Below are 71,053 nucleotides of genomic sequence, written 5' to 3' on the forward strand. Positions count from 1 at the left end.
TCCGATCTCAATATGGGGGGTACCCTCCGATGTCCCCCTCCCACCGGGGGGCTGGGACCCGCGTGCTTTACAGATTAAGGGCGCGCGCAGGGAGAATAACGACGGGGCTTCATCGGGAAGGGAAGAGCCTATTAAAATGGGGTGACAAACACGCTGCCATAACAGCAACACCTCTCCATAGCTCAGAGGATCCTGCCTTTTTGTCACGTTTATTTGTGGCTCCTGACGGCACACGTTGCCTGCCTGCACACATACACACACACACACACACACACACACACGCACGCACACACACGCGCGCGCGTTAGCTTTCAGGACACGAGAAACTAATTGCCACCTTTTACAAACACGGCGCCCCCAAAATAGCTCCTCGTTCATCAGTAACACCTGGCAGAGCCATTTCGCTCTCAGGATAAGCCCCCCCCTCCCCTCCCCTCCCCTCCCCCCCAAAAAAAACACGAAGAAACTTGAGATTATCAGGAATGATTCGGCCTGCAGATGACCAAAGTATGATTTATGCAGCGCCCGGCCCTAATCAGTCTTGCTTTTGCCTTGGTAGCATCCAGGGGCGTGGGCTGGGCTGAGGTTAAATTGTACTAACCCCTGTCTCTTTAGGAAGTGCAGGCAACAGTCTGGCAGCGTGCAATAATCTAAATGTCATTAATCACGAGTCTACCACACGTCTCCCCCAGCCTCCGAACGCCCCCCCCCCCCCCCCACCACACACCTCCCCCACCCCCCCACCCCGCCGCCTTCCAGCAAACAGACGCCTCCACTGTGCCGTGAAGCCTCAGCACTATATCCGGCTGCAGGTACACTCTACACACAGAAAAAGGTATAAAAAAAAGTGTAGAAAAAAGGTACAAGCGCTTGTCACTGGGGTGGTATCCTATAGATACCTAAAAACGTACCCTCATACAGCCACACATAATTCATTTGCACTTGCAGCTTTTTTGTTTCCCAAAAGGTAGTTATTAGTACCCAAATAGAACATTATTGTACCGTTGTGAAATGTGTTCCTAAAAAAAAAAATATATATATATATATATACCTCTGCTGTACCTTTATTTTTGAGATGGTACTGGCTAGACATGTGAAGAAACCGGCAACTCAGGCAAAGGTTTGCAGTGGGGGCATTGAAATCCTGTGCAATACTTACTCATCCTCATGTGAAATGTCAAAGCCTGGTTATGTATTAATGTATTCATTTTTTCATTAATGCTTGTGAGGCACTGGTAGGACACATATTTCCACGATAAGGCCAAGCAGGACCGAAGAGAAGCACAGCCGGCACGTGCATGGTGAAATATAACCATTTCGAATCTTAGTGATCTCATAATATCGCAGCAACCTGCAGAGACTGACGCAAAACAGTCGCTCACTTCTTGTCAAAATTCTTTTCCAGAGCACATTAGTGATACACTGTCTCGTATAATTGCGTGATGGCGAGCTGTCAACTGCAAGGTTCTCGGGATGGAAAAATTATGTCTCGGCTAACCAACGGCAACGTTGATGTAAATTACCCCCTTCGAGTTTCCTGTTATTGCTCTGTATAATCTGAGAGAGCCATTGTTATAACTGTGGACTATTTCTCTCAGACAAAAAAAGGGGCAAGCTAAGGTTTGGCAATATTTATGAGTACCTGTTTATTACAATGGTGATATATTTATATATAAAACTGCAGCTAACCCACCAAATATTAATGAACTCCATTTTGCATTTCCATTATGATAGATATGATGCAGCCTAATAACACGAGCGTAGGGTATTCATTACGTGACCGGAAATGTAATTCTTTGGACCGGTTTCCAAATACATAGTGCACATGAGGTGCGGGTATAATACTGTGTAGCTATAAGAAAATAAAAACGGAATAGCTCAAGAACAGGCCTTTCAGCCCAACCTGGATTGTCATTGAGGTACAAAGTAGAGCATCCAGTACTGTGTCAAGCCGGGACTTAAATCCCTGAGGGTTTCTAGGCTCTACTATATGGCCTGGGAAGCTGGTCGAAGCATTGACAAGTAGACACAAGAGCTTGAGTATGGTTAAGATAGAGTTAGTGGGCCACACCCATGAACTTTCAAAACGTTCACATCCCACGCTTTCGTCACGTGACAAAATGGGAATCCGAGGTCTAAAATAAGCGCGCGAGCGAACTGAACGTGACGATGACGCCGTCGTACCCGCGCGCCGCCGTAAAGCGCGCTCAACGTGGCCGCTCTCGATCGCGCGTGAGTCACGAACGCGGGGCTCCTTCCGAACCGTGAACCCGCCTGTTTCACAAGAGCTATATATACACGCCCGGAATCCGCCACGTCTTCTCCCACTCATCTGTGCTGTGAGAAAGGGGGGGGGGGGGGGTTTAGCTGTGAAAAAGGGGGAATTTTCAGCTGTGACGTGGCGGTGGCGGCGGAGGCTTGGATTAAGCACGCGGCAGCGGCTGTGGCGGAGGCTCTGAGGCACGCTCTCCCCATTGAGCCGTAATGGCGTCCTTCCCGCCGTTTCCGAACAGGAAACAGCTATAGCGCCGCGGGCGGTGTCATCCGCTGTGCGTTTCCCCCACACACACAAACAACCGCGAAGACCACCGCCGCCGCCGCTACGGAAAAACAAGCGCCGCGCGTAGCGGGGCCGCCGCCACCGCCTCGGCTTCAGTCGTAATTACTGCGTGCGAGTAATTACATTCTGACGCGCAAATCCCCCTTAATTTGATGCTGGTTGAGCCCCCCCCTCCCCCGTTCGCCTGGTCTGTTTCTGTTATGTAACGTGCGACTCTCCCGCTTGTTGCAGGTCAAAGGTCAAGCAGGCCCGGGAGTTTAGATTTTTAATTTGTACCTTAATTAGAAAGGCTAATTGCTGAGGAAAGCAGCTCCAGAAAAGCTTTGAAAAGGAATGCCAGTGTTGCACAGGAGCCAACGGAGATGCTCTAAATGAGCAGGTCTCACGTTAAGGATCTGGACCGAGGGCGGGGGCGGGGGCGGGGGCGGGGGCGGGGGGGGATTCCAGTCCTGGAGAGCCATTGTGTACGCAAGTTTTTGATTGCGCAAATTACCCCAGCTGATTGAGCTGACACACCAACACTGGTTCACACGTAGAATGGATCACAGTAAAACGTTTCATTACAGTGACACAAGAACTCTTTCATGCACTTATCAACAATACATCTAAAATGTCTAATGGCGTGAATGTTACAGCTAATCAATTAATTCAGGCCAGAAGTTGCCATGAACACCAGAAACAGATGGGGCTCTGGTTGCCCACCTCTGATCTGGATGATGGTCCTAACCTGCTTAAAACCCTTAAATCCTGTCCACAGCTGCCCATATCCAGCTGCGTCGAGCCTAAATACTGGAGCATTGACTCGAAGGGAGACGGATCAGGTATGCTTCACTGAAAGATTTAGGTGATGTGCTGAGCTAAAAATAAGATAATGATAATGATAATAAGTTATTCTGTTAAGGCTGCCCTACTTTATCAGTTAAAGAAATGAAAAAGGGCTGTGCTCTAAAACTGTGGATCATACTTGGTCCTGCGGACCCCTGTGTATGCTGCTATAGCCAGCCTGGCTCAGTTAAGGTCATTTCATGATGCTTTCCTTCAGCTTGTTAACACAATGCACATTTGGCTCATTATCATTGGCTTTGCCTTTAAAGTCTTCATTATCTTCCAAATGATTCGTTTGAGTGGACAGGTGTCCAGGCTTTCACCAATTAGAAGGCTATTGGCTCACTTCAATAGCCTTCAATTTGGTTAGTTAAAAAAAGACATTTTACCTCTTTTAGTGTAATAATATGCATTATAGTGCAACAAGCGGTGTGTGAATGTAGAACTTTTATTCTTTGTGACATGCATAGCTGCTTCTGACATAATGTGGCTTAAGAGGGTAAATTATCCCTCAAAGCATGAGAGGCGTCTAATTAAGAAAAATGAGCAGAGCTTGTTAAAATTCTGGGATTGCAATTGTGGTTAAAGAATGAACACCAGCATACACACGGGTCCCCCATGAGCGAATCTGAGAACCGCTCAGATTTAAAACATGAATCAGACAGACCTCAGCTGACCCGCAGTCAAACCCCTATTCCAACCCCCACCCCCCATCCCCCCATCCCACCCCCATGGCTTGCCAGGCGATGTGTTAAAACTGAGGCCCTGGGGTGCGCCCAGGCCTGACAGGGTGCTGGGCAGGTGGATGACAGGCCCAGATGACACTTCATGGGCCGTGGATATTTCCCAGCAGCTACTCATTTCGGGATGTCAGAAAAGTCCTCTTGCCTACTTGGCCGAATATTATCTGCAGAGTACATTTTTTTTAAAGTTCAGATCATGAACACAATAAATTCAGAGAACAGAACTTACTCTTCGTGTACGTTCATATATATATATATATATATATATATATATATATATATAATGGTTAATGAAATGTTTTTTCTCTGAGATAAGGTTGTTATCCGAGGTCGGGGAAGTACTGACATCCTGGGCAAAGTGAAACCTTGTTCGATGTTTGAAAAGGGCTAATGTTCGTACAATGTGATATTGTGGAGACAAATTAAGCATTGATCTCGCAAAACAAACAGCTTCAGAGTCATTGCAGTCTAATAAACTGTCAGGGTAGTGCTCTTTGAGGCCATGGTGTAGCTAAGGGAATACACGTGCGGATGCGGATTCTGAACTCTCCGTTTTTTGCCCCAATTAAACGGTGATACAGACACAAGCGCTGCTGCAAATTGCACTGTGTGATGTTAAATTCTGAGGGTAGGGGCTAATGTACGACTGAAATAAATCCAATGCTAATTCAGTCAAACTAATAAATTGGTGTTGTGAAGCATAGATTAAGCCATTTGCACCTTCCCCAGCCCTCTGTAATCATTTCCCTTTAGATTGGGTGGTGAACTGTGCATTAGAACACTGTTTCTTTGACGGCACCTTCCGCCAAATGCCCGGTGGTCAAAAAACGGGTTTGAAGTGTCTCCTGAACCGGTTGGCCTGGGGTTGCCCCCCCCCCACTTGATGGGAGAAGAGGGGCATCGTTGCCACGGCCGGGTTTTTTTTTATTTTTAGCCAACAGGCCACCGCCGTGGACGGTGCAATTTTGCCCAAACTCACGTTTCGTATCTCAGTTCTCAGACATGGAGCCTCGTTATCTAACCCTGACTGTTTTCGCCAGAAGAAACAGCCGCCCGAGGTGTTTTTTTATTTTTTATCCAGCAGACAAGCCTGCATGTGGCCTCCAGAGACCTGCTGCAGAGAAGCCAGCGCAAAGCCCGCTTTTGTTCTTACGGAATGCAGGGGTTGTTCGGAGCGGCTTCTTGGGAGAGGGATAGCGGGTGGCGGCGTGGTGATAATGGACCAGAAATTAGGGCTTGTGCCCTAAATGCTGCGGGTTCGATTCCCAGTTACAGCGCTACCCTTGAGCGAAGAACTTAACCCGAATTGCCTCATTATGTATCCGGCTGTATAAATGGGATGCTATGTAAATAGGGCCACGGTTGTGTACATTGTGCTCTGGATAATAGCGTATGCTAAACGCATGTAAGTGAGGGAATGAGAATGCCTGGATGCCTCAGAGCAGGTTTTCACTCCAAACCCTAACAAAGCACACCTCGTTCAACAGCCAGAGATCTTGTTGAGCTGCTAATTAGTGGAATCAGGTGTGCCAAATTAGTGTTGACATGAAAGAATCGGGGTAGAATCAGGTGTGCCAAATTAGCGTTGACATGAAAGCCTACAGGACGGTAGAAAAGGGACAGGGATGGGCAGCCCTGGCTTAGAGGGTCTAAGGGTGTCGCCGAACCTTCTTCACGTTAGCACGCGCCCTCTTAACAGGGGTTTCAAGTTCGGAGGTGAATCAACCGCAGAAAAATGAAGTGACAGCAACACTGTGCCGGCTGTCATCGCTTAGTGGGAGTTAAGGAATACACTCACTGCAGGCGCTGTCTCCTGGCCAGTCCACAGCTCGGATGCAAACTCTGACAGAGCCGTGATTGTGGTTTTCTAAAGCCACCTTAGGTCACTTTTCCGGAAAACGTACATCACCGCGCAAATCTTCCAAGCCTTCTGTCACAGACTTGTCAGCTCCAGCGAGCGGCGTATCGGTTGGCACGACGACGGACCGCCGCGAGCTTCGCGTCGCCCCTCGCCCCGTCTGGCACCGACGCGGAGTCGGCCTTTTCGTCGGAAATTGGCGGACGAGCGAGGGCAGACCGGGACGCCGTTTTCCACTGGGGGGTCGGGCGGCTGAGCCTGGGGGGGGGGGGGGGAGTTTGGGATGACGGACACCGCGTGCACCTCACACAAGGTCACCCGCTACCCTGGAATGACTGTCCCAGCTGGCACGAGGCAAGCAGCGCTCCGCGAACCGTCAGTCACATGCTCATGGGGAATAAGGGGGGGGTGGTGGTGGTGGTGGGGGGGGCGGCTTCACACACCGGTGTCCCTACCATCTGCCGCGCTCCCTGCCATGTTGCCGAAATCCAAAGCAATCGCACCACGATCCGATGACTTAGCGGGGCCCCTCCCCCTCCTACTCTGTCCTAAAGGGTGGGGTTAATCTCAACTGGAGCGCTGAACCCTCCAATCAGAGCCCGGGAAGAAATAAAGCAGGAGCACCCGCTGAAATTTCCACATGCGCCCCACACCCCCCACCCATCCGCCCTCCTCCAAGGTCATATCCTGAGGAGGACGGCAGCGTTGATTTCTATGGGATTACATTGATGTTACCCTTGCCTTGGGCTACCCTGAGACCTGCCGGGTCTCAGATTCGGCCATTTGTTTTCTCGTCGGTAGCAGGTGATAATGAGACACCCCTAATGTGAGCCTCAGACCCCCAGATCACCTCTGGATCTGCTCCCCTGGGAACCTGACGCACGGGTCTCCCCGCTCGCGCCGAAACGCTGCGGTTTCATCTTCCCCCACCGTAGCGGCCTATCGAGGAGGCCATCTGACTGACAGCGAGCCCGAAAATCCCGCTTCTGTCAGTCATGGCATACGGTGTCCAACGCGGGCAGGGCGTCTCTTCTGATTGGCTGACGAGAAACAGTTCAGCCGAAACTTTTCTGGCACAGTACCCGGCTGTGGCTGCAGTCCCCGCCCCCCCTCTCCCACCCCCAACCACCCCGCCCCCCCCACCCACCCCCCCAAGGATAAAAGAGGCGGCTCGTGTTCCCACGGTGTCAGAAGACTGTCGCTTTACATGAGCACTAAATCCATCACATGTCCCAGTCCCCACCACAGAGAGCTGGGGGACAGTGCGGACCATGCTGGCCTTTCGCAGTCCTGTCTCTTCTCCGGTCCCTGATTCGGCCCCTCGTCCATCTAAAAAAAAAACCCCACAGTGGAGAAGAGTCCAGACGCATCACTCATCCGTGTGAACGGCGTCAGCCGGTGGTCTACCATCCCCCACCCCCCTCGAGCAAATCCACTCCGCTCAAAACATCGCTGAAAATATAAATACTAAACAACCACAATAATGATGATAATCCTCCACATTATTTGGAATGAACTGGGTTCTGAGGAAGTGATGTCATCATCTTCTGACATGAAGCTAAGTGGGTTGTAATAATTGGGTGTGTGGTCGAGAAGAGTGAGTGGTACTGCTGAATTGTGTGTGTGCATGTGTGAGTGTGTGTAAGTGTGTTGCATCTGTGTGTGTCTGTGTGCATACATGCACAAATGTGTGTGGGAGCAAGAAAGCCAGGGGGAGAGAGAGTTATTTTGCTTTCAAAAGTCTCAAGAGAGTATTTGTTTACTGTTATGTAATATCTGGTGGCAGCAGAACTGGGTAGTTTATTTTCTTTTTTTATATACATATATTCCAGTAATATAGACTCTTCATTGCAGTTGGATTTGAGGTAATGAGAATTTGAGAATATAAATATGAGGAAACACATTTCCAGGTACTTTCTGAGAAATGTCAGAGCAGATAATATGAGACAGGCGCGTTGGAAGCCGTGCATCGAGCTGGGACACTGTAGCCCGGTGTCAGTTTTATCACCAGAGTAACCGAAGCCATTCACGGTCAATACGGTTAGCAGATGGTCGAACGCGCAGAGAGCAACGAGCCCAGTCATTCCGTGCGCGAGAACAACCGCTGGCCCTGCTACAGTAGTCCTAAAGCCATCGCCAGGCATTACAAGAGCGACGGAGAAACGGCTGATAAAAAGGGAAAAAAAGAGAAAAAAAACATTAGGCACTTAAAAGTCTGACACCCGCGCGCGCAAATGGAGCCCGCGGTCGCTGTGATACGGCATATTGCTGAAGCATTTCCCCTTGAAGGACTCCAGGGATGGGTGTGAACTGTGAAGGGTGGAGGGGTGACGGTTTTACTGCAGCCGGCTACTGCAAGAGAGGGAAAAAGCAAGCCTGCCATCTGGTGGCCAGACGCAGAAGCGCGCACGCCTGGCGACAGATGGGATTCGGTAGATGTTCTCGCCTCTATATTTGCACAGGCAATGCGCGTGGGTCTCCCTGCATGAATCACCCCATTCAGCTCAGGCGTGGGCAGGCGGAATATTGCAAGAATAAGCGGCCTGCCTTGTCCTCTGACAACAGACACTTCCCTACCCTACAAAGGAGAGTGAGAAATCAATAGAGACGGGGGATTCGTTAGGATCAACCTTGATTTACTTGTCTTTTCCGTCACTCACAGCTGTGTAGCCCTCCAGCTATACGGGCCCTCTGAACCTTCAGCGAATATGCATCAGACACATAGGCAAATTATCATGTGCTGCATGTTTTTTTTTATTTTTGAAAAGTAAAATGCCGAGAGTTAATTCAACTCCAACATAGCACGTTTGGATCCGATATCCAATAGGGACCATATGTACTCTGTATGAGTTGATTCAGCACTGCTCATTCATATACATCAAACGATGCTATTTCTGAGCAATGGAACCGTGCTAGTGCATCTGCAGTAGAAAGATGGGAGTGAACGGCTTAATATTCGGCCTCCGATAGTATGGAAGGACTTCAGCATAGCTTTGAGAAACTACACACTTGGGAATTCATATTTGAATATCCGTTAGTAGAATAAAATCTACCCTAAGCTACAGTACCACCATATCATTACAGTCATGACATCACATTGCTCATTAATAATTAGTGAGTTTTTTTCTCACAATGTAGGCCTACGGGGTTCCTTCGAGAAATACGACACGCGCCACACTTACATAGGAGCTTTGGGGTTTCTGTAGGCTAGTATAGAAACAGGTGGCCTTAAAGTGACAGCCTAATCTCTCTCAGTGCGGCTGCTTAAACCGCGGGAGTGTAGAGTAATGATCAAACGAGCCGATCCATATCCCAGCGCGGCCGTGTGAGGACAGGCGGTATCGGCAAAACTTAAAATAACTCTCTTCCTAACGGCCAAAGACCACCTGCCTTCGGGTTTCCTGATAGTCCGTCACAAAGCGCTAAGTACGCCTTCCTCCCCCGGACGTTAACCCAGACACCTGCTTCATCTTTCAACCCTAAGCGCCTCTGTTCTTTGGGAACGGGACGCCCCGCCCAGTGCCTTTCAAACCAACACGAGAACGCTTTTCAAAGCGCGCGGATGAAAGCCGTCTTAATGATGTATAATATATGCGTGACATTTGATGAGGGGAAGGAAAAGATAGAGAGACGCCGGGACCCATTATATTTAACACGATCCCACCGCTGATCAGTCTGTAATTAGAGCGGGGTTGTTCAATATTCATCACCAGAGCACCCGCACCCAGAACATAATAAAATAAAATGCAATTTAGGTTGAAACAATACTTCCGAGGGAGAAAGAAAATTGAAAATGAAGTATTGAAAAAGTTCTTTGTTTTTTATGTCTGTTGTCACCTACCACTGTCCATAATGTTTCAAGCTAGAATGACGCCTTTGCATTTAGTACTAGCAGCCATCACATCATTGAGCTTATTTAGATCTGTTCCCCCAGAGAAATCACACATACACACACAAAATACACATACACACGCAGAAACACTGAGACACACAAACGCACTACACACATAGACACATGCACAAACACACACACACGCACATGTAGACGCACTAACACACCGCACACAGACACGTGCATGCACAAACGCACACACACATGCACGCACGCGTGTATGTGTTTTGTAACATCGCCTTAAGCCCAACTCAGTTTATTTACTGCCTTCCTCATCTGTTACGCTTACATTTCATTTGTTTGTTTGAAAAGAAGATTCCCGTCTGTTCCCATCATGACAATCAGGCGATGATTCTCTGAAGCGGACAGGGCTCACAAACGCAAATGTGCAACCAGATGAGGCACAGCACACCAGACATTTCTTGCCAAAATCATTTATGAAAGACACCGAGGGATGGATTCTATTGATCTAGATTTCTACAAGACAAGTTAAATAACCGTGTGTATATTCAATAAACATTATCAACAGTCAATCAGAGGTAGGACTAGCATAGCCTTGGTACAAGGAGAGAAAGGCCATCGATTGTCTGTATATTGTGGACAAAGCATAACCTTAATGTTAGCCTGAATTTATGTCTGGGAATGAAGTAGCCCATAACAGATTCAAGTAAGCCTATTAACCATCATTTCTGTATGCTTGATATTAATTTTTAAGTCTGAGTTCATTCACGTTTATGATAGTCGAATGGTAGTAATGAAACTTTCATTCGTTCACAGCCATCATCATTTGAATATAATGCCTGTCTCTGTGATTATGGTCAACGATTTTTTTTTTTTTTTTGTGTGGAAACATTACAAAAACCATGGGACATCTGTGACAGATGTCTGTGTTTTTCCTCCCGTCCTCGAGTCATGTTTACGCAACTCGTTTGTTATCTAATGCATTCTCGACTCTTTTCGTATAAACAAAAAACTTCTGAACTCTCTCATAACAGCAGGAGCGGGGTCTGGCTTCCATTACATCGTAACCACAAACATCAGGCAAGCAAAACAAATACACTTAGCTCGGCATAGGTTACATAACAGCATTTGTGAAGACGCCCGCTTGGGTAGCCTAGTAACATAAAACAGTTGCGTTCTGTGGGCCGTCATAGACTAGTCTACTAATTCAACCCTAAGGAGCCGGCGGTTTCCTATTAGAAAACGTTAAATTCGATTATGTTTCTTCGTGATGTTCATGCATGGCAACTAGTATGATGCTTGGCATAAGAACAGACATGGAGTTTGCCAACGTCAAAACTACAATGGTAGCCTAGGCTACATGAGATTAAGATTACGATAGTATCATTCCCAGAAATAAACAGCAATGATTAGGCAGGTTTTGTTTACCTTTTGAAGAATCCAGTATGTTTCCTCTCAGGGGAAATTGTGATTGGTTCAACGTTTATTTTGAAGGAATATTGCATATGCGCATAAAATGCTTATTTCAAGTGCATTGGGCAAGAACCAGATGTCCATAAGCAATGGACGAGTTCGTACGACATAACTTCTCACCGGCTGCTAAAAGCTTCTGAATCGAAATGGCAGAAAATGCCGTTCCTCTATGACTCGCACGCATCTGCAGGCCCAGGACAGTCATGCGTTCCCGGAGTGGCTCATTGACATTTTGGTTTACGCAAAAAGCTACAAGGCTAATAATTGACATCCTACGTGTTTCACAACACAACGGCGCATGACCCGAGCTCGCCCAGTAAACAAGGGACGTGTTTGAACTGGACGGGACTGGCGCGGGACAGTCAGGATCTGAATGCATTTAACTTTTCATTCATTAAACTTTCTGAATACCTCCCGAGGTCATGTTAGTTATATATATTTTTTCTTATTCATCGAATCACAGTGATGTTATATGCCTTTCAGACTGCCCTGCTTCTCAGAGTAGAAAAAAATAACCACTTAAAAATCCATCACAAGGCCCCATGCTAATATTCATTTTTTTGCCTTCTTAAGAAATATGAAATTCATTGTAGCAGCGTGCCTCTGAGTGAGGACAAAATGGATAAAACGACAAACTGGATTAAATGCTACCATGGTGAACCATGTGTAATCAAGCCATTTCTATCAACGATGTTATGAAAACACTGCCTGTCTTTGATTAGCTGGTGATAATTAATTCACAATTAAGTGCCACTTGCTCAAAAGGGAACTACCTTAGAACATTTTAATACTGATTATTATAATTTTGCAACAAAATTATGTAATTGCATGGACAGAATTTTATGAACTTGCTTTACAATTGACCAAAACAACTATGATGGTGACTTGCTGAAATTAGCAATTACCACCCAAGAACAGTGACAAAATGGAAAAAAGGCTCCAATAGTTATTTATTTTGTTAATGTATTTACAAATTAAATCTGCCAACAAGCTGCATGAACAGAAACAGGGGTAATCTGTAATACATTGCAAACCGCTTTTTAAATTTTGGCGTTTCAGCAATCAAGCACTGCTTATATGTATGGCTAAAACAATACATGAAAAGACCCATTCAGGCTTAAACTTTTTTGTATGGTTTCCATCATATTTAACCAATGTTATTAACATGGACAGTGCACATAATCACCCCAACACAAGTGTTAGGATCAATCATAAAATAAAACAAGCAGTTCTATGTATTTATTGACAGTATGGCACAGCAATAACATGAACACAACACAAGTTAATAACATTAACAACGGTTAAATTCAGTTGAATTACATTAAATATGGATGAATTAAGTTGTGGTCTTTTGAAGCTGGAGGATAACAATGAACTGTGTAAAGTTCGAGTAGGTAAGCACATTGTTGTTCAAGATTTAAGTGCTTCTGAGGCTAAGGTTAACCAGACAGGGATTAGTAATACTTTAGATATAATGTGTGTGCGTACAAGTATGTTTGGATAAGGCAAACTAGACATACAAAAATAATCTATTTAAAATTAAACTTAAAAATAATACACTCTTTAGTTATTCAGTGCTACCCTGTACATTTGCTGCCAGTCTTGAAATGAAATTCCAAGGCCTGCAGGCCGGTGTTATATCTGAAATAAAGCAAGGTAAAAGCTGGCCGTTCTATCCTAACACCCCAGGCATTCTGAGAGGAGTCAGATATTGACTCTGGCCTTGGCTGCCATTTTAGTAGTGTAGCTTTTTATTATTGCCAGGCCCTAGCCTGGAGATAGGCAGCGCAGCAGAACAGAACGTTAGCAACGACCTGTATGACAACGCTGTCAAGGCGGTTTTTTTCGGAGATGAAACGCAGCCCTCTCTAAAAAAAAAGAGGCAGGACTGGGCGTGTGCGTGCGTGTGCGACTGCAGCCTAGGGATCGCAGTCGGGAATGCAATGAGAGAAGGTGGCTCCGCCCACTCTAAGAGAGCGCCGGCCTATAGGAGAGCTCCCCGCTGAGCATCCTGCGCCTCAGCTCCCCCCACAGCAGGGTGCGCTCCCGCTGTGAGCCCTTCATGAAGCCGCGGTTCTCCTGGGCGCGGCGGGACAGGTAGGGGATGACCTCGTTCACCGGGCCGTACGGCACGTACTTGTACACGGGGAAGCCCGCCTGACCTGCGCAGACAGAAGGGGGGACACCAGGAGAATATTACCACATTATCGAGACCCCCCCCCCCAGACACCCAGCTCCCGCTCCACTTCCGTCCTCTCTGCTTCATAAACACAGGTGGTCCCAGGCCGTAGCAGGAGTTCCTGGTGCTGTATTACAGTACCCATGGTTCATTGCAGCACCATTACACTTCGGTGAGATCAAATAACTATATTAGTATAGCGGTTCTTTACTGCTAACTGTCAAAGACACATTGCAGAGTACCAGAAGGAAAATTGGGCAAAACCTGAACCCCCAAAATGCAAGCAAAAAACTTCACACGGACTGAGGCCGCTGAGTGACTTTTCTGGTGATTCAGGACCGTGGAATGTCTCATCTTCAGCGGTAGAGTGAGACAGGCTTCCAGTGTGGAGAGTGCGGAGCTGGGTATTGGTCTAAAGAATCAGAGGTTTCGCCGCTTCCGGAGTTAAATATCCCTCTGAATACAGGGAGCTAGACGCTCTCGGATTTGAGCGCTCCCTGGGATTCAGGCACCTGGATAATCCTGATAGTTCCTGTAATTATTTCAGCCTAAGCTGTTTAAGGCTCGTCGGAGGGTAAACAGGGCCTGGTCGCGTCAGCGCGCCGAAGACGCTAAACCACAGCTGGATTATGGGGGTTTCGTAAGACGTGGCACGGCGCCCGTTTGTGACGGCGGCGGACGCACTTCCGCGCAGCGGAATGTGCTGTACGCGCGCTCATTCGCCGCGGGTCCATTTAAGGACAAGGCCTCGCCGACGCCGTTCCCCCCCCCCCCCACCCCCGCCGCGCACTATCCCATTACCGCCCGCGTGCGCCAAGGCTGGCGTTAAAAATGAGGCTGGCGGTGAACACGGCTCTCCCGCCACCCGATAGCCAACGGGACGCACCCACAGGCTCGGGGGAAGGGGAGGGAGAAGACGAAGGAAAGCGTGTTAGCGACCGCGGGCGCTAGCGTCTGAGCGGTTCACCGAGGGGGAAGCTGATCTGGTCGCACATCCCCAGGAGCTGGCCGAAGTAGACCTTCTTCTCCGCGGGCGACAGGCCCATCTCGTTCATCCTGTTTCGGCGACACAGAGAGGGAGGCGGAGCACCGGGTTAAAGCCAGGACAGTTTCGCGCCTCGTTTGGGCAACGGTTTCGGCGTTTAAAACACAAGCGCTACGCTACTCACGCGTGTGGGCGCAAGAGTACACACTCGCTAACCCAAACTGCAGCGAGTCAGGAGAGGGCTGCTTCCTTTAAGGCCTTACCTCTGAATGGTAAACTTGACGGTGTCCTCGTTATGCGAGGCCACCATGACGTTGGCCTTTCTGTTGTGCTCGATCTCCTCCAACACGTAGTCCAGACACCTGCGAAAGACAGAGCCAGAGCAGATCGCGTTCAGTCAAACGGACCTCATCGATGACTAACTTCCTCCATCACTTTCCATTCACAAGTTTTTACGTGGGCCCGTACGATTTTACGAATTGAGCTGCCGGATGATTTATGACCGTTTCTTCGGAGGCGTCTACAAATGGGTGAGCAGCTGAACAGGAACCCGAGTGATTTCATTATTTTTTTTCGTGAAAACGCACGGAGGTGGCTCTCTGGGATTGAACCCTCCCGAGGCGGAACATGTTTTCTTTGTGTTTAATTCCGCACAAGTGACGGACCTACCATGGGGAAAAACACAAGCTAAATAAAGAGCATCGTTTCGTAGTCCTCTGAAAACTCTGACATAGTAAACTTCTTAAACTTTTAAAACATTACCAGTTCTTATCTGAATATTTTGAGGGTGTCCTTCAGGGGTAGCCTGAAAATCCCTGGGCGGGGCGAAACACTGGTGATGGTGATGATGATTTATGACCACGTAACGTTTGATATGCATCAGTCAGCTGTGGAGCGGCTAAAAATCCCGAATGAACTCAACTGATAAGGAAGACTCTGGAGTTATCTGTCCTTCAGGCGCAAAAGAAAATAAAAAAGGAAGAGAGAGAAAGCAAACGGGTTTGGGTGCGGCTGTTTTTGTTCTCTCCCCCCTCACTTGTGGTACATCCGGTTGGTGGCCTCGTAGTCGGGGTTGATGGGGTCCTCGTAGCCGATCTCGGCGGCCCGGGTCCTCTCCTGGTACATGTAGGCCCCGCGCACCAGCTTGGCCCCGAAATACCAGCCCTCGCGCCGCGACAGCTCCACGTCCAGGGACACGTTGTCGTAGGCCTCCTGCGGAGACACGGTGGGGGGGAGCGTTACAGAGCTCGTAACCCACATGCGACCTGGGCAGCGGTGCCAGATTTGAAAACGGATAACCCGCCCAAAGCCATTTTCCCCCCACAGAATAACGCTTTAAAAAGTAGCCCAAATGGGCGGGTTTTCGCCCAATCTGGCAACGCTGGTCCCGGCCTCACTTTCTGGTCCATACACATATGGGAGCATAAGCCTGACCAGGCTGAGGTGACATTCACTGCAACTTCCAGGGAGGCGCTTGTGTGTGGCTCTCACCTTCAGGTAGCACTGGTAGGTGTTGAAGATGACGGGCCTCTCCCTGTTGAAGATCCTCTGCATCTCCAGCGTCAGCCTGCTGATGGCCGGCTGGAAGTAGGTCTGCTCCGCGTCCACCATCAGCCGCACGCCGTTCTCCTCCGCGTGCTGCGAGACGAGAGCCGCCATTTTACTCAGCGACGTGCCCAAGGCCCCGCAGTTCCGTTTGCCTACATTTCCCAGCATACACACTGGCTCTGGATCACGCGCACCCGCACGCTTTTATTGAGATGTTAGCACCAGCAAATGTTAGCCCCAACCACAATCAACCGGGAGTGATTTTACCAAAATAAAGGCCTATGTAGGCCTAGTGACACATAGCTGATACTGATCACTTTTCGTACCCTTCAGCAGCTTGGTTATGGTACAGTCCAGCTGTTTTATGCAATTTGCCAATAAACAAACAGACAAGTATTGGAATGTGTGAAAAGGCTCAGGCAGAGGCGGAAACTACGTGACCTCTGACCCTTCCCCCACCTTGGCCAGGATGTCCATCCTCTGCAACATCCTCTTCATCTGCCTCTCCTCTTCCTCCGTGAACATGCTCAGGAGCGGCTCCAGGTGTCCCGTCTAGAGAAGGAGAGAGAGAGAGAGAGAGAGGACGAGTTTAGCGACCTCCATCGCTCCCTCGCCACCGCAGCTAACGACGTAACGACGCGCAAAATGGCCGCCGCACATCACCGCTGGTGAGCTCTACCCTTCCGCTGCAAAGTGCTCTGAGATCACGGAGAGCTCGACATAAATGCAGTCTGTTATTACTGAAGTGGAAAAGCCCAGCCGGCTCTGGAGCGAAGCGCGCGGCGAGCTAAGCTAGGTGGATCACGCTAAAATAATTCCCCGCACTGCCTGCGCGTTACATAGCAACAACACTCAAAACACGTCCATTTGATTTCTTAAATCCGTGGGACTTAAGCAGAGAGCCCGTGTACCCAGGCCGGATTAGGAAGATCAATGCCTACCTCCACGTTGGGTACAACAAGCAGGTTGGATATCTTTGTTCTTTCATCTATCAGACTGTTCCAGTCCAACAGGTCAATGGTCCTGCAGGGTCAGGAGGAACACAAAATACAATTTTAAGGCAGGAAAAGGCCAAACTGTGGACTGCTGAATATCACTTTGAGCGTGCATTTGACTCAGTGCCAATTATCAGGTGCGACCATACATTCAGGTGATAAGCAGTATCTGAAATTAAGAGTACTAGAGCCCATGTGCTGATTAATTGCACAATCTGGTTTAATTAGGCAATCGTTCTTACCCAGAGGATCCCAGCTTCTCGCCTGTAAACCAGTTCTGAATGTCCTCCTTGGCACCGAGTTTAATCAAAGTCTCCTGTAACAGAGGGGGAGAAACACAGGCCAGTAGTCTTTAAGCCAGGAGTTTATTTTTTATTTATTTTATTTTTTTTTTTAAACCTTTTCCGATCCCAGGACCCTCACCCAGGCTAAGGCATACAGGAAGCACTCATCATAAATTGCGTTTAAAAAGATTGCGGCCCGGGATTGGGGGGGTTAAGATTGTGATCACAGATCGGGGGGGGGGGGGTTTCATATTGCAGTTGAGGGCCCCCTGCAGCACCTTCACGGGCCCCCTGTTGAAAACCCAAAGCCTCAGACTCTTTAGATCACTATTACTGACATAGTGGAATATGTACCAGAAGCCACCCGGTATCCAGAGAACTGAAGTGCCTGCAGCAAATGAGAAAATTTCACATGCAAGAAAAACAACTATGTAAATAAGCATATTCGATAAACCCTTGTTCTACAAAAGAGCGCTATGAATGGAGATTTGTGTTGGCCCCAAACAGCTCTCTCAAAGGAGGTGCACTGGCAAACAACAGCAGATTTCAGGGATATCGGGTGTTCCGAAATGGCTGATGCAAGCTGATGCATGTAAATGGGACACATTCTGACGTGATTAAACAATGTCAGAGGAGAGCAAGAGACAGGGCTGCAGCATTGGTGTTCCCTCCCTGGATCACACACACACACACACACACACACAGACACATACACACCCACACCCAAACAAGCACACACCCACATGCACACACACACCCAAACACGCACACACGCACACACAGCCACACACCCAAACACGCACATACTCACATGCACACACAAGAACACACACGTACACACACAGCCGCACACACACAAATACACACCCACACGCACACACCCACACGCGCACACACACCCAAACGCACACACAAGAACACACACACACAAATACACACACACACACAACTGTCTACACCCTTTCAGTGTGACACTGATCAATTTCCACAGCGGCCTCAAGCAAAATATTCTGCAAGAGACTTTAGAATCCTTAAATTCAAAATGGCATCATGGCAAATTGATATTTATAATGTACCGCAGTGTACACTGTGTAAGCATACCGGCTTCCATTTAAAAGTGCACATATTCCCCCCGTCCCCAACAAAATGAAAGTATGCTGAAAGAAATACTTCAGGAGGATATGCTGTGCTTGTACAATGACTCAGCAGAGATAGTGCTTTGGGGAAGATGTTTTGTAATCTTTTAAACTGGGAAAAAGTCCTCTTCATTTTGAGGTTTGTCTTCATTTCAGTGATAGCCAATAGATAATCCTGCAGAAAAAAAAATTAGATTTGCTCGGAAGTTTTGTTTTTGTGTCTTTGTTTTCACTATTTTTAAAATGTCAGCGTGTATAAATGAATGTACACTGGTTACAGTGATCTTTTGGTAATCCTAAATCAATGCCTAAATACCTACATCCAGATTGAGATAGCCAGTGTGTTCAGTAGGAAGCAGAACTTCCCAGTGATTGCTTGAGTGCTCACTTTTACAACCGTTTGCCGCCATTAATTAGCCAATTATATGGCTGCTCCTTATCTCACAAAGCCATTCTGATAAAGACTGTGCCAGTCGACACTACAATAAGGAAGGACTAATTGCATCATTACGAATATACTACTCGTTCGATTCGGTTTTATAATGTTCCGGTGCATTCCGAGATAAACTTCAAAAGTTAGAAAAGACCGTGTACTTTTATGAGCCTGCCTCCCCTGTTTGAGGAACTCTAAGAAGTTAACACGAACACGGTTCTGCTTGTGATAGCCTCTTCCCTTTAGGAAACGCTGCATAGCTCGCTGTTTGAGTTCACTAAAATTTTTAATTAACAGTCGGATCCACGCCGAGCCTCTTCAAGACAGGGCTTTAGGGTAAATCCTGTAAGCCCGCAACTCTGGAACTCTGCCCTGCCCAGGGGAGGTTATGTTCCAGAAGCAGAGCGGAGAGTTCATGAGGTGATTTTTTAATAATGTCCTCCTGGGCTCGTTTGACCCTCACCCCCTGCTGGTGATCAGCGCTGTAGGTGCTGAGTTCAGCAGTAATGCAGGCTAACTGCGGGGGTTCGTAACGCTGGGGGAAGGCCGTGTTTCAGCACGGCCACCATAAAACAAAAGGCAGGGCAAATGATCGCATTTTTTTACGAGAGGCGTGTTTGGAGACGGTCATCGCAGAATGAACGACTGCTGGAATCTGTGATGTCGACAAGGCAACGAAATCAAAAGTTAAAATTAATGCAACCCACTCTCCCCCTCAATCCCCCCAATTGCTATCAATCCCCCTTACCCAGACTGCTATTAAGCCCCACCAACCCCCCGGTCACAATTAGCCCACCCCCTCCCCACTGGTTGCAGTCAGCCCCCTCCTCCCCCATTTTGCGTCACGTCACGTCTCCACAGATGACCTCCGACCCCCAGGGGCAGCCCAGGCCGTACCTGCAGCTGCTCCAGCTCCAGCTTCTGCTCCAGGGCCTCCATGCCCCCTTTCCCCTGCTTGTCGGCCAGGAAGCTGAAGAACCGCCTCCACTTCACCAGCACCTCTGAGAACTGAAGCTGTGGGGGGTGAGAGGGGGGCCAAGGGGGGGGCGGGGGGGCGAGGAGGGGGCGGGGGAGGCAGGGAAGAACGAGGGTAAAGGTCGCGTCAGAAGCGGCGAACAAAGACTTCAACAGACCGCCGGCCCACCTTCCCGCCAAAACTCACCAGGAACTGCGGCCGCCCCAGAGCCGTCATCTTGATGGCGGAGAAGCCGTCCTGGGAGCTTCCGCCTGGGTGCAATAAAGAGCGCTCGTTATCACATTCCACTACAGGTTAAAAAAAAACCCACACAAAACACACACAGCTGAGGGAAACGTAGCAGTGGTAGATGTGACAGCGTCCATTTTGAGGGTTTTGTGGTCTTTTCAGACAGCTTGCTCCTTTGACTCGGTGAGGTTACCCCCCAGACAGTAATGGAGAGCGCGTGACATGGGGGCGTTTTAATTTCACTGAAAACCCTAATTAATGCGCTGAAACCCCGCAGCCGTTCGACTACGGATGATTTAAACGGGGGATTTAAACGACGAACTAGTGCTGAAATGGCCTCTGCCACTTTGCCGCTGCGGCTGGTGACATGCATGCGGTTTTCAATCAGTCTCTGCTTCAAGTGATCCGACTTGTTACGTCCTGGGGGACGGGGGGGGGGGCGCTCACCTGAAGCTCTGATGCAGTTGAGGAAGGTCTCCATGTGGTGGTCGCACTTGGCCTCGTCGGCGTAGAAGTAGGTGCGGGCGCTGATCACCCCCCCTCTGCGGTCCCCAAACTGTCGGTGGGCCTTGTACTTCTTCTCGCGGTGGTCCTCACCTGTGGTCAGAGGGCACAGGTGTCAGCCGGTGACCGGGACCGAGCTAAAACAGATGCCATGAACTTTTGTCCTTAACTCTGACTTACAATTAAATGCAAACCCGCACTGTTGTCTTCCAGAGCAGTTTGCAGAGCTCAGAAAACACTAGAACTAACCTGCCAAACTGCGTCTGTGAAGGAGTGTAACGTTTGCGTTTATTTTTGTAAATCAAACTTAAAGGACAAATAGAGATCGAATACAGAACAAAGCTCCTTCAGCATACTGTACCACCACAAAAAGAGCACACCAAAGATGTACAAGACCTCAGCTTTTTAAAATCTGGCACTGATTCCCATGGAACTGATCCGCTTAATTTGTGGATCAATCTTTCCCCAATACATAACCAACCAATCAGATGTGTCCAATATATTAAACACGGCCATCTCGGTGCGTTTCTCAGTGAGGGAACCGACTAAAGAGAAATGGAAATTATGGAAGTTCCACGGATAACCGGTGCCATGGTTAAAATGGAGGAAGAGAGGGCAGGAAACAACCCAACGTCAACCCAACATCAGGTATCCTTCAACCAACCACTGCATGTTAAACCACATAGACACCCAGCGGAAATACATTAATAAAGCAACAATATCTGACAGCGAATGTTTTAGCTTTCCTGTACATGGCTGTTCCTTGGTAATGTGGTACTCTGTACCAGTATCTGCAATACAGAAAAGTGGGTAATTGTCTAAGTGAGTCACAAATCATTTACGGCAGAAGTTAAGTCAGTTATGTTCCATGTGCCACTTATCAAAACTGGTTCTGGATAACAGCTTCTGCTAACCGTATCAGTATACAGTTAATAAATTTAAGTGATGAAACCAAACAAAGTCACATATGTGGCTTAATAGTGACGAAGCAACTACTGACCTCTGCTCTCTTTCTCTGCTTCGGATACACATGATCTGAAAGGAAGGGGGGGGGGGGGAGTTAATTATCTCAGGTTTGTGTAGTTTGGTAACTGCATGACAGAAAGGGTGGAAAAACACACATTATGAAACCTGGTTTCCGAGTGCTGTTATCCTTTAACTGCCTTAAGGTCGAGAGCATCCGGCAGCCCGGTTAATAAAGCGTGTTTCCGTGGCCTGTTTAAAACGAGCTCAGCGCTTTCTGTGATTTTTTTAGCCTTGTCTGACAGCGTGTTGACATCGGTGAAAAAGGGGCTGAGGAACCTTGACCCCCCCGCTGCCTGCTCGGCCGGTCGCCCCCGGCAACCTGGCCCGGAGCCACGCCCACTGCCCTACCCCCACCCGACGGCTGACCTCTACCTCGCCGCCGCCGCCGCCGCGTTCGGGGCCTCGCTGTCTGGGGAAGGAGCGCACGGGGCCTGACACGCTCGAAATGCCTCCGTATCTAATTTTAGACTGCGGCGTGTCCGCACGTCAGCCAGGCGTAACCCCGGGAATTCATACGCCCCCCACACGCCCCCCGCCCCGCCCCGCCCACCACCCACCACCCCCAACGTGCAGGAGGAACCCTCCTCTACTGACAGGTGCGGTGACCTTCACACACCACCGGCCAGCGCGATTCCGGCTATTTCTCCCCCGCGGTGGCGAGAATGCGGACTGGTCAGAAACCGAGCCTGACCGATGAGACAGCCCCCGTTGCGTAACACGCTCGCACACGCACGGAAAACGCCCTTTGGCGTCCGGGCAGCTGACGAGAGACTGCCAGACATTCTTTACAAAAACACTTGGGAGGGAATCAACACTTGTAGAGGCGCAAGAACAACAACATTAACTTTATTTTTTTCCCCACACCATTTTACTGTAACTTTGGAGTCTGTGGCAACCGCGTTCAATGCAAGATAGACGGGAGAGGAAAACGGAATCAAGAACTTAAAGCCAGGCTTTTCCTTTGCTGACCCAACACCCCGTCTGGCTGGCAAACAAGCAAAATGGCCGACTTAGTCTCTTAGCTCCTTTCTCCACCATTCCGCCGTTGCACACCGCACTTACACGACAAAGGGACCGCGTGAAATGCCCGCTGTGCTATCTTATCTCACCCAGCAAACTCAGTGCTGTTCTGCTGCCCTAATAATCTCGTTCTAATCCCGCCACTGGCATCGTTCCCCCTGTGGAAACTTTCCTTTCCGACTGTCGCTTATCGCCGGAGAGGTAGCCATGCTTCGTTATCAAACATTAGACTGGCCCGTGGCGGTTCCAGAGTGACTTGCCCCGTTGCAATGATGCAGCGTTTCCTACGCTAAATTCCTTCAGAGCTACATAACTATCCCGTGAATGGGGCTTATTAAAATTCCACGCCTGTGATTATAACTCCTGTGTGGTTTTCCTTGTCTTCATTACTTTATTGCAGAGTTCACTGCTGAAAGTATCCCATATGTTAAGTAAAACAAGGTTAAATACCTTGCTTGATACATGACATCATATGTACGTAAAGCAAGGTTAAAAACATTATTTCATATATGATATCAATCTTTAGATATTGTCTTTATTTGAACATCAAAACATTCTCTTCTAAACTAGTATTATTATTATTACTATTATCATTATTATTATTATTATTAGTGCGATTTCATACTGGTCAATGGAGGCTACGAATCTTATCACAAATCTTATGTGTTCATTAGAACTGTACTGATTTAAACGATTCCCAGTGTGAATCGGCCTGCGCTATTTCGGATTGATTCGACAAAGAATACACTTCACGAGAACATTCTAGGTTATCATATGATTATGCCGCCTATTTGTTGAACGCAAAGTGAAGCCCACAAACGAAAACAAAGCAGGCATTTATTAAATCCCCTTTTCTGTCAGCATGACGCAGTTGAATTTACGGATTGTTGTTTTACGAGGCGGTCTTTTCTAAGCAAGTAAATCAAAGCATACGGGGGAAATATATTTTACTGATCTTCATCAATTTTATATCAAAACCACATTAATGTGCAGCAAACATGCAACGGTATTTTCTAAAAGAGCCTAATTGAAGCCATTCATTGTTTAGCATGCTTGCACACACGCTCAGTCTATTTCTACACTGCGCAACAAGGCACTTTTCCAAAACACATTACGCAACAATTTCCTAGGCTGCCGCAACCGGCTCCAAAGGCATTCGGCTTCGCTTGTGGTTCTCATGTGACAGCATGCCCACAGACGCCACAACTCCACACCAGCCAATCAGATGAGGAGGGCCTTGCCCAAACTGGCCAATCGGCTTTGGGCTTTCTGTTTACTTTCCGATAACCTTATCGAATTACGCCTATATCAATGGTGAGAACTGAACACATACAGAATGTTCTGTCTCCTTATATAGGCTACTATTTGTATAATACTGTAATACACGTACAATTGCATGAGGATTTGTTATTAATGAATTGACTTTCAAGTCTTTTCCTGAATTTAAATGACATTGACCCCCAACTCTGATATCCAAATGGAGCAATGTTGCTTACAAAACCCAAAAGTATGTCTGCCAGAAAGGGGGATTATCAACTGACTGGTATTATTCATGGAATGCAATGTGTACACTAAGCATGAGCAGGCTGCTTCAAATCGCTGGTTCATAGATGCTACTTGTCTCCCTAATTTCGCTATAGTAAGGGGATAGCTAACGTGAGCGGGAACTCACTCCATCTCCTTCTTCTCTGCCTCCTCTTGGGTAAGGTCTTCCTCCACACTGTAGTCTAGCACAGACCCCACCCCAAAAGCCTCGTTCTTCTGCAGCAGGGGCTTGATGGTCTGGTGGTCCTCCCCTGCCACAAACTGCCCGTAGAAAGTCATCTTCATCATCTGCTCAAAGGCCTTCTGGCCCAAGAGCTTCCTGCTGAGGTCCATTAACTACGATAGAAACAGAACACCAGGGAGTCTCATCTCAAGTTGGAAAAGTGGAGAGAATGCTACTGGGACAAATTATGCAAATACAAGACATGCTACGCACTGAAACGAAATTAGTGGCGCGATGTGGAAGCGAGGTCATTCTTTATCTGGATTTCACACATAAACACAGAAAATTGGGGGGGAGGAACACTACTAAAAAAAACTGTTTTCTGGCTCACGTTTCAATCTTTTGAAGTATGGCGCCATTTTCTGCGGTTTACATCCATTATAGCATTGTAGCTCATTAAATGAATTAATCACAACCCCCTCCATTTTATCCATTTAAAACGCGAGCGCTGCTTTTGCTGCTAAAGCACTCAAACACTAGAACATAAGAGGATGTTTCAGTGGCAATAATACTCCGTGGTTTGGCTTAAGAGCTTTCATTTACCGTCACTGGGAACGTTGCCAAACACTGTTCTAAATGCAGCGGTAATTTCACATTGTCAATAGGAGCATATGACAGCATAGGGTCGGATGCGTAACACGATAGCTCAGCTTTAGTTGATGGACCGTTAAATCGCCATGAATCTTATTATTAAGGAAGTCTAGCAAATTTAGAAATACTTTTCAAAAACAGGTGGCGTTTGCTGGCTTTATAATGACGCGATTGTATTCTCTTTATCAAACCTACTTATTTCTTTCTTTTAATGTTTCATTTTTGTTACCAACGATAAACAGTTATAAAGTCAATATGGGTCTCTTCAGGCAAGACTTCACAACATCATCACCGATGCTTTCACCAGGGAACGAAACTTTAAAGACCGTCACACAAGCGCCGGGGATGTTGCACACTACGACAACGGAGAAGGCGACAGCCATTGAAGTCCCCAAGCACGAAGTTCGTCAAAACTAATTCTGCGCTCTTTTCGAGAACAATTATTGAAAGAAACATTTCTGTCTAAAATTCACCAGCTAGCAAAGATGTACAGTAACATTACCTCCTTGTTCTTGTCGACCAGGAAGTCATAACTGCAAAGTTTGAAAACCAATAAACTTCTGAGCAGCTCGAGGGAGTTTTTGCTCTTGTAGGCTTCTTTGGTATTTTCAAAGTCAATAGCGATCGTGCTGTTCGGTGGAGCATCAGCAGTTTTTGTTTGGCTAATGAGGTCTGTTTTTGCTGTGTCTACAGACACCGTGCAGGTAGAATCGTTCTGTTCATCCTTCCGTTTCGTAGAGGCCAACGTTGATCGCAGTCGTCGGCCCGATGACAAAGTCAGCCTCCTTACGTTAAGTTCTGAACTTGCCCTGGCAAACGTTGGCGCTATTTTAGCGTAAGACATAGTATTCGGATAACAGAGATCGATAAGATGGGCTGTGAAGTAGCTGGATCCAGAAACTTCCGATGAAAAACTTCTGCAACCGTTGAAGGATGCTCACCAGGACAGATATTTCCAATTCTCGGAAGGCACATGTATACCCGACGAGTAGAGACCGCCCATGTGTGAAGGATGGTTAGCTCAAGCACCGATTGGTGGAAAACATGCTGACGACATAAAGCTGAATAATTAACAATACTGAAAAAAACTACTGTAACAAGACTAAGTTGCCTTAATGACACTTGAATTCTTATTTACGGAACATAATAAGTATATTGTGGGAATGCAAAATGTTTCTCTGCGAAGCATGTAATGTTTTCAGAAGATTTTTTATTGGTTATCCTTCATATATGGTGACTAGCCTTGTATATGCTATGTATCATGCATAGTACAATTCAATTAAGTTACTATGTCCCATAAACTCTCCTAACTTAGTTGATCGAATATCTGTCTGTCTGCATAAGTCATGACAAACAATCCAGTCGACCAGTAATGGGCTACAATATTGATCAAGGAAATAAACCGTGAGATTAATTTGCAGGCACTGGAATAAAAATTAGACTTAGTACCTTATTCATCCAGCTTCTATTTATGAGAGCATTTAATTTAATTTAATTGCTCAGGTCTCAAGAAAAAAAAAGTAGAATTTTTCTTTCATTTTATTTTCAAGTGTGATTTAATTGTATCGAGCTTAACGTATGACTTGAAATATTGTGGTTGATTTTCCTCAAGTCAGAGGGAGCTCGTAACGCAACGATAATGCTTAGTCACAAGCCCACATAAGCAATCCACCACTCCGAGGGACCATGTAACACAATGATGACACCTAGTCCCAAGCCTACATAAGCGAGAGTAATTACATTTATGTAAAACAGTGGCGACCTTGACTGCGTTCCTCTTCAGCACAAAGAATATTGATGTCACTGCATTTTGTAAGCTCCACAAGTAGCGTTTTGTATCACTTTATCTCAAATGTTTTTGCCCGGAAAAAAACACCCTGGCAACAAGCACTCTGATAATAATAATAATAATAGTAATAATAATAATAATAATAATAATAATGTTATACCAATGTTATTCTCAGATCTTGTGAGAAATTAAATACAGTATTTTTTTTATTTATTTCGGTCATCCCAGCTTGCTACAGCTCTGCCATCTTTTCTGTTTTCATCACAGAAGTGTGAAGGGTCCAAATTGTAATGGAACCATATTCTTGCACTACTTTCCAAAGTGCTTCTGTTCCAGAACAGAACAAAATACATGCAGTTGGAATTCCTTATCAACTTGAACCAAGTTTTTTTTTAAAAGCATAAAAAAGCACGAAATCATGTCATGTGTCTTATAGTTTTATTTTGTATTAATCACATGCCTGTCTTATTAACTGTCTCGGTGTGGAACCAATGCATAACATTTGGTTTTAGAATTTGTCTGCTGTTGGCAAGACATAAAACGACCTCTTTTGACACCAACTTTGACCATGTGGTTTGAGCAGTCGTTGTATTGCTCTGTGCTCGAGTATCACCCACAAAGGGCTGGCATTATACATTGTGGTTGTAACAGTACGCTAAACTTACCAAGAGTATACAGGGACCCTTGTATCGCCCAGTAAATAATTCACAGGCACAGTTGATGTTCAGTATTTTTATCAACCAAAATTCAGATTAAGACGCTCATGACACAATTGCCGTCACAATTATTGTACGTGGGCAATGAAAACAAGTTAAAATGAATGCAATTAATTCATCTCAAACGTGGCTTGTGACAACTATACTGTAAGAGATACAATAACTTCCTGAAATTCAAAACTATATTGTTAGTTCATCAGCAAAACAGAGGGGGGAGCCGTTGCTACATTTATATGTTTACCTTTCACTCGTAAGGCATGTTAGCAACTTAGCGTGCTGTTAAAGTAAACATCCCACGCAGAACGCGTGTCGCAGAATTCAGTGAACAAATTTCATGTATTGTGAACAAGGAGGTAAAACCTAACAGCGGGGTCCGTTTTATAATACAGAACTGAAAATAAAACAGCCACTATCACTGCAGCAATGAGTTCTGCCATCAGTCTGCTACTACTACTACTACTATTACTACTACTACTACTACTACTAATAATAATAATAATAATAACAATAATAATAATAATAATAATGTTGTTGTTGTGTTGTGTTGTTCTTCTTGTTGGCGGTGGTGGTAGTGTTGTCCATGCTTATTTACATTTCTATTTTTTTTATGATAATGTAAGCCATGAAATATCCCAGAATCATGGGCGAAAAAAAAAAAAAAAACGATAGTTAGAACGTCCATCAGGGTTTCGGACTGTCCCATTTTCAAGAACACACCCACTTCGTAGCAGTCTGTTGTGTGTCTGTTGTTAGAACAAGTAATCAACTGTTGCACACATATTTTACGAAGGCAGCCTCTCTTAAGTCCCTGTTGCCTGGGCCAAGGATAGGGTAACAAATCAGGAATTTCCTTCTGCCACTCCTGCAAGTGCAAGGGAAAAGAAAAAGAAAACGACCAGGCAAAGCATTTTTAAGCTCCCATTTCCGCCCTGAAAAGGCGATCTGGGCAGCTGCAACAGTTTTTGATGCGTATTTAATTTTATTTTTTTGTGTGAGTGCTTGGTTTAAACCACTCTGTATCAAATCGGTTGGGAACATGTCCCCACTTAACGGTGCAAACCGATATAACTGTTTCAGCTATTGTTGAGACCTTACAGTTTTAGCACTTTGATGATGTAGCCTACTACTTTTTCTCGCCTCGGAATAGTCCTCAAATTATTGGAGCATATTGGAGCGTACTGTTTTGCAAGACGTCTTTGTTCCAGAGAAGACGAAGAAAATAGTCCCTAACAAGAGGAAGCCAGTGACAGCGTGTACAAGTTTGGGTTTTGTAACTTTTTTTCATCCCGTTCTCGGAGTGGATTGGTGTCGCTATTTTCTGTCTAACTCTTAGGTACGTGGATGGTGGCTGTCTCCGTTTTTCTTTTTTGGGATCCTGGATTTACCCGTTCGTCTACAGATACCGTTACTTTTGAACGTTTGATGCAGTCAAAAGCAACCTGATCGACGAAACATTCGAACTTGAGCAAGAAAGGGGAAAACCACAAAATATCCATCGAAAGTCCCCGTTTCAGGGAGGAATTCTCATCAAAAGAATCGCGTGGAAGGATGCTGTTTCTGGTAAAATGGCAATGAAGAACACCTTTGTAGCTGCTGTGGTGCTGAGTTTATTCTTTTGTCGGAGTTGTAGCCAAGAACTTAACCCGAAAGGCAGAAATGTATGCAAAGTGCCCGGGTAAGTAGTGCTGTGATACGTCGCAATGACGAATGGAATAACGGTTTTCTGCAAGAAGCAGGGAGCATTTTTTTCTCCCCATGCTGTTGAAAGTTTTTATTTATGACTTCTGCATTGAATGTGCAAAAAATAAAAAAATAATAATGGAATTTAAAAACGAGTGAAATTGTTTGAGGAACATAGGCCTAGCTTATTGTAAAATTGATCCACGTAGAACCGTTCATTATAACAGTTCGTAGATTTTCACAGTATTGTTTGTTTTCTTCTTTTAATTCTGTTGTGTATCCTGTTAGAATTTATTATATTTTGTTTTTATAAAGTATGTTCAAGAAATACAAGAAAGAAATCTATAACAGCCATCCAGATGTGCACAACTGGATTTTCCGTGGGTGTCGAACGTTCACAAGAGGGCGCCACTTTTGAATGACGTGGGGCGATTCGTGGCAATGACACTGTTTTACTGAAACCTTCGAGAAATTACTGTGTGACAAATAATCTCCAATATCTTCATACGTGAGCCTCATCTGCCATCTAGTATTCCTATTATATAACAGTACAATGAAGTTCTAACATTTTTTGAAGTTATGATTCTTTGCGATATTTGCTATGTCTTTGTAACCTACATTTTCTACCCTTGGCCTGATTGAGCATATGTGAGTTTGAGTCTCCTTCACCCCTGATGTTATTTTTCTTTAAGATCTGAGCGTCCATGTTCCTACCAGTGTCATTTTGGGTTAATTTGTTTAATTTTGTTTGACTTTGAATTGAAACAACATCTTCCAGTTTATAAAATGATACCCAAAAGCCTCTAACTTATGTCGAATCTGAGGGAAACAAATCAAAGATGGAATTTCCATCCTGGCAGCAATACTGTGAGACCTAATGCATAGTGTCCTTAAGATGGAGGCAAAGTGCTGTGTACTAAGCTAGATAACGAACGAGTAGTTGCCAATGTCTTTGAGAAAAATATTATTTTATTTTTTGAGGTGGATAGGCTGCTTGTTTTGGCAGAATGTTGGTCTAGACCTCACAATCTCCCATCAGATCTGGCACTCGTGCTATTGGTTAATCGTGTTCAGCTTTCGCACTGCTCAGAACACAGAAAAAAAATTGTGTTTGGGTGCCGTTCCCGTCAGGTGTGTCCCTTTCTGGAGACAGACGTAATGCTGGTACGCAACTTTCGTTCGTCCAACAACAGATGACATTAGAGATCTGGTGTAGAGGTCATTTGTGGGAATTATATTTTGCCACACAACAAATTCACAGTGAAACGATATGAAGATGTTGTTGGTCAAGTACAAGATGTTTGCAGCCAACAGTAGATACGTATCATGTTTAAGTGGCCGTTTCTGCCTGACCGCAGAGCAAGATGCGTTGACCTGTAGTCACCCCTGGACCGAGGGACCAGCCAATATCTCTGGCAGTCTCTGCCTCCTCATTGGAAGATGTAGGCCATGCACAGAAGCACGCCCCTCCCCCAAAATTCAGGTCCTAGCTCTAAAAGACACCACGCGTACTGTTCTTAGGCATACATATCTGATAGACAGTGTAGCTACAGAACATGTTTTAACCCTCTGAAGAGTAGGTTTTTTTGGAATGTTCTTTGGAAGGTTTGTGTTCTAGAACTCAAGCAGTGATTGTTACATCAGCATTAGAACGTTCAGTTGAGATCATTCTAATCACATGTTTGTGGTCTTACCCTGCAACAGGTTGAAGCACTATTATCAATAGATTTGCCTATTGCCCCCCTCCCCCCATCTGTTGTGGTTTTATGGGCTGCCCTAAATGTTTATGTACTCAAAGAAAATGATATATATATATATATATAATGTTTGCCATGAAAATTTAAATTGCTTAAACCTAATGTGATATCTCTAGCTTTGAAATGTCTTTTTGCTGAATTGTTTGGTCACTGTATCATTGTTGAATTGACCTTTTTTGCAACATAGTCTTAATTATTCCAGTTGAACTGCAGTTGACCTTATGGCCATTTTATTCACAAGTGAAGCAACGGATGCTTGTTCGCAATGGATAACATCCCATTTCTGTTTCTGTTTGTTCGCTTGAGCTTCGCCGTTATAAACCGGGACTCTTTCATTTCTGAATTGACAAAAACACGCAGAAGGCGGGAGAGAGAAGCCCGTGGTGTGTTATCAGAGCTGTACAGCGTTTCCTTCTCGCCTTCTGGTGTCACCGAACGAGCTTATTAACGACACATTGGGGCCGGGGCACTATTGTAATTTTCTTTTCTTTATTTTTTTTTTTCTTCTTTTGCCCTTGTTTCAATGAGAATGAAGTATTTAAGAGGCTTCACTCGTCAGTCTCGTTTCTCGAGGGGAATTCCCTCGCGGCTGCCGTGACAGAGAGAGATGTCCCGAACGAAGTAGCCGGCGCGCTCGTGCCCAGGGATCTTTCGGTTAGCGGCGCGAACAGAGACCTAAAACTTCAGCAGACGCAGCAAAATGCTCCCTCTGGGCGTTCGGTGAAGGGAAGTGAGTCACAATAACACTAGCGAAGCCCCATCTTATTTATAGATCATCTCCATCTGGCGCAAAGGTTTTGAAATCTAGATTGCTTTGTTTCCTGTTGCAGGAAAAGTCGGCGAGCTACTCGGTCCACGATAAAAACTGACCATCACAACGTAGTGTTGAGGCTGCTTTTAAGAAGAGTATGTGTATTTATCATGTGTAGGTGTTGCCCTGGGAAGCATAAAGAAAATGGTTTCCCCAGACAAAGATGTTTTTTTTTTACAGAATGTTAAGCTTTAGCTTGAGAAAGACTTTGAAACATATGAAAAACACATATGCCTATGCACGTGTGGCACGGATGCAAGCTCATTGCATTTGTCCCACAAAGTAAAAAAAAAACAAATAGGGTGAACCGAAAATAGCTCTTAAAAAATAGTTCTTATTTTTCCACATAACCCTTGAGTTACTGCCTCGATGTAGCAGAACAAAGATTTTATTTTTCACGGTTTAGACACGGTTTAGAGGCAGAAGATTGGCCATGTCTGAGGCAGTGTACCCCCTGTCACCCCCCCCCCCCCCCCCAGACATAAAACCCTCAATGTTACCATGGTAACAAATGTTCCCAGGCTTCACTTCATCAAAGCTTTCGCTGGCCAGGTCATTGAGGACACTGACAGACGTCAGGACCACCTGAGAACCGTAGTGACATTGTTACTGGGTTTACTATTTATCAATATCAACAATGTCATTTTTTTGTACCGGCATTCGGGAAACAAGCTTTTGCAGACCATGCTAGTGAAGCCGGCAATGCTCCTGCCATTTTTACATGAAGAGAACTGCACACAGAGGCGTTAGGAGGCGGGACGCTGCAAAGATGCGGTGGCATTCGAAGGCCGTACTGTACGCAGGACCGCGCGTGCAGTCACGCGTGACCCTCAGCACATGCCTCCCACAGTGAACCCGGAGCTTCGTCTCCACGCGCGCGCGCGTTAGCGTAGTGTAGCGTATTGCGCTTCGCTTGGAACTGCTGTTTCTCGTCCTGTTTATTGTTTTGAAAAGCAACGCGAGCCTTTGAGACGGAACAGAGACATCAGCCGGTTGGGGGGGGGGGGTTTTTTCCGCTTTTAATGGTGGAAAAAAAAAACAAAAAAAAAAGAAAAACCCACTGTGACTGAACGCAGAAGGCCTCCCGGAGCTCTTGAGAGGATATAAACGTGTGGACAGGGGGGCCTCCCGGAGGTCACGGGCGTAGGAGGGATGAGGAGATGAATCTCGCGCTTCGGAAACATCTTTCTCATGCAGTAAACCTCTCTGTCTTCCTACCATGAGGCCTCCTTGGCTTCTCCCTTGCGCAATCCAACCACCCCACCCCCCCCAGCCCCTACCCCCACCCGCCCACTCAAACAGTTCGCAGCTTACACCCTGACACATGTGCCCCGCACGGCTGGGATTCACAGCCTTCCTCCAGGCTGACCTCTGAAGTAGAGGGGCGTGGCCTGAGAGTCACATGGGCGCTGGTTGCCATCGATCAAACGTGTCGAACATGAAAGCGCGGAGCACCTGAAATGAGTTGAGCCCGAAGAAGCCACAGATGGCACTGAGAAATGTGAAATATGTGAGGAAGGCCACATGAGGTGGAAGTATGTGGTGGATGAAACGAGGCGGGGGTGAGGGGGTGTGGGGGCTAGGGGGGTGGGGACACTGGAGGATAGACTCTCCAGCAAACATTTGCTGTCTGTTTGCTGTGGTGACATCTGTGTGCCACCGAGGTGATTTTCCGAACCAATGCCTGTCACGCCCGTTTTCCCGCAGGTCCCCCGGGTTGGCGTGCTGCGCGGGGTGGAAGCAGCAGGGAGAAGAGTGCGTGACCCGTACGTACCTGCCGCGCCAAAACCGCTAACTAAACCGCTAACCCCGCCTTTCAGTGTGTTTACTCACATGAGACTGGCCCTAGGGCCGGAGCGTTGTTTGTCCCGCGAATGACAATGGCTTGTGTGTCTCCACCCCCCCCCCCCCAGCGCTGTGCGAGGGCAACTTCACGTGTAAGGAGAACGAGGTGTGTGTCAGACCCAATGAATGTCGCTGTCGCCATGGTTACTTCGGAGCCAGCTGTGACACCAGTAAGAAACCTCTCTCTGTTTCTTCTTGTTTTTTTTTTGTTTTGTTTTTTTTCCCCCCTCCCCTGAGACTCTGGTCTCAGCTGATAGACCTGTTGGGCAAATAGAACCCTGGAACAAACAAAAGCGAGGAAAATAGCAGGGTCTGTTAATTATAACGCGCAACGTTAATTATAATTTTGGTCAGGGAAGGGATGGGAAGGAAAGAATGTTAAGGAAAGTATAAATCAAAGGTGAAGGTTAGGGTTAGGGTTAGGGATTGTACTAAAATATAATGAATAAAAAAACAAGGAAAGCATTTCATTTTTCAGTTTCTGACATCTGCAGTCTTAACAGTAGCAAGATGTACGGTACCAGAAATGCAGAAGTGTAGAATACACTGTATGTGTATGGATATGCACATTAGCAGTCCTGATTAAGAACGAGTGTGTGAAAAGGGACTGTTTTTTTACCGTCACAGAGTGCCCGACCCAGTTCTGGGGCCCGGACTGCAAGGGCAAGTGCACGTGCTACCCCAACGGCCAGTGCGACGACGTGACCGGCAAGTGCACCTGCAACCCCAACCGCTGGGGCTCCAACTGCGAGAAGGCCTGCCTGTGCCAGAAGGGCAAGTGCGACCAGGAGACGGGCAAGTGCACCTGCCACGCCGGCTTCTGGGGGCCGCAGTGCTCCAGCAACTGCTACTGCAGCGCCAACTCGGTGTGCGAGCAGACCTCGGGCCACTGCATCTGCCAGCCGGGCTGGTACGGGCGCAACTGCGGCGCGCAGTGCACCTGCAACAACTCGCCGTGCGAGCAGTACACGGGCCGCTGCCTCTGCCGCCCGCGGATGTGGGGCCCGCGCTGCGAGCGCTACTGCCAGTGCGTCCACGGCAAGTGCAACCCGACCGACGGCTCCTGCACCTGCACGCCCGGCTACCGCGGCAAGTTCTGCCGCGAGCCCTGCCCCGCCGGCTTCTACGGGCAGAACTGCAGGAACAGGCAAGTGGACGAGGAAGTGACGTAGGCCGGAGAGGGGGGGGTTAACTTGTCAGAATAAGAGCGTAAGAATTGCAGGAACAGGAAAGTGGAAGAGGAAGTGATGTAGACCAGAAGGGATTAACTTGTCAGAATAAGAGTGTTAAGCATTAGGTGGCCATTTTGAAAACCGTGTGATGACCAGACCAGGCTGTTTGGTCTGTTTTTGCTTAACGTTCACCTGCAGACTGTAGTATCCAGTGCAGAGTTAAGTGAGGAGTAATATGGAAGATAAGACTGAGAAAGTATCCCACTGTACTTTAAATATGTTTGGGTATCTTAACTTGAATATGTATTTTAACTTGGGTGGATCTTTAATCCAGGTCTTTTAGCGCCAGTGCTAGTCTTACATAAACTGAAATGTTAGCGTGTAGCACGTTTCCCATATTGGGCTTGTTTAAAGAAAGTCCTAGGCAGAAAACTGAATTTGGGAGCTTTTTTCCCTGTTTTTCATTTCTGAAGTGGAGGTGTGTGTGTGTGTGTGCTTTCTGAGGAAGGAGGTGGATGAAGTCATGAAACGGCAGCTCGCATGTCTTATCTGATTCTTATCTGTGGTCCAATTGCTCAGGTGCGCTATCTACTGCAAGCCCTTAATGAAGGGTGGCATGGGGATTAAGAGATACTGAGCTGTTCTGTGATAAAAATCAACCTTGCCTGCCTATTCCCGGGGGCTGTATTTCAATCTCTCAAAGGAACGTTTGAGTACAAACTTGAAAAAGGAAATATTGAAATACGCACGTTAGCTTTCAAGACTTATAACTAACAGAAAATGAATTAATATTAGTGTGGGTTGAACTCGTGTTGATGTTGGTAATGTTACTCACCTCGCCAGAGATTTTGTCTGTTAGAGACGAGAGAGACGGCCTGCATCTGTGGCAGCTGCAGTGGCCGATTGTGACATCAGCTGCGAGCGTGTTGTTCATATTCAGAACATTCAGTGTTAATCAATGGGAAATTTTCTGATATGAAATCATAAATATATCAACAACAAAAAAAATTCAGCTAATGTCACAAGAAGCACACACAACACAATTCCATACTAGGTGTAGCTCCAGACCAAATTTAGAATGTCAGGCTGAAAAGCTGTAGGTGGGGCAGCGTACAGAAGGTTGATGTGAAATGAGGGGTAGCAATGAGGTAGAAGAGTGGGGCTGGCTTTTTTCCGAGCTGAGCGTGCGGACTGACGGTGCCCCCCGCCCCCCCGCAGGTGCGGCCACTGTAAAGGGCAGCAGCCCTGCAAGGTGACGGAGGGCCGGTGCGTGACCTGCGAGCGGGGCTGGAACGGCACCAAGTGCGACCAGCCCTGCGCCCCCGGCTTCTTCGGCGAGAACTGCGTCGACGAGTGCCCCCCGTGCAAGGACGGCCACCACTGCAACCGCATCGACGGCAAGTGCACCCACTGCAACCCCGGCTGGATCGGAGATCGGTGAGGAGCCGCAGCGCGTTCACCTCCACTTCACACCGCCGCGCTTAAGCAAAAAGTGTACAGACATCCAATATATTGCCATTATAGATTATTTTTTTGTGACACTGAAAGACTGCAGTGATTCTCAGCATTGAACATCATTTAGAAATATATTGCAAAAACGACAACACGTTACCGCATATTGAAAAATATATTTGAGAGTCTCTCCATCTTTTCAAAATTATTAGTCAATGTTTTACAGCATACATTTCAAGATAGGGCAATGTATTTATTGTGTAAGGGTGACTATATCTCCGCATAAATATTTTAAAGTTATGATGATTGAAGTGAATGAAATCCAGGGTCTGTGTTTTTTTTTTGTTTTTTTTAAACGTAGCTGTGAGATGAAATGCCCGAACGGGACGTACGGCGAGAGCTGCGCAAACGACTGCAGCCACTGCTTCAACGGGGACTGCCACTTCGCCACGGGGGAGTGTCTCTGCGATCCCGGGTTTTATGGGACATAGTGAGTGTGATCAGCCCGTCTCATTTCCTCGCTGACGCGTCTTTTATCTCCCTTACAATCACGTAAAAAAAAAAAACTGAGCCGGATCATATTTTCCCCACTTTTCTGCCCATTTATTTTTTATTCAAGCAGCACTTTAGACATGGCTCGAATCAAGCAGTCATTTAATGCGGTAAGGATCGTGCTTGCTGCAGTTAACCCTTGGGTATCTGGGATGCTGTGCACATATATTTAACATTTAACATTTCTGGTATTTAGCTGACGCTGTTGTCCAGAGCGACTTAGAATTAGTGCACAAAGAAAAGGCCCAGATTTGTAATTCACCAACATTCCAAGTGGCAGTTATTGAGAGTGCAATGGTAGGCCCATAACACACTGGCGATCGGCGATCCTTTGTCACTAGAACCAGCATATTCACTTTAGCAGCCCTTTGACTTAAAGAACATGGTCGTTCGGGTTTTTTTTTTTCTTCCAGCAGATGAAAATGTGTTAAAGCTCTTACATATGTTCTGCTCTTCAAATGGAAAGCAGTTGCTTTAAAAGGCAGTGTTTTCAGTATTTTCACAAATACTACAAATTGTACTCGTGTCCTTCGTAGGAATGTCCCACACCAAAATCATCAAAAAATGCATCCTTATAAGGTGCCTTATTGTGGTTAAATTTGATGAAAGAATCAATGTTTCCTTCATCAGATAGGATATCCTGTGACGTCTCTGTGACGTCATCCAGCTTTCAAACTGCAAATTTGCCGTTTGAAGTTTCTTGTTAGGAGACTACCTTCGAAGAGAGCAGTTTTTAGATAGCGAGGTAGCTGCCTTCCGTTCTCGGTGTAGCCATGGTGTCAGAGTGTCTTACTGAAGTATATAACGTATGTAAGTGTAGAACTCAGTGTTTTGTTTAGATGATGGCCTGTCCGTTATGTCTCAGCATGAGTATTGAATTTCGTTCCATCAAAACCGAAGCCAAGGTAGTTGAGCCAGGGGCCTCGCTATGTTGCTAAGCAACATCGATAAGCATTACCACTGTCAGCTGATTTCTCAACTGCCAAAATGTCAAGATTGACATACTCTAAGAAGTACAGCAGATGTAAACAGTCTAAAATGCTTACCCAGGGATTAGAGCGTAGTATATTGTGTTACTCAAGCTTGCATGTCACTTCTCCACACTAACTTCTACTTGATGAGTGGGGATTGGCTGGTACTCGACCCTTTCTTCCCACCGCCATCACTCAAAGTGAGGTATGCTGGGAAATAATGCATTTCCCCCAGGGCATGGGCAGGTTGGGGTCAAAAACATTACACTATACTTCCAGGACTGCAGTGCAATTTGTGCATGGAAATGTACAATTATGTCACAGTTTTTGAATTTGTCATTTCCCCCAGTTGATTGCAAATTGATTTTATCTGTTTATCCCATTATAAAAGGGTACTTCCGTACCTCTGCATCGCAAAAGAATTTCTGACGCACTGAATCTGATTAAATCTGATTAAACGATTAAAATGCTTCTCCCGTGTGTCAGAAATTCCTGTATTGCGAAGAGATTTAAAAAAAAAAAAATAAATAAATAAATAATTTCCCCGGAGATTGTGTTGTTGACATCCTCACGGACATCTGTTTACTCTTAGCGCCTGGTTGCTACGGGTCACCTCTGTGTCTTCCCCGGGCTCGATAGCGTCTCTGGGGCGGGAGCGCTGCAGTCACACGGATGAGTCAGAGCAGGCTAATTATCCCAGCATGCCGTGTTCCCAGAGCTCCCGCGGTCCCTCTGACACCGAGGCCGCCAGCCGCCGCGTTGTCACAGGCCGTTAGCCGTGATTAAATCAGCCTGGGTTTTGGGAGAACGGCCCGTCTCCTCCAGTCAGAACGTGCCCTTTTCACACTCTGCGCAAACCCCGGGAGTTCATTTTTATCTGGGTGTGCTTTTTTTTTGGAAAGTGGAAAAAGAACAGCCGAAAGCTCTGTGTTTGCGATTTGAACCTATGCCCTGCTGGTTATTGTTCCGATTTAACGACTGTTTGAACTGCGCTACTATTGTCTCTAGCCAATGACACCCTGGAATTTATATGGTACATGTTCCTTCTTTCATTTAAAAATGGCAGGAAATCCCTTCCTGCTGTAGTCGTTCAGTAGAAGAGTGAGCTTCTCACCAACACTGTTCAGTTTTTTTTTTTTTAATAACGGAAATATTATTTTCCAGGTGTAACCTGTGATTCACTCCCGAGCTGTTATTCTTCCCAAATTTGTATTTGATCTGAACTGTTAAATTATATATATCCATTTTAATATTAATATTTATTCTGATCATTTGTATTCTAGTTATATTTCCTTTTCTGCTTGTTGCCATTGTGCATTGTCTGGCTTTCTGTATATGGGCAGTAATAATAATAATAATAATAATAATAATAATACGAGTGTCTTTCTTCTCTTTCCAGCTGTAATCTGACTTGTCAGTCTGGTCAGTACGGTGTGAACTGTGCACAAACCTGCTCTTGCCACGACAGGACGTGCAATCCGGTGTCTGGAGCCTGCAACCTCCGTAAGTCTGTTTCACTGACTGTGCCACTGGAGAGGTGGGGCTATGGGTGGGGGGGGGGGGGAGTGGAGGGGGCAGGGATTGGGTGATGGGTGGGAGGGAGATCGTGGGATGGGTGGGTGGGGGATTGTGGGACTGAAATTGTGGGAGGGAAGGCAGGGGGATTGTGGGATAGGTGGGAGGGGGCATTGTAGGAGGGGAGGCAGAGAATTTTGGGAGGGGTTGGAGGGGGATTGTGGGAGAGAAGGGGGGATTGTGGGATGGGTTGGGAGGAATTGTGGGAGAGGAGGGGGGACTGTGGGATGGGTGGGGAGGAATTGTGGGAGAACACGGTTGCTTATACTATGTTTCTCACTGATGTGGATACTGCAAGGCCTTCCCCAGAGGCATGTTCCCTCAGTGGAAGTTCGCAGATGTTTCAGTCAAAAGCTTCAGTTGTAGCAGCATTAAAGGTGCGAGCCGCATTGATTTCCATTGCGCTTCGTAAAAAACAAGCTGTGATTCTTGAGTGATTCCATCAGCACTAAGAACTGGAGAGCGTGTTGTTTGTGGTTGAGCGTGATAACGTCCTCTAGTCTGAGACAGGGAAGGCCTCCTTTAGCCTGAGACAGAGAAGGAGTCCTTTAACCTGAGACAGGGAAGGCCTCCTTTAGCCTGAGACAGGGAAGGAGTCCTTTAACCTGAGACAGGGAAGGCCTCCTCTAGTCTGAGACAGGGAAGGCCTCCTTTAGCCTGAGACAGAGAAGGAGTCCTTTAACCTGAGATAGGGAAGGCCTCCTTTAGCCTGAGACAGGGAAGGAGTCCTTTAACCTGAGACAGGGAAGGCCTCCTTTAGCCTGAAACAGGGAAGGCCTCCTTTACCCTGAGACAGGGAAGGCCTCCTTTAGTCTGAGACAGGGAAGGCCTCCTTTAGCCTGAGACAGGGAAGGCCTCATTTAGCCTGAGACAGGGAAGGCCTCCTTTAGCCTGAGACAGGGAAGGCCTCCTTTAGTCTGAGACAGGGAAGACCTTCTTTAGCCTGAGACAGGGAAGGCCTCCTTTAGTCTGAGACAGGGAAGGAGTCCTTTAACCTGAGACAGGGAAGGCCTCCTTTAGTCTGAGACAGGGAAGGCCTCCTTTAGCCTGAGACAGGGAAGGCCTCCTTTAGCCTGAGCGGGTCGGAGCGCGCGGCTGTGCTGGATGACGCATCTCCAGCAGGAACGCGAGCGCACGTGCACTCAGAAACGCGGCGGCAGGGCGGCGGCGGCGGCGGAGGAAGGTTTGGCGCGGCGGGCCCTAATGGCATTTCCAGACGGAGCGCATCTCCCGTTCTACGCTCGTGTTTCGCTGGCAGCGTTCCCGCCCCTGCCCGAGAGAGCTGAGGGCCAGCGAAGGGGAAGAGGGGAAGAGGGGAAGAGAGATTTATGGGGAAGCGGGGTCGCCAGGGGTCACGCCGGCGGACATGTTGGGAAACGCGATGATGTCACAGTGTCAAGGCTTAACAAGCCCTTCCTTTATTCAGCTGCGAACACGTCGGGCGAACTCGCGCCCCACCTCCGTCACACATCTTTCTCCATCTCTTGACGTGATAACACGGGGCCTCTCGTTGGCGCATGCATCCAGGACGCGCCCTCTCTTTCACTTCTGTCCGAATGTGGGTCTCCCGCATAAAGCGAATGTAGGTAAAGGATGTGTCCTAGGTCAACAGGACTGCGGGTGGCCCCCGTCCGACAGTCAGATTGATGTGAGATGTGGCATTTGGGAACAAGCTGCCACACAGAGGACTTAATACTTCATGTTAACTCACAGCAAATGCCCTGTATTTTCAGGAATAATTTATTTAAAAACTTGACTATGGAAAACGGTTAGAAATGGATACGTTTGTGTACTTTGAAGTGTTTGTTCCGCGTGTGTTTTTCCTGCTGTCATGTTCTTTTTTTGGCACGGTTCGGCCATTTTTCATTCCCCTTTGCATTTGTTTGGTTAAAATTTTAATCGCTTCCAACTGTGTGGGAAATATTTTTAATTTATTAGTTGAGAGAGAGAGGGATAGATTAATCTGTGAAGCATGAAGGAGAAGATTTAAGATGAAACATTGGTTACGCATTACGCTGACCTTGTTTGACACCAGTTCGGAGTAGGAATACAGATTGTTGTTGCCGTGACGATAGAATGAACAGCGCAAGGGGACGCTGGGTCTGTCAGCGAGGTGGTGACACTCCCCGTCCTTCTCTTTCCAGAACCCAACCAGCGGATGGGCGTGATCGCGGCCGGGACGCTGGTGTCCTTCCTCCTCATCGTCCTCCTCTCCCTGCTGTGCTGCTGCTGCCTGTGCAAACAGAAGAACGAGAGCAAGTGTGTGAGCTGTTCACCTGTGGGTTGGGCTGTTCACCTGTGAGCTGAGCTGTTCACTTTCCAGCTGAGCTGTTTGCCTCAGAGCTGGGCTGTTCACCACTGAGCTGAGCTCTTCGCCTCAGAACTAGGCTGTTCACCTCAGAGCTGGACTGGTCACCACTGAGCTGAGCTCTTCACCTCAGAGCTGGGCTGTTCGCCTCAGAGCTGGACTGTTCACCACTGAGCTGAGCTCTTCACCTCAGAGCTGGGCTGTTCGCCTCAGAGCTGGACTGGTCACCACTGAGCTGAGCTCTTCACCTCAGAGCTGGGCTGTTCGCCTCAGAGCTGGACTGGCCACCACTGAGCTGAGCTTTTCACCTCAGAGCTGGGCTCTTCCCCTCAGAACTGGGCTGTTCACCTCAAAGCTGAGCTCTTCACCTTAGAACTGGGCTGTTCCTCCTCCAAGCTGGGTTGTCTGCATCCCAGCTGGACCGTTTGCCTGCGAGCTGGGCTGTTAACCAACAGGTCAGACAGGGCCAGGGAACAGCCGGGGGGCCCCACTTTCACTCAGGGTCCCTCAGAAAGAAGCCCAAGGCAGTAATTCAGTTGTAAGTCCAGTATGGCTAAAATATACTCTGCCAGATGAAAACGTTGACTGTCAGAGTTGATTTAGCACTGAGCTTTTAGCTACGTGAAGCAAAGTCCTCCATTCCTTCCAGAGCACAAACACGGTGCCTATGTAAATATTTGGTCATTTTATTTAAGCATACTTTACATTCTCCATTGTGTATACATCACATACTGTATATATACTCTGTGTGTGTTTACACGATGAGCTGAACAACTGAATACAAAAAGACCTTGAATGTTCAGTAGAGACATACACTGGAACACACACATACACACACACAGTTTGTTTCTATTTAACAATTTTAGCTTTTCTATCAGTGGGTAGTCCCCCTGAATTATCTTCATTTGAAAAGCTATGAAGAGTGATCGTGTCTGTCCTGCATAACTGCACTGAAGCTGAGCCACATGTGTATCCAACCCATTCCCTTCCTTTCTGTTGTCTAAATCTGCTTCCTTTCTTTTCTTTTTTTCCCCTCACTCCCTCCCTCCCTCCCTCCCTCTCCAGCCCAGACCGTGAAAACAGTGCCAGCAGCAAAATGAGCAAACGGCTGTTTTGCGGGAGATTCAGCAGGATCAGCACAAAACTGCCCCGGATTCCACTCCGACGGCAGAAGCTGCCCAAAGTTGTCGGTACGCACCCAAACCCCCCACCCGCCCCACACACACCCAAAAAAAGCACATTTCTGCCCCCGCTTTACCACTTTACGAGTGTGAACCCCCCTCCACCCCCCGCCGTTTCCACAGCCGATCTCCGAGGTAGCGGGGAGAGAGAGAGAGAGAGTTGTAAATGTCGATCAGCCTGTCGGCGAGAGGAGGGGGGGATGGGGGGGGTGAGGGCGCTTAATCTGAGCGCCGTTTGGCCTTGCGCATCTTCGCCTGCCGCGCGGCTTCCCCGATAACTCGGCCGTCGGCGCGTACGCGGCGCGCCTGGGACAGATATTGTGTCTGGAAGACCCAGATACCACGCTCCGGGATTGTCAGCCTTCGAACCCGGACGCGTTCCCATACTCTCAGAGCGGCTCTTCTGGAAAAAAAAAAAGGTGCCACCGCGGTTTAATAAATAAAGATCTGGATTTAAGGGGCACTACAGTGCATTCTGCGTGGACGGGGTTTTTGCACTGTACAGAGCGCTGAAAGAGCCTGCCTTTGACTGCCAAATGGGTATGCTGTTTCATTTGAATGGAATGTACTGGTCCCAAGCCTTATTATTTTTGGCTGTCCTAAATGCCATGTGTTCATATTATTACAACCCTAAACAGGGCCTTTTCTCTTTTCTTTTCTGCCCCCCCCCCCCCCCCCCCTTAGAAAAAGTCCCTTTTTCGGCCGAAGGCCGTGTTATTAAAAAGCTGGATGCAGTGAGAGAGAGTGGTGAGAGATCTTTAATCAAAGGCTGCACTGTTTCATCAGGTCAAAGCTCCTGTTTGGAAGTCTTGTGGTCTTCGTAGTGGTGTACACCACAGCACTCGGCTTAGCAGAAGGGAAAATGTGCACGCACACACATGGAAACACACACATACACACACATAAGCACACACATGTACACACAGAAACACACACATACACACACACGTACGCACAGGCACAGACAGAAACACTCGCACAGAAACGCACACACACGGAAACACATACAGTACACACAGAAAAACACAGACATGCACACAGAAACACACACGTACACCCACACAGGGGCTGTCAGTGGGTGTTCTTAGGAAAGCCAGGGTTTGTCTTTCTAGATCAAAACAGGTTTTATTTCAGAGTCTGGTCCTTTTAAAACACTGAGGTCAGGAGCAGGGGAAATCTTCCCTGCAGATGGGACTTTTGAGTTTAGAGCCAGCAAAGTTGACCGTGGTGTTGGTGTTTCCCAGACAGCAACTTAGTTTGTCCAGGGAAAACGCGCAAGTGAAAAGCACCCAATCTTCTGGTCATTTCGATGCACGTAATGCATTATGACATCATTTAAAATGGCCGCCACGAGGGCAGACAGAAAGAGTATAGAGTGCTGAAAACCTCAACACATCGTGGTGGCCCGGAAAGGTCAAGCGCTGTTTGTAATATCATGTGTGGCCGTGTGACTTAAAAGAAGCCATTGTAACCGTGGCGATGCTTTCACTAGCCATAGATTGACGGTAGCGCGAGCAAGCCCCTCTGCTGCTTTAGGAGAAGGGTCGTACCCCTCCGCCCAATCGGCCCCTGCGCTCTCCGGGGTCTGTGTGTTTCGCCCCCTCCCTGACCTCAGCGAGGTCCCCCCCCCCCCCCCCAGAAACGTTAATCCGAGAACGAGGCGCGCGAAGCGCCTGCATTTCTCCAGGCCGCTCAGGAGCACGCGCCCGCCCGCAAATCCAACCGATGACACGGCCCGAGGAGAGCCGCCACAGAGCCGCCATTGTTTGAAAACGTCCGCCGGCCTCATCCTGTGGTCTCAGAACGATGGATCAGTTAACTCTTTCCTCTTTAAAGAACCGAAAGGAGAACAAACAAGCTGTCTGTTACGAGGCGGCGGTTAAAAAAAGACACATTTTTTAAAAAGTGGGCCAGCCAACAGTCTTTCATCTCAGCCTTGTCAACCAGGGACTCTAGTTAGGCGGGCTGTGTGAATCGCGCAAATCTGGAACGCAAGGCTAATTTGCTATCGGTGTTAGCATCGGAGGCTCAGCTGGGTCCGATATCCAAAATTTCCCAAGCACTTTCTCCTTACAAACAGACAAAGCTATTTTTTTTCAGTTATTAGTTTTGCTTGATGTTTAGCAAGATAAAGGTTTGCAGCGATGCAAAAATATTGGGTTGCGACATGGTTTTGTGGGAGGTTAGAGTTTAAGTATCCAGTTGTGTCGCGGCTAAGCTTAGCATCGTTTAGCAAACGCGCCGTTCGGTTGTGGAACCCGGGCCCACCTCAGCCCCTCGTCCATTAGAAGGAGAGCTCGGCGATCCTTTCCACTTTTTCTCCCTCCTTTTTCTCTAGAAACCGGCTGCTCTGCTTTCCTCATTGTCTTCCTGCAGGAGTGAGACGGGCTGTTGTTTGAAACTCTACCCTAACAGTGCGCCAAAATCCTGCACATTCCGGGGGGTGGGGGGTGGGGGGAGGTGAGGAGGGGGAGGGGTGGGGCGGGCTGGGGAAATGTGGGCCTTCGACAGGAAGAGGCCAAATTTATCCCAGCCCATGTCAGACCTGTGATTTATCCACACTGGGGTTGGTGGCAGCAGATGTCAGAAACAAAGGGGGTGCGGGGTGCGGGGTGGGGTGTGTGGAGTTGCAGAAAACGTGTCGCCCCTGGGAACATCTTTCTTTCTTCACCGGCCATCACATGGCTTCACTCTGTCCTGGAAAAAAAAAGGGGGGGGGGGGGGAAAAAAAAGTCCTGCTGAATCTCCAGAGCCTCTCTTCAAAAAAAGAGCGCTTTTTTGTCCTGAAGCAGTTCCTGATCCACCACAACAGTGCATCTCTCTCTTTTTGCACCCCCCTTCCCTCCCTCCCTCCCTCCCTCCCACGCATGCACACTTCCTCTGCTCCCCCACCACCCCCCCCCCCCCACTCCCCCCGACTCCGCCGCCTGCCCCGTGCCCTTCCGTCTTCCGCGCCGCAACAAGGCTTCCAAAAAAAGTGCCAGTGATCCGGGGCACCTGCTGCTTCAGGCCTGGGGGGGGGGGGATGGGGGTGTCGGGGGGCCGAGGGGTTCGGGGGGGGGGCAGGGGGACGCAGGATTCGGGGGACCGGGGGGCTAGGGGGGCCCCCGGAGCAGCTGCGAGCCGCTCCCTCCAGCTGGGGCTCGTCAAGAATGCGCCTTTGTCCCGCGGCGCCGTCTACCGCCACCTCCGGCGGGGCCTCGTCCTCCGGTAATCCCGCCAAATGGCGTCCGCGTGTTTACGCCGCGGCGCCTGCCGCTCGCCCGGCCCGGCTGAGAGGCAACTGGCCGCCTTCTTCGGCCCGCTTGTCGTCTCTGATGATGATGATGGTTTTTTTTTTTTTTTGAGATTGTCTTGCCCTGTAAGACTGTGCCATCACATACCCTCTCTACCCAACCAGAGGTCCTTGAAAGACCCTTACAGTTGGCACACTTTTTCTGAGAAGGATTTTAAATGGATGCTTATTCTGTTGTGTGAAATAGCACATCTCAGATCCAAAAACGTCTTCACCTAAACACTATTTACAGACTATTACTAAATATAGTAACAGCTATGCCTGTTTGTATTAATAATTATGATAGTACAGCAGTTTATTATCAGTTTGCAGAAACAAAAAAGGTGTAGTGATATCTTTCGTTTCTGACATTTTGAGCTATAAACGATTCAACCTATTTTCATATCAATTCAGTGTGTAACTATCTCTGCAGTCCTGTTTATCAGTTCTCTCAAGTCACATTTGTTCACTATCTGTGTGAACCTGGACTCACTATTTAGCTCTTTTCACTTGGGTAAATCATTTGGGGGGGGTTTTTTAATCACCTAGGGCCAGGTTGGCCAAAACAGAACAGAGGCCGAATTTCACTCCTGGGGCTTTGTTAACATGAAGAAGCTCTGAGGGTAATCTTGGTGAACTAGCTTGTGCAGATTTCACATCAGTTCCACACAAATCCCATTAAGGTGATTCCGTTTCTTAGCATTAGCATTTAGCGTTGAGCAGATGCAGAAGTTTAGCAGGGTACATTTTGTGCAGTGATACTAAAATATCAGATGACAACGTGACTTTGTGGGTGTTCATTACATGTAATGTAATGTAATGTAATGTAATGTAATGGGTGTTCAGAGTTCAATTATCCAGTTGTGTCACGTGTGGGGATGAACGAGTTTGTTTTAGTGTCCTGAAGGGCCTAGATCTCGCAGCACATCCATTTAATTCGGTTTCTCTCCAGCAGACTGGTGTTCTGATTCTCTCCAGTTGTGTCACGTGTGGGGATGAACGAGTTTGCTTTAGTGTCCTGAAGGGCCTAGATCTCGCAGCACATCCATTTAATTCTGTTTCTCTGCAGCAGACTGGTGTTCTGATTCTCCCGAGGTTCTGTAAATAATTGTTCGCTGTGGAAAGTCCCCGTAGTAGAACTGTCCTCCGGCCCTTTCCTTATGCGGTTACCCAGACGCCACCACCCTGACCGACTTGCTCATCCTTCCCCTTTCTCACGTACACTTTGTTTCTTTCTATATATACTTGCGTTGGGAGATGCCATTGGGGGGGGCGATTTGTGCCAAAGATAAGGCAAAGAGTCGAGCTCAAAATCGGGAGTTCCCAGGGTGGAGAAGTGATCCTCGGGGAAGAAACGGACGGCATCATGTGCCACGGGCATGTAAACAGGCGTGTCTGCGGTCGAAGTACCGAGCTAGCTAGCGCTCTGCGGCCAGATGGGGGGGGGGGGGGGGGGGGGGGGAAGGAGAAGCCACAGCCGTCCTCCAGCTGTCCTCTTTGGTCAGCAAAAAAAATAAAATAAATAAATAAATAAAATTCTTCCCCATCAAAGGGAAGAGGAGAGAAGTAGAGAAACCCCTGACCAGAAGTGAAATGGTTTCCTAGAAAAGCGAACTGGCTGGTCAATGCTAAACGTTCCTCGGGAGACTCAGTTCCTTAAACTCACCGGGTTGTGTTTCTCTGTTTCAGCCGTGTCGGCTCAAATCTGCTAGCCCATCTGGATTTGACTTGCGCCAACGTGCTGGCGTTCGTGTTAGCGTGCCATTAGGGAAGTCCGCTTCTCTCCAACCAAACCAAACCAAACCAAGCCCCGCCCCTTTTTCACTCACCAAGCAGCAGAGCGTATTGTGTAAACACATGCTAGGTGATGGATGGGAGCTGCCGCTCTTTGGAGCGACGGGGGGGCGGGCACCTTTGCTCGGCTCCGGCTGACCCGGTAATTCTGTTTGTTTGCTTTCCGAAACGCCCCAGTGGCCCACCATGACCCCGAGAACACGTTCAACTGCAGCTTCATCGAGCCCCCTTCTGTGGTCGAGCAGCCCTCCCCGTCCTGGTCCTCCCAGAATTCCTTCTCCTCTTCTTTCGAGACCAGCGATGATGGACCGGTCTACTGCGTGCCGCACGAGGGTGAGTGACCGCCCCCCTGACCCACAATGCACTGGGTGTGTCCTGCACCAGCTATTGGGGATCGTTCATCAAACCAGAATGAGTGTGTGTCTAACACATGCTTGAAAAGGTCATTGCGTGCAACTTTTTATGTGTGGACATGACCCTCTCTGAGTCATTGACATAGTAAGATGGACTGTTCTACTCCATGAGCACCACTATGAAAATATCTGCTATCGTTTGTGTATGCTAGATAACAGTTTTTTTTTTCAACTAATATTTATTCCGTAAAGCATTGTGGATGTGTGAATGTACATTGTATTTCTTTACTAAAAAAAATAATTTTCAATTAAAATGAATTAACAATGGTCGCTAACCATAGCATCCCATCTGGGGGGAAATTACTCATCAGAATGAGATTAGCACATGTCTGAACGGCTGGAAAGCACCCAGAGTTCGGGTGTTAGGGGTCACTGCCATTTCAGTTAAGTCCATTCCAAAAGATAAACTAACTCAGTTCATTCATAGGACCCTACGGTCATTTTTAAATTCATGAATTTAAGCTCAGTTCATTTCCTGAATCGAGCGGAAATGAGTTGACCTCTGACCCCGGCAAGGCAGAGAGAATGTAGTGGGTGAAGTGAGCATGGACCAGGGTGTGAGCTCAATTCCATTTCAATTCAGTCAGAAGACTCAGTCAATTCAATCCATGCTCTGTAAATTCCTCATGGAAAATTAAGGGTGTTTAATTCTTTATTTTTTCAATGAACTGAATTTGAAAATTCCTTTCCTTAATTGGACAGATGGAAATGGAAATCCGGGGGCGCACAGGCCCCCTCTTGTAGGGCTGTAATTGTGACGATAACGTCTCCCCTTTATCGGGTGGCATCTCCTCCAGCCGGTCCCGGGACGCTTGTGCAAACACAAACAGGAAACGCAGCGAAAGGCACACTCAGCACGTGGCACGCGTCCAACGCATTACTCATTTCTCGGGGGCAAACCGTAGAACGGGAAGGAATCGGAAAGAGGGAAAAAGGGGATGTGGATTTTCGGGGCAGGGTCGGGTCGCGTTAAGAGGTTCTCAAGCGATCAAAGCTGGTTCTGAAAGCCTAAGTAGGAGGACTTTGATTGAGAACAAAAGGGTAAAGTAAGCACAGAAAAAAGTGAGTCCGTCTGTGCGCTCGCTCCTTGCGTTCGGCCCTGGCGTGTGAACGGTCTCTCTGTGTCTCTCTGCTTCAGACTCCGTGGCGGAGAGCAAAGACAAGGGCGGCCCCCCGGCGGCGGCGTCGGAGAAGACGGCGGCCCCCCAGGAGGAGGACGCGGGCGAGTACACCTCCCTGAAGGACGCCGGCTCCCCCAAGCGGCCGGCGGGCGACGCCGGCGAGACGCCGCTCCTCAAGTCGTCCGACAGCGAGGGCTCGGCCAGCGAGGGCTCCGAGTCGGCCATCGGGGCGCTGTACGCCCGCATCGCCCGGCTCTCCAAGCAGTCCCGGGACGAGGAGGACAAGGACGCCGCCGCCGCCGGCAAGCCCCCGTCTCCCGAGAGGACCAAGCCGCGCCCGCCCGACCCGTCCACCAAGCCCAAGGTCTCCTGGATCCACGGCACCGCCGGCGCCGCCCCGCCCGAGAAGGCCCAGGCTCCCGCGGCCCCCAAGGAGAGGAAGAGGAGCTCCGGGGAGGCGCCGGGGAGGAGCGAGAAGGAGGCGCAGAGGGCCAAGGAGAAGGGCGGCAAGCACCGGGAGCACCGGCACCAGGAGGCCAAGAGCGCGGCGGGGGCGGGGGAGGCGGGGGCGGGCGGCTCCCCCAGCAAAAGCAAGGCCCACAAGCCCCGACCGGGCCAGGAGCAGATGGAGCACATCAACGGGGCGGTGCAGAACGCCCTGCGCAAGATCGGCAACTTCCACGCCGACAGGAAGCCCGCCGAAGCCAAGGAGGCGCCCAAGAGCCCCGGGAAGGCGCGGTCCGAGGTGCTCCACCCCCACATGAACTCGGAGGCCGCCACCCTCCTGGCCGCCCAGCTGAAGGAGAAGACGCAGAGCATCAACCGCAACGAGGGCGTGGCCAAGCAGAACGGCCTGTCCGCCCCGCAGGCCCACCTCCGCGAGAAGCCCACGCCGCCCCAGAAGGCCAAGCGCTCCGCGGCGGGGCCGCACCAGGCCGCCGCCAAGCCCCTGCTGCCCACCTCCGCCAACCTGCAGAAGATGGTGGCCCCCGCGGCAGAGACTGCGTCCCCGGAGCCCAAGGGCCCCGAAAAACAGGACTCCAACGGCCCCAGGGCCGCCGACTCGGGGGACCCCACGCCCAAGAAGACCCCCATTAAAAAACCCCCCAGGAAGAAAGGCAAGGAGGGGACCTTGGACACGGAAACTAAGAGCAGTCCCAAGACGGCCATTATGCCACCGCAGTTGGTGAAATAGAGCCGTCTCAAACTGCCAAAAGCTGTTGCTACGGTCGCGGTTTTCAAATAAATCGGGGACGACTCTGACCTACTTTTTTCCAGGCGTAGAAGCAAATGGACTCTGATAGTTTTTCGATCCAAATGGCTGAGGATTTGACTTTTGTTTTATGAAATTCTGTGGACCAGAAAAGGATGCATAGAACATGTCCCGCAGGAGCCAGATGTTGTCAATGGCAATTTCTGAAACAATGGCGAGTTGTTTCGAAGAACTGTAAACCTTTCAGTATTACTTGGATTTAATGTCATGTTTTTATTTTCTCCAGTCTTGTATACTTGCAATTTAGTATTTTCAATTTTTTACGTTCAGCAAAGGATAATACTTTCTCAAACAGATCTGACGGTGGCAAGAAAATCCTACATTAGTGTTGGACTGCATTTCTGTCAGATATATATGCCCACCACTATATATATTTTTAAACATAATCTGTATCTGATATACCCCAAACATACATTTATTATTATATATTATAATATATAGTGTATATATACATGTTGTATTCGATACAACAATAATAATCTATGCAAAGGACTCGTTTAAGGTTTTACTCCAAAAGGTACGGAACGTGTGATTGTTATTATGTTCAGACATCAGTTCCAGTCACGTCACGTTTTTTTTGTTCTCGACATAAAAGTTGGTTGACACTCGGTGGTGAGCTGTAAATGTTATTTATATGCGCAGGTGTGGTTGACTTTTGGTTCCACGCGCTGTTAGGAGAATTCTTTATGCTACAGTACATTGACCGGTGAGCAGGATTATTTGAACGTATATTGGAGAAGAGGTGTGTCGTATGCCGGCACTGTACGAAGGGTGTGTTTTCCTTCCTTTTGAGGCATTTTATTGTGGTCAGTGTTGCATTATTAAAAGACAAACATGTCGTCTTTCAGATTTAGGTGATTTTCGTGCCTTTTCTTTTGGCCAGGACTATTTTTTTTGTTGTTGTTACTGTTAGCCTATATTCCTTTGTCCTGCTACGGACATTGAACTTTCTTCGTTTGTGTTTTTTTCACGTTGTCATTTTCATTGTCATTTTTTTTTTTAATGTCAAATTTTGGTTGACGTATACCGAACCGCTTATGGTTCTGTGAAAGCTGGACGTCCGTCCGTCAGGAGCGAGGGATCGTCCGTTGTGACGCGGACGCTAGCCTAGCTGTTTGAGTAAAGGGAAGCAAAACAGCAGCTGAATTATAATGCTCTGTTTTTTTCCCCTGTAGATCGACAGCAGGGGGGGGGTCTACCACTGCTGCAGTCAGCGTTTTGAGGTAAAGATAGCCCTCCAGGTGCAGGAAGAAGAACCACCGGTGTGGTTTTTTTTTTTTTGTACTCAGTGCTAGTTTCGAGGCGAGTCAGGATGCTGTGTGGCCACAGGTTTTGTTTCCACGGGTGTAAAAAGACGACCAGCCTGCTATTCGGGTGCTCGATCCTATCGTCTTATCACAGTGCCCAGATACTGGCGCCTACATGGGTCTCACCTGGATTCCAACCCACAGTTTTTGGTTCTCCAGAACATTCTGGGAATGTTGGGAAACGTAGGTAAAATGTCTCTGGGCTTCCTGGGCGTCCCTCGAATGTCAAGTCACAGAGGGGGTTGCACGGAATGGCCTTACAGTGTTTTTCATTTTTTCATTCAGGTTAAAAGATTATCGGAATTGGGGATTGTCATTCAGGTTAATTTTTTCCCATTTACCAAAGTTACACAAATCTGCCATTTGCAGTAATTTATTTTGGAACGTTAGTAAAATGTGTTTTCCCCATGTCCGCCACCATGTTTCTTTCAACGCTAAATACCTGGAACATTTTTCAGTGACTTTGACAGAAATGGTTTGGAACAATAAAATGTTCCAGAAATGCTGTTTGGGGAATATTCCCATCATAATGTAGTCTCACGATCACATGGATCTGATTAAGTGTTGCCCAATGTTTCGGAAATATTTTGTCTATCTAGAATGGGCCTGTGTCTGTTTCATTAGCAGGTATAGCTGACGGGGAAGGTTTCAGCTATTTTTGGCATTGACCAGAGCCAGGCACCAGACTTTTTCTGGCGCTGAACAGACCCCTTTCCCCACCAAAGATTTACGGAAAATGTCACGTGGCAGCCTTTCGCCTCTGTCACGGAGACGCCTAACGGGTTCGTTTGAAAGAAAATGGCGGCCTGGAGCAGGTTTCGCGATCGGCGACTGTCTGTCCGCCTCGAGAGTCGCCCTCGCCTTTTTCCACCCTCCGGGAATTCCCACGCTTCTCAGACGATCAATCAAAGTCACCGGGTCAACTCCAGGAGCTCCTCTGGCAGGGTTTGCTGATGTTTTCTTAAAACCGGTTTTCCTTTAACTTTTTTTTTTTTTTTTAACACCCATGCTGCCGTGCACAGGTCACCAGATGCAAAGGACACTGTGCAAAACTTGCTTTCCAGGATTTACTCACCGAGGATGCCTTACCGCATGACAAGAAAGACGTTTCTTCCTCTTGCATGTAAATCGTAAAAGGGGTTTTGAGGCAACCATTATGTGTTACATACATTCACAAGTGATAACAACACAGGTATCACATGGTACCGTTGTACCAATGGGTGCTGTCTATATCAGAAAAGGTCTGTTGGTATAGTAGCTGATCGATGAGACCTTAAAAAAAGTAAATGGAATTAGTTCCATTTGCAGACAACGAATCAAACGCATCTCTTCAAGCGTGATAAATGATCGGAGGACATTTTGAGAACTGACATCCCCATAAATACAGAGGGCTCTATCAATGAACTGGATATTCCCAAAGGAATGAATGCAGTGTATTTGAATTGTGTTTGAAAGGATTACTTTGTCTTTACATTGCCAGCATGGTACCAGTATTGAGTGTAAGTGTACAGATATTCAGTTGAAATTGTTCTCTGTCGGGGTGAGTTCACACACAAAAAATATTTCTGAATGCTAGTGAGTTTTTTGTTAATTTTTCTTTTTTTATTATTTTCAAGGTACAACAGGTTTTTTTACATTACAAAATTTGTTAACGTCCTACTTGTAAAGAATTGTTTTTGTATCAGTATTATTGTAAATGTGCGTAAGCTGTGCTTATATGAATCAATTTGCTATGTTTTGTGATTCAGTGTCAATGAACTGGCTTTCATATTTTATTAGATTTTTTTATATGTAAACGTCTGGCTCGAAGGCAAATATGAATGCAGACTTGCTTTTTTATTGTTTTCTACAATGAAATTTTACTGGGAACTTTTTGCTTTGCTTTCAAGAATTGCTTCTTAAAACTTGCCAAAAACAGAAATGAATGGAAAAACAGAAACAGAAATTAATGAATTCTTTATTAGCTACTGATAGCCATTAAAAACAAATATGTATTTGCCAATTTTCGAATAGGGGAATTATTCAGGAATTATTCAATAAGACATTACAGGTCTCTTTGAATGTGCCTTGTCCCAATTGCCACTAAGAATGCTAATATGCATTTTTATTGTTAAATTGATTTATAATTCAATTGAATAGTTAATTTTGCGTGAAAAAAAATCAGATGCAGAATATATACAATATATTTAATGCCTGCAAGTGGAAAGCAAAAGCCCTCTAGTCTGACCGGCCCAAGTTTGAAGCAGGGCCTCAAAATGGTTGTTGTCGTCATGGTTATTCCGTCTGTCTGTTTGTTGTTGTGGTTTTTGTCGTTGTTGTTGTTGTTGTTTTTTTAGTTTTTTTTTTGGTTTGTTGTTAATGTGATGTTGGTTTTCATTTTTTTATGATACAATAAAAGGAATTTGTACCCTGTGAACTCACGATCTCCGTTCTGTGTCGCGTGACTCTTCGCATGGAAAGGTAACACAGCGAGGAGGTTTTTCAATTTAACGCTTAGTCATCGACACGCTGAATCCGTCGTCCCTCCTGACACAGGGTCGAGGGTTCGAGGCTGAGGAGCGCTGCGTCAGGGAACCGGGACGGGAGCCCAAACGGACCGGGACGGAAGCCCAAAGGCGTGGTGGCGGACCCCTCAGATGTGACTGAAACAATCAGAAAATAAGCCTTGCAATAATTGCTGTTTTACGGCCCGCGGCCGACTCCTGGCCGAACTCCGACCGGAGACTGAGGGGAGCTGTCTTAAGAGGGGTTCGCCGCGGCCCGATCGGACCATCAAAGGAACCGGAGCCGGAGGCCCGCCGCCGGGCCGCCCGGTCGGGACAAGAGGCCCATTCACTGGCGAACAGTCGGAACTCTGTGCGGAGGGACCCCGGAGTTAAGGCATCACGCGCTGGATATTTGTACTCTTTTGGGGGGGGGGGGGGGGGGGGGGGGGGGCTGAGGGATGGGGGGGGGGGGGGAAGCAAAGGATGGAGGGACGTGGATCATGTGGTCTCCTAATTGAATCCAGACCCCCGGCCCTCGCTCCACCGATACTCCGCTCCAATTACCTTTCGTTTCTTTTCTGTTGCAGACTAAACAAACCCTGTGGCGCTTCTTTTTTTTCGGGGGGGGGGGCTGCCATCGCGAGCGGAGTACAGACGCGACGCGGAGATCGACCTCACGGGTCTCCCTCCTCATCCCGGAAAAGGTGAGGGTCGAATCGTCCGCAGAGTTTTCGACAAAACAGCTCACACTTGGCATCGGCTACAAGCTCTCTCATTTATGTGTGTTGGTTAAATTAGCATATTTCAGGTTTCTTAATCTTTTTTTTTTTTTTTCAGCTGTGCTGACCTATGTTCAGTGTACTGATACCGCAAAAACATCCATTGTTGCTCAACCCCATTGCATGAAGACGGTGGTGCTTCTCAGCCCTGCATGATCCAAGATGTAGCTCACAAAAATAGTTTTTGCATCCAAATTAATCATTAAGTAGCTGTAGCTGGAGGGCATCAGTGCACTGTGATTAAAGAAAAATATGAAATTCCAATAGTGACTTTGAAACTGACACTGTGTACGGAGTATTTCTCCCATGATATCATGTTTACCGTGTACCCTGTAATGTTACACATTGCAGGTTATGCTGTTTTTTTCCCTGAAATTGTGCAATCATCCCCCATATTGTCTTAACATACTGAAGTTTATAACTGTAGGCATACTCACCTGGCCTTAGGCCAATCATTTGACTTAATTCAGAGAAAATATTCATCAAATGCAAACCTATTTTTCTGGTGAGTGGACCTCTGAGATATGGATTTTGAATGCCTGTGTTTCACAAAGCGACCATACGTAACAACTTCCACATATGGACTTTAAATATTTGTAGATTCGAGGGGGGGGGGGGGGGGGGCTCTGAAAAGTGACTTGTTGACTGCCAGTCTAAACATATTTTGGAACTTGGCCTATAATCAAGTGCCAGGTCTGTAGAAACAACCAGGCCTTAAGACTAGGCCCTCTAAGTCAGCTAACAGTTTGGGCCCAGAAGCCTAATGAGATTCACCCCCCCTTTCCCCCCCTTTCCCCCAAGTTTCTATGGCAACAGGCACAGATTGCATCCACATCTGGTAACTATTTCAGCCCCCCCCCCCAAAAAAAAGGAGGGAAGAAATTTATGAGTGGAGGGGAAAAAAAAGGCAAAATATTTTCTGCAACGCAAAGCAGAAAGCTGGAAGTAATGCTGCTGTCGAAAGAAGCTGAAAGTATGAATTTTCAGAGCGCTATCAAAAAAAAAAAAAAAAAAAAAAACGCCTTCCAAAATATAATGGTGTTGAAGTGAGTTTGCTCCACTTGTGTAGTGTGCACTTGTAAGCCGACATCTTAAGGCTAGTCAGAGAGTTTCTGTGCAAGGTTGAAAGGGAAGCTCAAGGAGGCCCCACTCCCATGGGGGAAGATGGGGGCTCCTGTGACTCATTTATATAGGCTCTGGCAGAGTGCTGCAATAAATCACGTTTGTTTTCTTTACTTTTTATTGTCACTTTGGATACAACGCGAGTATGCAATGGACTTTATTTTCAGTGCCGTATCATATGTGCACATAACGCTTTGTGGATTCTGTGATGGTAAAGTAATGCATAGATGTGCCACAGTCCTAGCTAAGCAGAGGCTACAAGTTCTTCTTTGTCCTTTCTGTGTACGACTAGTGCAACTTGGTTTGAGCCTTGTTGTTAGGCCTTTGCTTCCCTGTCTTCAACAGAACTACTCTTCAAGGGCTTCATTAATAAAAAAAATTGCTTAGATTTCATGTTAAATCTGATCTTACCCTGAAATCTAAAAACGTGAGTTACAGTATATAAATAATTTATATATGTGATTTATGATCTATATGTATGCATGTGAATAAAGATATGCACGTCATATGAATGTGTGACCTATAAATTACTAATGACCTTTAAGTTTGTGCATGTAAACAAGCTTAATTGCTCTGCCCTGTGAACACCTTCAATTTACTTTACATGCTGGCTTGCTATGTCTCCTTTTAATATGAAATTAGTTTAGTTTACACGGCAAAAGCTACAACTTAATAAGGTAGACAAGTAAAGGAAGAATAATGCTATACCTGCAATACAGTTGTCCAACCACAAAGGGACAGTTCTTATGTATTGTCTGGACATTGCTTAGTGTAAGCGTATTTTCACTTCAAGTTCAGATTAATAAATTCACAGCAGCGCTGTTGTGGATTTCATCTTACGCACAATTTACAAGGAAAAGTGTCTGTGCAAGCATTTTATAATGAGGCCCCCCAAGTCACACTTTCCAATGTGTGCGGTCTCTTGAGTGTGTTCTTTGTGTAAAATATAGCGACCAAAAAAATGTACTTTTACTGGAAGTGCATTTGGCAGTCCAAGTGTTAACCACCAACTGCTGAAGTCAGCCTTGAAACATCAGAAACTCGGGGTTAGCTAGCGTACGCTTCATGTTTTTGTTTTTGTAACAATAGTGACATCTATTTTTCCCCTCAGCTCAGATGCCATTTATTCCCAGTTTTCAGACCCGGCTGCCAACTCGGTGTGATTAGAATCTGGTTTCTGCTTTTTAACTCCCCGAGAGCTTCTCTTTGACTTGGCACAAGAAAGAGAAAAAACTGAAAAGGGGGTCTTTTTAAAACCGACGTTCACACCTATCTGCCCCCATAATGTGCTGTTTCCTTGCCATTAAACAGAGTTCATGGAAAATCAGACAAGGGGCCTGAGACAGAAAGGGGAGAATTGCCCTTGGTAACCCACGCCATGCTTCTAACGCTCGTGAAATAAAGCCGCACTGATTTGCTATTTGCCAAACGTATTTGGAACGCTGCGGTCTTTCTCTTCTGACTTTGTTTCTCTCGACACAGACGAGTCGGATGCTCAAACAAATACACGATTCATTCATGAATTCATGAAATTGCCCTTGCATGGTTTAAAGTTGAAATGCAGAGCAGATTCGGAGGTAACAAATAGCAGGGGGGTGGGTTGGGGGGGGGGTAAATTTGTAGGTTATCAGATGGAAACTCATCTGTGAGCAATAGTGGCCAGTAACATAACATGCCGTTCGCGTTTTCTATTTTGAAATTGAGTGAATCCTTTCATTTCCTGTTCCACTAAAATATAGCCAATACTGAATTATATGATGTGCAAAGCTTTGACTGATTACCAGGAGCAGTCATATTAACGTTCCCATATTAATTATCAATGTTTAGAGCATGTAGTACGCACGGTAGTAGCAGCTTACAGGTATTTTATTATTTCCCAAAATGTGTGCCCTAACTGCCACCTGTAGTTTTGCCCAGAAATTGTTTTTTTATTTATATATATTTTTTTGGCAGTCATTTCCTGACTGCTTAACAGTTTAATGGTCCTGTCCGTTCAAGCGAACTCCACCCGTACTGCGGAGTGTATGCCAAAGCTTAGCTGTCACCTCCGTGACTTATCACCGCTGCAAAAAAAGCTACTCCTGGCGCACTGAAAAAGTAGTCCTTTACCCTCTATTAAATCCAAACAATGAAACTGGTTTGCCTTCCATTTATCATGCTAAGCCTCCCCCCGTAAAATCCATTATTATTCCACAGAAAATTGAATTCTGTAATAATTCGGAAATATTTCTGGGCCACCTCGAATCGGAACGAAATAGCATCGATTGTAAAAGATACACTCAAGTTATTGAGTGGAAAAGTGAATGCATGGCACTACTTTAGTTGAAATGAGTGCCATATCCATCTTCATTTGAGCATTTTTTTTTTTAGTCAAACCAAAGGAGAGTGCTAACGGTTGTCTGTGACAGTAAATTGCATTAGTTTTTTCCCTTTTGTCAGCATAATGGCAGGAGAGTTTATTAAGGAGGATCAGGATCTGGGCTTAATGGAAAACAGTCAAGCTCTTTCTCTCGCTCCCTCCCTTTCTCTCTCTCTCTCTCCCCCTCTCTCTCTTTCTCTTTCACTCTCCATGCTGAGGAAGCTGTGTGGTTCAAGGTTTCAGTTTTCACATACTGAAAAACCAGACTGTGGCCTTTTTTTCTCCCCCTTTCCCCCCTTGAAATCCGGCTGTTGCTCTCCAAAAGGTGGTGGGGGGGCGGGGTTGGGGGGGGGGGGGGTTGGTTGGGGAGGGCTCAGTCCTTCCTCTCAGCTCGGCTCACAGCGAGGTTTGGACTGAGGTGGAAAACAATCGTAAGCTCCATCCCTGCCTCCCTCCCCCCCCCAACTAGGGCGGCTTCCCGCAGCGCACGGAGCCAACTAGAACAGCGGACGACTTGCATTTAAAATTCATTTGCATTTGCATTTTCATTTGTATTCTAAATGCTGCAGAATGAACCATGTCAAACAGGCCTGTCGGTTGACATGCTATTTCATTGTACACTAGTGATGCCCCCCCCCCCCCCCCCCTTTAAAAACATCATATATTTTTGATGCATTTTTGCTTCTGAAGTAGCAGGTAGGGGATCAGATCTATTGAGCCTGCCACCTCAGCTCGGAAAAGGCTTTGACTCCCGGTGTAGCAGAATCTGGCCTCTACAAACTTACGGCCAGCTGTAGGCGTTCACTCGGCAATGAATTATTTTAAGGTCTGATGTTAAACAAAACTCCACAGCTGTGAGAGGATTTGTCAGAGTTTCTCAGGCGATAGGGCATGTTTATTTCAGTGTAACTGAAATACAGCACATTATGTTTTGCATCTATAGCATAGCACGGCCATTTTGTTCTCCGAGACTCATTCTGTCGAATTGTGAATTCCTGCGAGTAGAAATGCTTTCCAAATAAGGCGTTGCCAAAATATATATATTAAAATGGACTCGGTGTGCGAAATGTAGCGGGCGTCCAGCGTTTCCGCTGATTCCACGGCGATGAAGGACCGAACGTCGGCTGCGCGAACGACAGAAAATCCTCTCTGCGCGCAACGCGAGCCGCTCACACTGAAGCCATTACGGCGCTTCAGACATGTGTTTTGAATTAGCCGCAGCAGATTACAGAGAGAGAGAGAGAGAGATAGAGAGAGAGAGAGGAGCTGCAACGGCCGTCCGTATGCCCCAAAGACCTCTGATGTGGCCGGCTCCCCGGACGGTGCGCACCGAAAGACAGCCCAGCATCCGGCTCGATGCTACAGCTGCCTCGTGTTTCTCCAAATGCGGATTCGTAAACACGGGGGCGGGCGCCGAAAAGGGACCCGGCGCCCCTCGACGAGGCTCACGACGGGCGTCGGCTGCGTCGGCTGCGTCGGCCGCGTCTGTGAGCAGACGTTAGCCCGGCTGTAATTAGACAGGCCTTGCAGGAGGACGCGTTAGACAAGACAACGCAAAACGTGTTCACAGTCAGGACGCCCGCCTTTTCTGTCCCTTTAAGTGCTTGAGCTTTGATTTATGTTTTGCTGAATCATTCAGTATGTTCTCTTGTGCTCTGTCAGATTTCCCAAATACACACTCCCAGAAAAGAAAAAGGGTACAAAAAGTGTCCAAAAAGGTTAAAATGCTTGTCAGTGGGGTGGTACCCTATGGGTACATTAAACTACACCCCTAGCCAGCAATACATAATTAATTTGTACCTTTTTTGCTCGAATATGGTACTCATTACTACCCAAATAGAACATGATTGTGCTGTCAGAGTACATTTGGGAAATTTGTTCCTTAAAGAAGAAAAATGTACCTCCACTGAACCTTTATTTCTGTGAGTGTACTTCACATGTGTGTACAATCATCCTTGTATGTCATTTCTTATTCTGTTAACCTTTTCGACGTCACACACAGCGTCTTTCCTTCCTCTGAGGGGAAAACCCGAACACAAATCTTGTCGGACCTCCTGGTCCTGGTGCTGGTCTGGCTTCTGGAAAAGTCCTTGCCTGTCCAGGTTTCCCCGGCACCCACAAGGCAAAAATATCTGTGAAGTAAAGCTTGATGCTCCTTTCCTGCAAGAGCACTTTGGTGGTGACCTATATATACTTAAAAAAAAAGTTTTTTGGATGCATCTTACAGTCCACTCTGCCAAGTCACTGGTTGAAGGCCTTTGGCTCTGCAGCCTCCAGCACTGCGACTCCTCCCTGCTAATGTGACCTGATTCCCAAAACTGCTCCAGCGAGCCACCGCCGACTCCTACTTCCCCCCCCCCCCCCCCCCCCCCCCCCCCCCCCCCCCTTCGCCTGCTGCTAAACGTAATCAATTTATTATTGTTTCCCTCTCTGGAACAAATGCCTTTCGGTTTGTTTGTACTGCACATAAGCACTTCGACAGCCCCGAGTCTAAATCGTCCTGTGTGGGAGAAATCAAATATTTTTGTATTGTGTTTTATCGTGGAGACATACTTGCCTCCCACCTCCCACCCCCAGTTACATTTTCAAACTGCAGACCTGGCATACTGTGTTCTCAATGGGACTGCCTGCCTGATGCCCGGCCTGTGTGAATGATGCCCCCCTCCCATCTCGCCGGCAAGGCCAACTAATCTCCCCCCCCACCCCCTTCCCCGCCCCCTGCCGGGAGTCGGCCTGGACATAGGAAAGGCTCAGTCATTTTAACTGCTGATTCATTGCGGGTGGAATTTTAATTGCTATTCCCTTCGGTCCCCTGTCTATAAAACTCTGCTTATCACTAACTGCCTTTTTTTCCTTGCAAAAAAAAAAAAAAGTTAAGGGAGTCATCCAAAAATCAGGAATTATCTGGAACTTTGGTGGTTCCTGTAAGTCTCCCATTTATTTTTCTGGTGAACTTTGTCAATCGTGTAGGTGGGCGGAGTTTGGGAAGAGTCACGCAGCTCATAGGCGGGCGACAATTTTGTGACAACTGTTCTTGACCAATCACTGACCTACAGTGCTGTTCCTGTGGGGCTTGCAGGGTACCTAACTAAGAGCATGGACTACATTTTGTATGCAGACTTATGGTGTGGCTCTGTTGGTAATGGGTACACTGACAGAACCTGCCATATGGGTTGCAGTTGACACACCAGTGCAGTGTGTTAGACTGGTGGAAACCTGCTGCAGTAACACACGCTGATGTTGTGTAGAAGCAGATGCATTGCATCGATGTCCCTGTCCAAAGATTTACCGCCGCGGATCGTTTAAATGCTCTAAGATCTTCGCAAAAAAATGTGCGGTTAGCATTCCAATGGTGACAGAGCCGCTGCAGGAATCTCGACAATGCACCGTGCATAATGGGGAACGGGTGCCGGCGACAATTGGCCTGAACGTTTTTTTTTTTTTTCTTTTTTCCTTTTCTGTTTCGTGACAAAAATATTTGCAGAATGGTAACAAGGCCCAGAGTCCCGCTGCCAAAAGGCACCCTGACTTCAAAGACGGCAGATGACAGCGACGGTGCCAGTGTTCTCCAAAGAAAAAGCAACTGGAGGAAAAGGATGCGTCATTCTCAAAAATAAGAATTTGTTCTTAAACGCTGCGTCCCGCCCCCTCCAACCACGCCTTAAATCACTGCAACGGGATGGGATGTGTTCTTGTCACACAGTATATCAAAAAGGATGGAAGGGGATGCAAAAAGTCTATGCCTTTCAGCTTCTTCGGCCTGTTTCCTATGGTTGTGCAGATTTTTTACTGCTCTCAGTTTTCTTTGTCTATATTGTCATACTATTTTATGACTGTAGGTTCCTAATGAACCTTTTGGAACAGACCAGCACACCAGTGCATTCAAAGATTTGAAAGCCCCGCAGAGAGAAGTGACTCAATATTTGTGTCGGCCAACGTTACAGTATGTGTAAAACAAAAACATATCAAAGACCTTTGGACGTACAGTATGCAAACCGTTTGTTCTTTGTGGTCCCGATTGTTTCCTTCTGGATGAATAATGAAATTGTAATAACTGCGGCTCTGAGCTACAGGAATACTCTCCCCTTTAAAAGCTTTTCTGGAGCTATTTCCAACAGAGAAAAAGAAAGCCTGTTTTCTGTCTCCCCAGGTTAAAAGAACCCAGCCAGTCAAAAGTACAGTATTTCATTTATGTTGTGTGGTCATGGTTTCATGCCAAGTGGCGCATGAATTTTGAAACCACAGCAACCAAACGTCTGACTTTTACATTACTCATGCACGCATACACTTCATGTATGAGAAAAAGGTACAGTACTTTAGGTCAGGGGTGTCCAGTCTTATCTGAAATGGGCCAAAGTGGGTGCAGGTTTTTGTTTTAGCCCAGCACTATGACACCTGATTCTACTTACCAAGGTCCCAAAGATCTTGGTGTTCAATCAAGACCTTAATAAGTAGAATCAGGTGCCTGAGTGTTGGCTAAAACAGAAAACCTACACCCACATCACCACTTTTCAGATAAGAATGGACACCCCTGCTTTAGATAATACATGACACGATAGCCAGACTGAATTACACATCAGAGGGACAAAAATACAAGTTTTTACAAAATACAACATTCCTAACTATTCAGTTCTTTATGAAGCATAATTTAAGACACCAATTTGAAGCAAAAAAGTTGAAATGGTCTCTTTCTGTGGAGCTGTTTCATAGAAAAGTTCCATCTCAGCAATGTAGCAGCTTTAAAAAAAATAAAAAACTTATACAGCATGTAGTAGTTATTGGTTACCATTGGCAGCGTTTGTTATGACATCACCCACACTGTTTATACTCCATATAACTTTCCAAATATCACATTTCTAAATATATGGCTACCATAATCATCTTTTGGCCTTTATGGAAATTATGGAAAAAATAATGTCTGTTGTGCTTAAATGAGCAACTGCAAACATTTAAGTCTGTTCAGTGAAGTGTTTTGATTTGGGCAGAGGTTTTGTAGAGAAGGTTGGATCATTGATATAAATTTCATGCATAAATTTAAGGGTTCCTATCGGTGGTGTGCTGAGTATTGTAAAGTGAGCACTGCGAATAGGTCTGTTTGCGTTCTGTTGCCCTGTGTGAAGGATTGAGCGATTCAGGTAGAATCAGCTGTGTATGTGACTAAATTAGACCCAGTGATTTTGGAATGTAATACCAATTATTGATTAATTGAATGCACCTGTTCGTGTTAACGACACACCCTAGCAATCCCATAAAAGGCATGTCACCTTCAGGGTCGTGTGCAAACATTAAGCCATCGCTCTCTCTGCAAACGGGTCTGCTCCTCATATATGCGCGCTTCTTAAAAGAAGTGCTTTTTTCCCAAGCACAATTAGCCAAGGAAGCCAAAAGCAACACATAGTCAGCTGCTAAGTGTTGGGTTTGCCTGTGCATTTTTGGGTCTTTATAGATCATTATCAGTCATCACAAATCACTTCTATCAATAAACACAATTAATTCCCAATACACACTTCAAACAAGGTTGCAATCGTGAAATAAAGACAAAAAAGTGTGTGAGGGGAAGATAAAAAAACATAGGATTGTAAATCGAAATAATAAAGGGTTTTGAAAAAACTAAACTAAAACTGCCAAACCTACTCTTAAAATAAACCTAAACTGGAACTGAAATCAAAAGCCAGTGAAACGTTTCAGGGTAATTAACAATTAAATTTGATCATACGCATGTTTTGTGAATGAGGCCCAGCCTGTGTACAGCCACTATGTATATTTATTTGGACGGCTACGAAAAAAGTCCTGAACAGCAAACACCAAAAATAAAACGTCTCAGTCATGCCCCCCGCCACCCCCCCCGGCCAATCCGCTGTCCCACACCCCCCAGGACATGCCCACACAGCGGGGATCAAACGAGAGCGGGCTCATTTGTGCAGTCTGTGTCTGAGATGAAGGGAAGCGCTGTGGTCTATAACGAGCCCAGACTGCTGAGCACGGGGAAAGGAGACGAAGGCCGGGAGAATCCGGTTAGGAAAGAAAAAAAAAAGCACTCTTCCCCCCCCTCCCCGCCCCCCCCCCCATCTTTCATTATGCATGCGGGATTCACGACGGGATGGGGGGGGGGGGGGGGTGTCTCCGGTCCTGGTGCACACCGGCGAAGGACGTGGGGAAAGGGGCCCTCTTTTTACGGGCCTCCACAGTCTTCGCAGGAGGGGGGGCAGGGAAGTGGGGGGTGGGGGGGTGGGGGGTGGGGGGTGGGGGGTGGGGGTGGGGGGTGGGGGGGGGGCGGCTTGTTTTGGCGGAATAAGCAGGGGCGTTCAGGAGGTGGGTAGGGAGCCACGCTTCAGAACAGCTTTCAGAGATGCTTAAAAGAAAACAAACAAACAAAGTACCAGAACAAGGTGACAGTTGTTTGTCATTGTGAATTGAACATTAGCATTTATGGGAGGTGTTATTGAAGAAAACATATTTGCTTCTCACAGGGTACCGAAAAAAAGAATAATGGAACTCATAGCAGTTTACCGCTGAGCTGCTGAAATGCTTGAAAACACTTCAACACTCTAAATAAGATTCTGGGCCAGCATTCTGCTCTCCTAGTACAGCAATAATTTATTCAACCAGTCATCCGAAAATGAACATGGATTCCATCCGCATGTGACTTTGATTGAAAACCTGAGAAAACTGGTTTAACAGATGAATCTCTGGATTAGATGCTCATTCATGTGAAGGATTCACCTGGGTATTCATGTTCTTTTCTCCTCCTGGCCCATGTAAGAGTGAACGCAGAACAAAGAGAGAAACGGAAATAATCCCTTGTTAAAATATTAACCATGTGCATGTGTATGTTTGCGTCTGCTTGAGTGCAATGCACGTTAGAGTACACGTATCTGTGTTTGTAAGAGTGTTTGCAGTTTGAGAACTTGCTCATATTTATTCCATTGATTTCTGAATAGAGTAGAACGCTGAGTTCTACCACACGTTAATTCCACTGGGACAAGATGCTGATACTGTGACTTGTCGTCGAGCAGAACTCTGTTTCCACATTTTCACCGGCTAGGAGTTGTGGCTGCAATTGCTTCCTTTGCTATTTGACCTAAACCACACAACCACACAAACCTTTATGTTTTCAGTCAGTCCGTCTCTCTCTTTCTCTCTCTCTAATTCTCTTTCTCTCTCTGTCTACCTCATGTCTCCCTCCTTCCCTTCCCCCTCTTTCTTTACCTTCCCCTACCTCCCTCGCTCCCTCTTTCTAACTCCTCCTCTCTCTCTCTCTCTCTCTCTCTCTCTCTCTCTCTCTCTCATTTCATTTATGACATCAGCATAGTGGAACAGGATGAGTACGGTTCAGGCATTATGACCACACGTGAAACAGCACGACCGCTTTCACAAAAAGAAACCTTCACTGCAGATCCAAGCGCTCACTTTTTGCGATGTGTAGATGGTATACAGGAAGGTTTCCAAAATGGAGGTCAAGGACCCTCTCTAGTCGGTCCATTCGCAGAGCAGAGGTAATTCATGCCCTTTTAATGGGGTCTGCATTGCTGTTTGACACATCAGCGCTAGCGCACGTAGCCTGGAGCGTGAAGGCTGAGGTTCAGGGTCGACTGGAAAAGATGGAAAGAGACGGTTTCGCTGCGGCATTCCTATCTGGAATGGTTTATTTTCGTTGGAAACATAATTGTCTGTGGCGAGAGTTTGGAAGTACGTTTCTCCTTTTTCCCCCCATTGACAGGACAAACGCATCTTTGAGCTTTGTCGCCCCCTAGGGTTGACCTACTGTAATTATTCCGCTTGAAAGACCAACTCCCATCAAAATTAAAGGCGGTGTTTTCAGCTCACGCTTTCATTAACACTATGGGGAGGCTCTCCCATAGATTTACATAAACCCTGTCTAGAAAGCCAGCACTTCTTTAACTTTATTCTGATAACAAATCCCACATTAATACCACCGGCTCAAAAGTTATCTTTGAGTTATTTTAGATTCTCAGGGACTTGTGATGACTCAGAAACACCTCAAGCACCAAGTTACCATACATATACCCAAGTCGAATATGAATACGCTTGACTATAAAAATCCAGCTGTGTCAGTATTACAGGATGTAATTTAATCATTTCATTTGTTATGGTCATACCTTGACGACTTATTAAATGTTAACCCATTGTTGTGCCAAACCTACCATTAACTTGCTGTATATATTTTTTTGAAGATGTTTTTTTAAACTTCTTTCCAAATAGTCCAACTCTGATATTATAGAAGAGAAAAGCACTGTGCCAACAATTTCCATTCTCGTGCAACACCATTTTGTGGGAAAAACCGATAAGAATGCAGATGCTTTCAAGGACTGTCCACACAGTTTACTGGGGGAAAAACTCAGAATATTAGTTAGGGGTGTGAAATTGTAATGTCCACGTTAATTAACAGTACATAACGTTTTCCTACTGTACGTTGATCGAGCTTGGGCTAATGAGAGGATTATTTTGGGTTATAGTTACAGTCTGTTCTTTATTATATTTTTTACATGGCCTTAAAGCAGATTAAACAGAGGAAGCAAAACTCACCTGCCTTCAAAACTCACAACCCCCCCCATTTCTGGTGACACCTGGTTCAGTCCATTGTGCCAGGAGCGTTAGCACTGATACACTTAGAGCAGTAAATACATGCAGTTTGAGAACTTGAGCAGTGCGCATTTCACCAGAGATGTGGGCAGCTCTCCTGTGCCTTTTGGCTTTAGCCGGCGTCGGACGGCCAGCCGAAAACGCCTCTGAGAAAGCGGTCGAAGAAAAACCAAAAATAGCCAGAGGAAAGCTGCTGGTGAGTATGTAGGGGAGCCAGAAGGGCCGTCCAGATCTACAGCGAGGGGTTATGAGGTCTCCGACAAGGAGCAGAACGATTACAGTCTCAGCACTTACTTTATCGCCTAGCCTTTCTCCCTGGGCGACCCCAAGTGCAGGGCCTGGGCAGTTCACTATCATTACATTTTATTTTGGCTGAATAACTGTTGTTCATTGGCTGTGTTTTGGCCTCGTTCCCAGGCGCCCAGTGTGGTGGGATGATCCATCAAGAAGATGCCGGAGCTCAGGGAGTTTCTGATGGAGCGCTGGGCTCTGTAGTATCCTCTCTCTTGGCACGCCACCCCGTGCGGCGGTGCCAGCGCCCGTTCATCCGAGTCCGTCACTTCAGCGGGTTTAAAGTTTTAAAAAATGTTTTTATGGTGTCGTAAAAACCGCGCGCGCGATATTTACGCACTTCTCTGTTCTCTCATATTTCCATATGACATTGTTTGCCTTGATTTTCCCCTCCGAAGTCATAACCTGGAATACGACTCCGGGGAGGACAGGAACCCCCGACTCATTTTCTACGACGAGAAAGATGAAGTTGTAAAGGCGAGTGATACGCTCCTCGGAGACTCGCTGCTCAGTCCTTATCGGTGCCGCTTCCTCACAGGAGCGGAATGAAATAAATGACATTTCACGGAATCGATGTGTCATTTCCAAGTTCTCGACAGTCGAACAAGCGCACTGTCACACGGACCTGGGAGTCATGTCTTTCGAGCGCCTCGCTGTTCCATAGACAGACTTAGAGACATAATGGTGTCAGCTTGTGTGCATTCTTCCATTTTACCAATAGAGCAAGCTTAAAAAAAATTTCAGAGGGTGAACATTTTAAGTTCTGAGGCGTATATATGACTGTGTTCCCAGAAGCTGAGCACACATATAGTGTAGCCTGATGCGTGATGTCAATTTTATTTATTTTGCACAATGTCAGAATTACTGGGAAATGCAGACCATTTTAACAATCATGCATTTGCGGTGTACTAATATTTTTATGTGGAAATAAAAATGAAAGGGAGCACATTTAATGGAAAGGTAGCACTGTTGATTTAGGAGTCTAATAAAAATTTACTACAGGGGAGATTTCTTAGATAATTTCCTGAACATTCAATAACAGTCTTGGAAAGAATATAGTAATACAGTCACTTGTAGTAGTATAGTCACATTTAACTTATGAATATGCACCAGACCTGCACTCTCAGAAGAAAGGGTTCCAAAAGGCTCCTCTGTGTCTCCATAGGGGAACCCTATCTAGTGCAAGGGTTCAGGCAAATGGCTCAATCTGGGCACTTTCACACTTAACACCTACTTACCATAGAGTGTTCAACAGAGAACTAAAATGGTTTCCCCTGTGAAGACAAGCCAAAAAACCCTTTTAATGTCACATAAAAATGTGCGCGGTCAGTATTTTAGGGCCCCTGATAACACGTGGCCCTGGGCGTGCGTCTCCGTGCTTCGCAGACCGTCCCGGTGAAGAAGATGAAAGCGGACGAGATCAGCGCCCTGCTCGACTCTCTGGGCTTCTACCGGAGGACTCAGAAGGGCGAGGACATCCCGGAGGAGTTCCAGAACTTTCCGCTGCGCGCACCACGGGACGAGCTGTGATCGCACGCGCGCCTCCGCGCGCCTCCATTGCCGCTGCACGGTCGAAAATGACGTCGGGGACCCCAAGACCCGACCGCGTCCGGTCCTCGACTGAAAATAAGGGCTCCCTGCAGACTGCGCAAAAGATGGCCGCCGCGTACATTTTAATAATAAAAAATATAAATAATTGTAAAAAATTCGACAGTGAGTTTTCTTTCTGATCAGGATTTCTGTCTGTCATCCATCATGTCAAATATATGTAGATGTACACATAGCACAGGAACTGCATCCTTTCACATACATACAATTAGGCAAAACAACTCCTAATCACAGTGACGTGCAAGTTTAATACAGGTTGAAAATGAGATATCACAGGCACAAAAACTGAATTAAAATGAATACAGAGAAACCAGAATGATAGTCAATAATATGTGTCAAAATAACAAGACCTGCAATAAAATCATATAACAATAAAAACATCAGTAGCATCCAATATTAAACATTCGACAGATGCTGTTACCTAGAGTGACTTACACAAATTATATGTTTACATGTAATCCATAAAGGGCTGAATATTTTTCAGTTTAAGTACCTTGGTTTAAGTACCATCTGGGAACCAATCTCACAATCTGATTTATAAGCCCATTTACCTAACTATTGTGCTACACCACACTGAGATTATCAGATACTGGGTTCTAGCCAAAGGTGAGGTCCAGGCAGCTGTCGTTGCATAGTGTGATAAATGCTTAGGAGTCATGTACACTCATTTTTTAAAACCTACAGACCAAAACGTTTTCCCAAAAACATCAATGCTGCTCACCACCCAACTGAGTACCTCCTCCTGCCTGTAACTCCCATAACGAATATTTATTCAGATTAAAATGCAAACAGCGTAATGGAGCATTACCATGCCACGCTTCTGCCGCTTCTAATCCCTTGTCAGACAGCCTCCTCTGACTTAATCAGATTAGCGGCTCTGTCGGTTAGCTAATCCCCGTGGTCATGTGACTGACAGACAGCCACAGTCCTCCGAGGACCGGGGGGGCAGGAATGGCTCCGACGGACCAGAATGCCGGTGTACTACACACCCATCCCTCGGAACCTGCGTCTGGGCCTGGCCTACGCCAGCGGCTCGGTCTTCGGGAACAACAGGACAGGTGACAGCCAGGAGCAGAACGACAACTCAGGTAATATCTGTTCGTACAGCACTGAGATATCCACCCCCCCCCCCCCTCCCGACACCGTCATGCTCCCAAGAGAGCCATCTCGAGGCACTTACAAGGTTTCCCATGACTGGTTTTTATTATAACATCCAGGTTTCATCTTCAGTAGTTCTGTCAGAACTTTCTTGAAGTTTTAATCAGGCTAATTTGCATGCTAATTTTTCCCCTTGTCAAGTGAAGTTTTTTTTTTTTTTTTTTGAAGGCTCACAGAATTTTTTTCTGCAGCGAATGAAGTTGTCTCACACCTGCCCCTTCAAATGCTGATGTACTTCAATGCCTTCTTCTTCCCTTTCTGGTGGATTTCTGAAGTATTCATGTTGGAGCTAAAGGTTGGTTCATAGATTTTTAAGTTATAGCCGCCTGTTACAGTGTACACTGTTATGACTGATTGATTCTGTGCATGCAGCTATTAGCATTGACACACTTGTCTCTTTTTCTCCCTCAGTTTGATCTGTTGCCAAGATACTACCAGTGTCTTCTAGTGGCCGGGATGGTTCTGCTCACAATATTCGAGGGCCTAAGGCTTTACCTCGGCTATGTGGGAAACCTGAAGGAAAAGGTGAGAGTAATTTAGGACATTATTGTGAGATTAACTGCCTTGAGTTCAAAGCAACTTCCTTCATGCTGGGTGGAAGAAATCTTGCTATCAAAAGCCAAACTCTGATTTCCTGTGACATTTCATTTCCTGGATAAAAAAAAAAAAC

The 71,053-nt window shown here is 46.8% G+C and overlaps 4 protein-coding genes across 4 annotated transcripts in view; 3 read left to right on the top strand and 1 right to left on the bottom strand.

Annotated features, from left to right (window-relative positions):
• Positions 1–12,244: 12,244 nt before the first annotated feature.
• prodhb (proline dehydrogenase (oxidase) 1b) lies at positions 12,245–25,979 on the bottom strand. The gene is made up of 14 exons (XM_035379967.1): positions 25,488–25,979; positions 24,299–24,507; positions 21,581–21,615; positions 20,524–20,673; positions 20,035–20,099; positions 19,770–19,886; positions 17,262–17,335; positions 16,966–17,047; positions 16,484–16,576; positions 15,968–16,114; positions 15,513–15,688; positions 14,740–14,838; positions 14,459–14,547; positions 12,245–13,474 (listed from the first exon to the last, which is right to left on the bottom strand). The coding sequence occupies exons 1-14, from the start codon at positions 25,827–25,829 to the stop codon at positions 13,281–13,283; spliced, it is 1,872 nt and encodes a 623-aa protein (XP_035235858.1). The 5' UTR covers positions 25,830–25,979; the 3' UTR covers positions 12,245–13,280.
• Positions 25,980–28,212: 2,233 nt separating this feature from the next.
• scarf2 (scavenger receptor class F, member 2) lies at positions 28,213–54,392 on the top strand. The gene is made up of 11 exons (XM_035379935.1): positions 28,213–29,165; positions 33,446–33,504; positions 33,652–33,753; positions 34,211–34,730; positions 35,974–36,192; positions 36,569–36,697; positions 39,130–39,233; positions 41,450–41,564; positions 42,679–42,803; positions 48,040–48,195; positions 49,414–54,392. The coding sequence occupies exons 1-11, from the start codon at positions 29,056–29,058 to the stop codon at positions 50,589–50,591; spliced, it is 2,817 nt and encodes a 938-aa protein (XP_035235826.1). The 5' UTR covers positions 28,213–29,055; the 3' UTR covers positions 50,592–54,392.
• A 12,966-nt stretch (positions 54,393–67,358) lies between these two features.
• On the top strand, positions 67,359–69,322 carry selenoe (selenoprotein e). The gene is made up of 4 exons (XM_035379937.1): positions 67,359–67,522; positions 67,744–67,820; positions 68,016–68,094; positions 69,004–69,322. The coding sequence occupies exons 1-4, from the start codon at positions 67,409–67,411 to the stop codon at positions 69,145–69,147; spliced, it is 414 nt and encodes a 137-aa protein (XP_035235828.1). The 5' UTR covers positions 67,359–67,408; the 3' UTR covers positions 69,148–69,322.
• An 873-nt stretch (positions 69,323–70,195) lies between these two features.
• Positions 70,196–71,053, top strand: part of zgc:112294 (transmembrane protein 17A) — a 1,356-nt gene continuing 498 nt past the window's right edge. Inside the window, exons 1-3 of the mRNA XM_035435669.1 lie at positions 70,196–70,322; positions 70,575–70,678; positions 70,795–70,908. Of these exons, the coding sequence (XP_035291560.1) occupies positions 70,196–70,322; positions 70,575–70,678; positions 70,795–70,908 (345 nt within the window). The remainder of the gene's footprint in view (positions 70,323–70,574; positions 70,679–70,794; positions 70,909–71,053) is intronic.

Source organism: Anguilla anguilla, chromosome 10 (genome assembly GCF_013347855.1).
Source record: "Anguilla anguilla isolate fAngAng1 chromosome 10, fAngAng1.pri, whole genome shotgun sequence".
In the NCBI taxonomy this organism is placed as follows: domain Eukaryota; kingdom Metazoa; phylum Chordata; class Actinopteri; order Anguilliformes; family Anguillidae; genus Anguilla; species Anguilla anguilla.

Coding starts and splice junctions, on each gene's coding strand:
- prodhb (XM_035379967.1), bottom strand. CDS start 25,829: ATGTCTTACGCTAAAATAGCGCCAACGTTTGCCAGGGCAAGTTCAGAA. Junction 20,100..20,523: donor CAACTGCATCAGAGCTTCAG/GTGAGCGCCCCC, acceptor TATTGCACCCAG/GCGGAAGCTCCCAGGACGGC. Junction 16,115..16,483: donor GGATGGACATCCTGGCCAAG/GTGGGGGAAGGG, acceptor CTCGTCTCGCAG/CACGCGGAGGAGAACGGCGT.
- scarf2 (XM_035379935.1), top strand. CDS start 29,056: ATGGCAATGAAGAACACCTTTGTAGCTGCTGTGGTGCTGAGTTTATTC. Junction 33,505..33,651: donor GGGAGAAGAGTGCGTGACCC/GTACGTACCTGC, acceptor CCCCCCCCCCAG/CGCTGTGCGAGGGCAACTTC. Junction 36,698..39,129: donor CCCGGGTTTTATGGGACATA/GTGAGTGTGATC, acceptor TTCTCTTTCCAG/CTGTAATCTGACTTGTCAGT.